Genomic DNA, 72,089 nt, shown 5'->3' on the forward strand with positions numbered 1-72,089 from the left:
TTATTACGTAACGTCATCATTGAGAGCTAGTTATACCAGTTATACCCTGACGTCATATGCTGGTACGATACATACGCATCAAACAGTGTGCAAAGTAACCACAGTATACCACTAATCAATTTACAAATTACATATACATATACATAGAGGCATTTCCTTTCCACCTTTCACCTTTCCTTTAATCCACCCAACACTGATCGACATATACGTCACCATCGAAAACCGATTAAATGTGATGAAATCTACAACGTCTCCACACAGAGTGGTGTGTACTCCATCTACCCCACCACTACACCTGTCAAGGTCTACTGTGACATGGACACAGATGGAGGGAAGTGGACAGTCATCCAGAGACGGCACTGTTAACTTCTACAGACCCTGGGCTCAGTACCAAGCTGGGTTTGGAGACGCATCAGGCGAGTACTGGCTGGGACTGGAGAACATGCATCTCCTCACCAATTTCAGAACGTATGAGCTGAGGGTGGACATGGGGGACTTTGAGGGAAAACACAGCATTTGCCCCCTCTAAAATGAGAAGCTGCATATCAAAGGGCTAAATGACCTCTCTGTACATTCTGACCACATTATGAACATAGATGATCTACCTGTACAAGCTCACAATTAATCACAATGCAACACGATGATCTGTCAATCCCGCTCTGTCAGTGTTACAGGAATTCAGGCTCTCTGTGTTCACATTCCAAAGACAGAAGCTAGTTTCCAGTAAGGAAGTTAATTAAATATAATAACCATTGCAACAGGGCTGCCAAGTGTTAACACCTTTGCACGCCACATGCCACACTTGCAATTTCACATGCTCATTTTCTCCTCTCACTTCTTCATAATTGACATACCTTGCTACTCGGGGCCTGCCCTACTTGCATCAAGGGCAGGCATGCTTTCAAATGACCTCATTCTGAAAATAGATCTACCTGTACAAACTCACAAGTCACAATGCAACATCATGAGCTGTCAATCATGGTTTCTGTCAGTCACTGTTACAGGAATCCTCTGTCGGTTCACATTCCAAACACAGCAGAGAGTTTCCAGTAAGGACGTTTTTTTAATATTGTAAACATGTTGTGTTTCCATGGAACTTAAGCCAGGCATTAAGACCATTAATGGGTCCATTTGGTTTAGCTCAGGCGGTTCCAGCGAGCCGCCCCACGTCTGAAACGGTTGAGAAATGACAGAGTTACGTGTTTCCCCGATATTCTCCATTGACTTTCAATGTGTTTGTGTGAGTGCACATGTGTGCATGTGCGTTCCTGTGTGTGAGAGGTGGTCAACTTGGTCTAAGTGCATGGAGCAAGTTTCAAGACTGTAGCATGTTGCAAACAAAAGTTATAGCTGTGTAAAGGCCAGCCAATAGGAATACAGAGGGGCGGGGCTTAAGCAATTAAACAATTACAGCGTGCTCCTAGTGGTGGTCTAAGTCCATGGAGCAAGTTTCAAGACTGTAGCATGCTGCAAGCAAAAGTTAGAGCTGTGTAAAGGCCAGCCAATAGGAAGACAGGGTTTGTGTGTTTGTGTGTGTGTGTGTGTGTGTGTGTGTGTGTGTGTTTGTGTGTGTGCGTGTGTGTGTGTCCATTTGGTTTCGCTCAGGGGGGCGGCCCGGTTCCGGCGAGCCACCCCGCGTCTGAAACGGTTGAGAAATGACAGAGTTACGTGTTTCCCCAATTGTCTCCATTGACTTTCATTGTGTGCATGTGCGTGCGTGTGCGTTCGAGTGCGTGCGTGTGTGAGAGGTGGTCAACTTCACCTTGAATCATTAACAATGTATCATTTTCACCTGGGCTATGCTATGCAAATGCAACCACTATTGAAAGTTAAAAGCACACTGACTCAGTGAGAGAACTTATGTCCGAACAAATTGCTCTATCGCAAAAAGTAAAAGTCAAATGCGATTTTTGTTTTCGCCGTGAGTGACCCGACACATTAAGGTACGCCGATTGTGGTATTGGTACGATAAAAAACTTGGTTATAAGAGCGAGTTAAGAAATTGTGTTTGTGATGAAAAAATTGCTGACTCATTCAGGCAGTTAACATGGAGTTTTATGACACATTATGAAGGTACACCTGTCGCTTTCAGGGCTGTAGTTCACGTACCGTATGTATCTGGGCTGTGGTTGTGACATTGGGTGAAAGAGGACGAGTGTGGCTACAAAATTACCGAAACCCATGCGTGTAAAGTTAATATTTTGGCCGTGAGGACGATTTGTTCGGAGAATTTCGGTACAGTCTTCACAGTGGCTTCTCACTCTGAGCCGGTCTCTCTCTGGGCGTGCGACACTGTGAGTCGAGATCTTTGCTCAGACCAAACACACTTTGAACTGCGATAGCGGGCAAACCGTGCAACGTATTCGAATTCCGTCTGAACCACAACAAAGTCGATGGCCTCGTGTGCTGTTTGAGGTTTAAATCGTGTTTCTACGTAACAGTATGCCAGAGTAATGTGGCTCCAAAGTAACGTGTCGTTTTCTGTTTTTACCCGCGTTTCCCCATTGACTTTGAATGGGGCATTTTCCACGTCGTTTATTGCGAATTACGTCGGCACAGTAACCCGAAACCGAAAGAAAAGCACAAGCACACCATTCCCGGCCGAGCCGCACGTTTCAATGTATATATTGTGGGGCTTTGGTAAACCGTGCGGCCGGCCATAGACGTCAAAGTTTTGTGTCTTGACTACGATTAAGTATGTGTTGCGGATTTCAACCTGTGTTTCTGCCATTGCATGGCAGGCACCCAGAATAAAAAAAATCCTGATTTTGGGCATGTCATTATAGGCTAAGAAGAAAGGACAATTGCTCACAACATGCTCACAACATGCCGTAATGTGTTGTGTTGATCGGCTTTTCCCCAAAAATAAGTTTTGATAAGTGACTTATTTTAAAATGTGTAGCGCAGTGGAATAGAGTAGACAATATATGACACGCCAAGAGTCTATTAGTAGTAGTCTATACATTTGTGTTCTGGTAATATCATTGATCACTTGTTTTGCATGTCCGTGGCAAAAATAAAACATTAATGCAAATGTCGATCACATTCACAAGCTGGCATAGTGATGCTCCCGGGTGCAGATAGCTGCTGTACTATCATGGTTATTGGTGGTGAAGGAAATATTAATAATGTTAGTCTGGATATATCAAATCCTGTGTTGAGTATCACACAAGAATAGCATGCACTTTATGAACAAAATAACACCCAAACCAGACAATTAATTAAAAGGTTTTATAATTACAGTCTGCTTGAGGTTGAACAAAATAGCAAACAGTGGCACTGGTACATATCTGAACTCATCTTCTCCTCCTAAAGTGCGTGTCAACCACATTAATCCCCATAGCCGACACTGGCATGACCCTTCTCAGCTTCAATTATGTTTTTCATACCAATCGTTGCACAGAAGCGTTGTGGTTTTGTTATGCGTACACACCCATGGTACTGTGCCAAGAGAACTCATCAATCGAAACAAACGTACGCACATGCTGTCAAGTTGTCTAACGATGTTAACCATATCAAACCCTCACCCTAACCTAACCTCCCACGGGACAGCACACCTAAACCTAACCATAACCCTCTCCCAACCCTTAACGCACCCCTCACCAACCTTAATCACGTCGTCTTAACGCACCCCTCACCAACCTTATGTCTAACCAAAGGATGCCTCCTGAGCCACTTCCAATGTGATTGAACAAGCCATTTTGTTTCTTAACTTTGTGTCTTATATCTTTATGGGTCCAAGCCGTGTCGGTCTGTCTCTGCTGCAAAAAGCAAGAATTTCAAACCAAAAAAACGTATATTTGTCTCTTTCCTTTTGTTATTTTAATCCATTGGATGATATGCCCCAATCTCTTAACTTCATGTTTTCGTCAATGGACATGGAGAAAACGGATTAGAAAGTAAATAATAAACTTCATTAATTAATTTAAAATTCATCCACCGCAGAGGAGCTGTCATTGGTCAAAAGCCAGTGCACCTCACGGGGCCAGAGGGCTGAGCAGAGCCTTCTATAGGCTCTGGGGCTGACAAATATTAGCCCCAATTTGAGTAAATCAACGGAGGTGTGGCACCGCCAGGAGAGTGTGACCCAACTTAATGTGTTTTAAGAGTCTGTTTAATTATTTAATAATCGTTTTATGAAGGTTTACAATTAATACTGTGAATTAATTGCACTAGCAAAGTGTAACATGCAGTGAGGACGGAACGTTTGTTCTAGCCCAGGTTCTCTTGGGTCCCAATATAAGGAGCGCAGCTTCCGGTGGGGTCATACCTATGTTCCCTCAGCCCTATGTTCCCTCAGCCCCGAGGTGCGCTGCGGGTCGGGAGAGGGTTGCGGTTATGTTTAGGTGTCTGCCCCGGGGGTGCGCTGCGGGTCGGGAGAGGGTTGCGGTTAGGTTTAGGTGTCTGCCCCGGGGGTGCGCTGCGGGTCGGGAGAGGGTTGCGGTTAGGTTTAGGTGTCTGCCCCGGGGGAGGTTAGGGTTAGGGTGAGGGAGGAGGTAGGTTGTCGTAGGCTGAGGGAACATAGAGCTGAGGGAACATAGGTACGGTCCCCTTCCGGTTCCCCTCAGTTACATTCTGGAAAGAAAAGCAATAAGTCAAATATTTTCATTGGTCCGTCTTTATCCCTGATTATTCAGGTTCAGTTATGTTACTCAGCAGCCGTGGCCCGTGAGACCTGTAACAGAGGCTTGTCATGTCAGCTGTCAATCACTCAACTCAATGAAGGCCAATGGGCTGTAAAACAATATGCCCATCTTGCTGCCATACCCTGCTCTACGCAGGGTATGACAGCATCCTGGGTCCTCACTCCTCAGGCCTTTAGGAGGCTGAAACCCTGTACTGGCATAAGCCAGTTGGATGGCCTCCACAATCCACCGGGAAAGCCATACTTTAGTAATAGGGGTTCCTTTTGCTCCGGCACCCCTTGTCACAAATACCCATACCCTTCCTGAAGGGAGATGTCTTGGTCATGTACAGTCTGAATATTTCATATCAATCAGGTGTGCGCTGCCAACAAGTGTGATTCAGCATTTTTACACATTACCAAATTTAACCAGACAAGGAAGGGAAAAATATATATAAGGAACACTGAAAAATTATACTCTGGGAAATGCTCAGATTAAAAACCTATCGAAACAATAAAGTTCCTTAAGGACAGTTCCGTGAGTGCTGGTATTCTCTTGTTTAACAGGTTCTTCCCAGACCGTGCACCCGATAAAAAGAGACATTAATTATTAATTAATTAATTGCAGTCGTGCCTGCTTCCTTGATTTAGATGGGTGGTGACAACGCCTACTGACAGACGAATGATACCGACTACCAAAAGTCTGCCTCTGGTGTTTTAATCGGATAGGTCCAGAGATCATGTGTACCAATTTCTGTGATATTTGGAACAAATCTGTAGGAGGAGGAGCAACAAGTGTGTTTTGAAATTCAAAATGGCAGAAAATCTATCCTGACGGAAATGGTCTTACAGTTGCTGTCCGAGAAAGGGACACTTAGCTGCAAAGGTGAATGGGTGGATGGCCTTTCAGAGGACAGTGTTACTTAAGGACATGGGGAGACAGGAAGTTCTACAAGCTAAACTAGTTTTGTGTTTGTTTGTCAACGTAGCTTAAATAGTTGGTGTCATTCCATTAAGGTGTGTTACTGTTCTCTAAAAACATACCTGAGATTCAAATCAAATAATTAAGTACATGATGAGTGATTCATGAAGGCCATATGTCAGGATTTAAAGGCATGCAGTGTCACAGGCTTTATATTTGTCTCTTTCCTTTCGTTATTTTCCATTGGATTAAGAAAGCACAAGTGTATTTCAAACACAGTTTTCTTTTACTGGGGATTTTGATAGCAGAAACTGCCTGTTTCACCCCCCTCCCTATTGGACGGTATTAGGATGTTGATATTGATTTTGTATTCATCCTTAGGGCCACAAATCACACCTTATAAAGCATACTGTAAGTGTCTATTTCAAACACAGTGTTTTTTGACTGGGGAGTCAACTGCCTGTCATAATTTCACCTCGTCCCCTGCATCTAAGTATGTATTGGACAGTATTAAAGAGTGTTGCTGTGCACAAAAACGTTGGTAGCATTACAAATTAACTACAAAATAACTCTACTTATTCCATTTCTTCCCCCCCTATTTCCCATTCCAAGTGCATTTGTCTTATATATGTAACGACTGCTCCGCTATATTCCAAAGCCCCCTCAGGTTACATATTTAAACATTACTATTCAGCAATGGTATACTTTTTTGATCTTGTTGAGCTGGTCATTTTGAAAGTAGCTCGCACGTCAAAAATGTGTAGGCACCCCTGCGTACATCATTGGACCCTATTTTTATTATGTTTATGTTGTGTTAAAAACAGGGAACAGACACGTGTCGTGCAAAGATGGACAGTCCAACAGACTGTTAAGAGGACTTTTGCATTTCATAGTCCAGTGTAGGCTGCATAGTAAAGTCCTCAGTGTTAAGTCCCAGTTACACATGTGCCTCAGACACATCAGATGTTTGCCGTGTTCACTTTCATCCTATAATATTACAAACAAAGTTTGTTTTTGTTTAAGGTCTGAATGCTGTTTATCCGCTTTCTACAGTAAACTCCATGACATCTACAACACCTCCGACCACATCCCTTCCAAGATGGATGACCACTGCCATGACCACTGCCACCATGACCACTGCCACCATGACCACTGCCCTCCATTTACCAGTCGACATTCGCACGTAAATGGAGGGAACACCTGCTCTGGCAGAGTGGAGATCTACTTCCGTGGACAGTGGGGGACAGTTTTTGATGATGACTGGGACATGAATGACGCCACGGTGGTGTGTAGACAGTTAGGATGTGACGAGGCGCTGTCAGCACCAACACATTTTGGACCAGGCACATTTTGGACCAGGCATCTGGTTGGATGAGGTCGGCGGCACAGGCAGTGAATCAGAGCTTGCACTGTGTTCACACCATAGACTGTAATAAATATGGACAAAGCGTTCCCCGGGTCTAACATGGACGTAAAATGAAGCCTGTTATTCCTGCAATGTAAGTCGCCATCTTTCTAGATCCGTTTGGGCCCAGCTGGCCATTGGCTGGCTCCGTTTGGGCCCAGCTGGCCATTGGCTGCCCAGACAACGAGGCGGGACTTCCCCCCTTCTTCCCCTGCCCCTCAGAACATACGCGACTTTATGGTCATTTATTTTATAAATGGGACCATAATTTTCCAAAAAGAATATTATGACATTAGAAATTAGACTTTAAACTAGTGACTGGAAGCAGAAAGTATTCATGACCATGTTTGTTAAGGTAATACAGTCTAGGTGAAGTTGGGCCCAAATACATGGACTTCTATGGGGCTATGGGTTTTTTTGGGTCCAGTGACAGCGCCACAACAGGCCATTATATGAACTTTCAGGAGTTTCAGGCTTCACAAAATATCTGTCTGACTGCCCCCCTGGTTCACACAGAGGGTTGGCATCCCCCAAATGTGGCCACAGTGAAACTTCCGGTGTTGTCTGTGATGAAGGTAAAATGCTCCATTATCAACCACTAGGTTCCTATGGCCTAGTAGTCAGTGAAAGAAAAGAACAGTCTCTGTCTTGACCCATTCTTGTTAGGAAAGTGTTCACTGTAGCCTAAAAACAAAAGCCTGTACTTTTTTATGTATTATGATGTATTACAATATCTTTGAGTGGTGCAATGGGTTGTTCTGTACCACTGTCATCAGTTGGTGTAGGTGGTTGGACTAATGGAGGTCTGTCTAATGTCTCTGTGTCCATCCTTTGAAAGCAACGCTTTTGTGTTGAGGAACCTGGAAATGAATGTGGTCGACCATCTTAACAGCTAACACTAGCCACTATAACTGTGTTGAAACAGTACATTTGGGTATTATCACCTTTAGGATGAAACTGTTTGGGATTTTATTCAATTTAAGAACAAATAATAATAAAAAATAAGTGCAACAAAACACGACTTTGATACACTTTTAAATTGATGAGTGTTTCAGTACCTAACAGGACATTTAACTGATGCTGACATGGTCAACCGTACTGTAAGGCCAGCATTTTAGTTCATGTGTAAGGCCTGTGTTAGTTTAGAATAACTTCACCAAGTGTATAATAATACCATTAGTTTAGTGTAACTTAAAACCTTGTTGTGTAAAGGCCCTTTCTAATAAACAGGGGTATTATGCTGTTGTGACAAAACAAGCCAAGTCTCTCAAGCGCTCAACAGACTATACAGCAATTTGCTGTATAGAGGTTGTCTTCGTTTGCTGTCAGCAAACAAAGACAACCTCAAAGTATTTATAAGCCACACAAGTATCAGAATTAACTATGTATACAGTATGTGTGTGTTCCACAGGGACCAACACCAGAAGATACACAGACACCATAAATTCGATGGATTTCGTAAATGTATGTCTCTTTATTCATGTTTATAAACTTTATACTTGATTGCAGCTATGATCCGCTAGGCAGATATCTTGTAGTCTATATATTATTTCGAATCAAATGTATATATGTACCTGCCGTATCTATATATAGCCTATGCAGTATTAATACTGTTGTTTACTTCCTCAGATGGCCATCTATGAGAACTGTCCTCCAGTCTCTACACCAGAGTTAGACTCCACCTACCAGTCTCAATCCAGCCACCATGGAGCACAACTCACTGTACTCTACAGTCAGGGGGCACCACCAAACTGTCTCCTGGGCACCTTTGAAAGGACGTGAAGATCATATTGAAGGACAACAAACGTCTCCAAGCTGTTGGAGTGTCTTAATTAGGAGTAAATGGTAAATGCATGGTGCATTTAGATTGTGCATTAATACATCCACCCATTCACACACACATTCATACACCGATGGAGGAAAACATGCAAAGCACCAACCTGCACATCGGGAGCAATTAGGGGTTCAAAGTAGGCCAGGGAGACCACCTCTAAACCGTTGCAGATTATTCACACAGATTGGTTAAAATACCTTTTATTTTTTATTTTTTGCAGCTTTAACAAAACTGATAAATTAATACTGTAGATTTGTAGTGTGTAGCCTATACTTAAATCACTCACATATCTCATTAATAACAAATGGACACTGTTTTTCAGGAATTATGACTGTTTATTACTAATTATGACTGGGTTCTGAACACCAGAAGTTACAACACAGAATATACAGGAACGTGAAGGGGAAGTTACCGGTGGAGTGTCCCCCAGCAACACCATCATGGTGGCTTCGGTTGTCATCGCGGTTACTGTGACGTCTGTGCTGGAGTGGCAATTTACCACAAACACAAAACCCAGAGATGTGATGCAACAGTATGTATGCTGTATACTGTGGAATGCACTTCCCATTGCAGTCAGAACTGCAGCATCACTCCCAATCTTCCACCGTAGTCTGAAAACCCACCTTTTCAGACTCCATCATGGCCCATAGCACTTACCCTACCCCCTTAGATAGCATTTCTGTAGACTTGGATAGCATTTGATACAGACTTATAGCATGTTATGTAGACAGCACTATAATTGCATTGTATGTAGTCATAGCACGTCATAGTACATATGTATAGCATAGTATAGTATATATGTATAGTTTATATGTATAGTTTCATTATATAGATATCCCACTGTTACTTTCTTAGTTTACGCATGTTTCGCATGATAAATGCTTTTTATGTGATGTATTCCCATGATTTTTTTGTTCTTGCTTTATGTAAATCGCTCTGGATTAAGAGCGTCTGCTAAATGCCTAAATTGTAAATTGTATGATGATACATCTAGACCAGTCGTATTCAGATACATTACATTACAGTGCTATACTAATGTCACTAAAAGTGTAACTTCTTTCAATTAAACAAAAGTCAGTTTTAATATAATCTGTTCAGCAGATTAAAATGGAATTTGCAATTTAAAAACTGTCTGTGATGTTCACAAAAGCCTGAATAGACGTTAAAATGACACGTAAAGTTGCCCGAATGGCCAAGTCTCCAAGAACAGTCAGAACATGTAGGTTAAGGGTTTTTATTCTCCCCAAACTCCTCCACCAACCTCCAGACAGTTTTCTTCAGTGCAAAGACAATAATTCACATGACAGTTAAAAATGACACACTGGCCAGAAATAGACCAATGAAATCAATACTTAGGCATACACAACTGAACAAGACCAAATAGGATGAGAACTCTCTTCAGGTTAAACCTTGGTCACACAAGGCCCTGTCATGGCTGAGGGAAGTAGGGGGGCTGGAGCACCCCCTCCCGTCAGGCACAGCCCCCCCTCAGACAGGAGGGGGAAAGTAATAATAATTTTAATCAAAACAGATTTGTTACTAGGCCTGATACATTTGCTGTATCACAGTATCGGCACCTTATCCTGGTTAATTGCCTGTGTCAGTTTGCTCATGTGTGTGTAGAGGAAAAGTAAAAGCCACTTTTCCACGTGAAAATGCACAAAAATGCGCGTGCACGAGGCACGTGCACATGCATTTTACAGTGCACGCTAACGCGTGTGCACCTCCTACTGTAAATATCTTCCCACGGCCATGGGCCCTGTAGCTCTCCCTTAGGACTGTTACCTGTGTTAAAGCCCACAACCAACTGCTAGTCTGTCCCTGCAGCCTCCATTAAATAGGAGTGGATCCTACCACCGGACAGAATCAATTAACAACCTTCCTTCTCAATAACTACTTATAAATAAATACTTCCATAAATAATCAATTGTATAAAAGTAACCTAAACATACTAAAGATGTGTTACAGTTAAACAAATATAAATAAGCATGAAAACTCAATGACCATTACTCAGTCAAAGCATAAGAAGAACACCCCTCCCCTGCACAGCACTTGGCCCCTTCTTAATCAAGGGAAATGCCACCAGCAGTGCAGGAGAGACAATTAGCAAACCATCAGTTTACATTAGTTTTCATGTTATAGAGAGCAGTTTATGTATAGGGCACGGGTTGCCCCGTGACAGATTTCATGTGTTGTTTAAGTCCTGTTCTGTACCACTGTCGGAGTGCTATGTCTACATAAAATGCTAGCTATCTAAGTTACATGAGTTGCATACGCATGTAAGGTTGTCGAGGCTAGGGCATGAGTTGTAGGTTCGGAAGCTCAAGCAGGTGTGTCATAGAGTGGAAAATGCCATTTGGTTTAATGTCACAGAATGCACAGTGCCACGTAGAGCAGCATGATAAATGGTTAACTTTATATTGTGTTTTATTGCTTTATTTACATTTTGTGTTTCAGTTTGATTATGCATGCTGTGTTTCATTTCTGTGTTATTTGACGAGTGCCGTGCGCTATGATAGCGATGGACAATGAACATTATGCCACAGTATTGTTTACCTGTCAGGTGCTCTAACCCAGCGGTTCCCAAAGTGGGGTCCGTTTTTAGGGGGCTAGTGAATCATGGTGTGTGTGTTATATGAAATGTCCAGTGCCTCCCCATGCTCCCCAGTGTCTCCCCAGTGTCTGCCCTGCAGTGTCTGCCCAGTGCCTCCCCAGTGTCCGCCATGGTGCCTCCCCAGTGGCTCGCCAGGACCTCCCCAGTGTCCCCTGAGTGCCTCCCCAGTGTTCCCCTGAGTGCCTCCCCAGTGCCTCCCCAATGTCTCCCCAGTGGCTGCAGTTTCTCCCCGTGCCTCCCCAGTGCCTTCCCAGTGCCTCCCCAGTGTCCCCCTGAGTGCCTCCCCAGTGTCCCCCCAGTGCCTCCCCAGTGTCCCCCTGAGTGCCTTCCGAGTGCCTCCCCAGTGCCTCCCCAGTTGTCCCTGAGTGCCTCCCCAGTGTCTCCCCAGTGCCTTCCCAGTGTCTCCCCAGTGTCCCCTCAGTGCCTTCCCAGTGCCTCCCCAGTGTCCCCCTGAGTGCCTCCCCAGTGCCCAGCCGAGTGCCTCCCCAGTGTCCCCCTGAGTGCCTCCCGAGTGCCTCCCCAGTGTCTCCCCAGTGTCCCCCTGAGTGCCTCGTCATGCTCCCCAGTGTCTCCCCAGTGCCTCCCCAGTGTCCCCTCAGTGCCTTCCCAGTGCCTCCCCAGTGTCCCCTCAGTGCCTCCCCAGTGTCTCCCCAGTGCCTGCCCAGTGTCCCCCAGTGTCCCCCCAGTGTCTCCAATAGCAATACAAGAGCAATAATACAAATTAATCTTAATTTATTAATCTTATTAATTAATTATTGAATCAAATTAATTCATTAATCAAAATGTTCAATGCAAGAAGGCCCCCCTGCGGCCTGCGCCCAGCACCATGCCAAAGCTTTTTCCTGCAGGAAACACTGCTTGTGGTTGTAAATATATTGTTATCTTTGTTGCGAGGATGAGGGGGTACCTGGAAAAATATCTACCCCAAAAGGGGTACCTGGTCCAAAAAAGTTTGGGAACCCCTGCTCTAACCAAGGCGTGTGCAGCCTATGACACAGACTGAGTCAAGACATTCATTCGCCAGTGGAAACTCGCCCAAATAAAAGGTCCACCTAGATCCCACCTCAAGCCCTCTCTCTGCTCAGACAGTGCCTGCTGCCGCCGTCGTCGGATCAAGCCAGACCTCTCTCTCTCATGTCCTCTTCTCCCTACATGTTGTAGGCCAGATAGAAATAACTCCTCGTCTCTCCACGCTGTGCCCGCGGACCGGACTTCTCTTCTCCTCTATACTACACCGTGGGTCCGATGTCCTCATCGCCTCCTCCACGTCGCTGAGATTGATCACTCTGCAATGTCAACGCTCTCTATCATCTGACTTAAGGAAAGTAACTACAGTATTAGCCCCTTTCGGGGCCCTATATAAAGCTTTTTTTAAATTCATATTCTCTCTAAGATAGATAGATAGATCTTTATTTGTCATTGCAACGTGTACAACGAAATTAAAAGTGCCAACCAATCAGTGCATCATATCACAAAACATACTGTACAAGATAAAACAAAAACACATGACTTCTTGTTATTGCACAACCCCAGCAGCCCTAATGCACAAGCATGTCATTTTCAGCTGTGTACAGCTGTGTAGCTTTGTACAACAAACCCTTATTGTACTTAAGATAATAAATAGTAATAGAAGGTAATAGATAATAGATAATAGAAACTAAAAAGTGTCGCAGCAACAGATCATTTTTTAGCAGCATTTAGTGCAACTACCGCTGTGGGATAGAAACTGTTACTGAATCTGTTGGTCTTGGACTTGATCACTCTGTACCGTCTGCCTGATGGCAACAGTTCAAACAGTGAGTGAGCGGGGTGGGAAGTGTCTTTTATAATGTTCAGAGTTTTTTTATGACAGCGGTCTCTGTGTAGTTCTTCCAGTGTGGGGAGAGGGCAGCCAACGATCTTCTGTGCCGTATTTATGACCCCCTGGAGCTTTTTCCTCTGCGCCACTGTACAGCTGGTGTACCACACACATATGCAGTACGTTAGTATGCTCTCTATGGAGCACCGATAGAAGGACACCAGCAGTCTCTGTGTGATGTTGTTCCCCCTGAGCACCCTCAGGAAGTAGAGCCTCTGCTGGGCTTTCTTCAGCAGCTCAGAGGTGTTCGTGCTCCAGGTCAAGCTCCAGGTCAAGCCCTCCTCCATGTGGACTCCCTAAGACCGTATCTGCGGCGTCTGACGGCCTTTTTTTCTTTGAGTTATTCTGAATTCGTGAACTTTAAGTACCTATACATTCCGCTGCGAATATCTCCTGTGGCGTGGAAGCCGTTAAGTATTTTTAATCTTTGTTTGACCGATTTGGTCGCTTTATTTCTTCTTGTTTGTTTACCGTTTATTGTACCGCCTCCCGGTGTGCGGTTGGCTTGTGCGGCTACGTCCCTGCCTCTGATCTGCTCTGTCATAGCTATAGCGCCACTAGCTAGCCAGATAGGCGGTACAATGAGGTGTCAATAAACAAGGAAGGAAGAGAAGAATCAAACTGACCAAATCGGTCAAACAAAGATTAAAAATACTTAACGGCTTCCGCGCCACAGGAGATATTCGCACATATTCAGAAACGCTCACACGAAAAAATGTCGTCAAAGAGCGCAGATAGGCGCTAAACATGTTGTTTATGTTTTATGAATGGCCGCGTACCAGGTGGCATGGTAGTGATGCAACAGGACATGCCTCCGTTCTATTGACTGCGTGGTATAAGGCTCTATAGTGTGACAGTAAAGTGATTCGAGTTCCCGTTTTCTGTGTTGAGGTGCTGGTGCCAGCCGGATGTTGTGACGGCAGTGGAGCAGCAGACCAGAGATTGATTATTGATATGCTCTTCCTACTCCCTTTGAAAGGAAAGTAATAACGCCAGCGTGTGTGTTCTATCGTAGTTGAAAGTGCCGGTTGTGAGAGGGCTATCACTCATTGCACCTGACCAGGACGCCCGGATAGCGGCGACGCGGAAGTCCCGGACTGGACAGTGTGGATCGGACTAAACTAAATTAGCTGTCTCGTCACGGCTGTGGCGAGGCGCAATACCCGGATCGCATTCACTACTGGAATGGACTGTGGTATTTCTAACCCCTGAATCACTGACTCTCTCCCCTCTAGTTTTAACAGTTGCTGCTTGCTATTTTTAAATGTGATGAAGTGATTAATGTGTTGAATTGATGTATTGTTTTGTTTTAAAAAAGGGTACCCTTGCATTTATCCATTGTATTGTTGAAGGAATTCATATGCTTAGATTATAATAAAAAGGCTTTTGTACTTTTATACCTTATCCCTTTGTGTCGTGTCATTTGCTCCGTATTGGTGTGAACTGGAGTCCGAACTAGAGTAGTAACAACTCTCCCAAAAACCTGTTACAGGTGTTAGATCAAGGGGCCTCTTCCTGTCACTCGAGGTTTGTGTTTGTGGAAGCATGTATAGATGTTGTATGCAGGAAGTAATGGACCTGTTAATCTGCTTGCACATCATAGACCCCCTGACCTCACATCATCATTTTTCGACCAAAGTCGAGATCATGGATTTCACAATGCCACGCCAGACTTTCCGGGGCTTCATTGTCATCCCCAGTACCTGCTTACTGATGCATGTGTCCCTAGAGATGACATCAGGGAACGACAGTTTTCTACCTCTGGTCTGCTTTGAGGCAGGATTCCAGAGAAGAAGAAAGATATAACCTCATTGTCAGCTTTGTACTATAGCAGTGCATGGCCGGCAAACTGTGTTCTTCTGAAGAAACATGGGGAAGGTTGCTGTATATTAGATTAGTCGATGGGTGGCTCTTCCAAGAGAGATTTTGCGCTCTCATTAGAAGGAGGGTGTTTCTCTCATTTCTTTGAAAGTGTCCATGTCTCGGAGCCTGACCTCACAAGTAGGCCTATGCATGCAAATAAAGGTGATCTGTACATATGTAGTGAGACAAGACACCTGGAGTACAACTGACACAACACTTTAGCCTCTGTCAACCACAGCGTGGACCACCATATATAACAGTGGAGTCAGTCAGTAAAGATGAGTAATTATGAACTGCATTGTATAAATTAAAATTTACAACAGACTTGTACTATGAAGTCGTTGGTCGCTACCGGATCTCGCCCTTCCTGGATAAATGCAGTTCAAAGTACTGTACATTCAAGTTTAAAACACAAATCAAATCTATGAGTGGGTGCCCAAACCTACAAAGATAATTTACTAATTTACTAACCAATGGCCTAGTTAAGGCACATACCACATACCTGTATAAGCTCCGAGCCCGACGACCTTTGCTGCAACTGTAGTACTGTACTATTAAAGAAAATCCCCAAAAGTATATAATAAAATAACTTGGTGCTACAGAGCCGAACCGACTTTTATTCGGCTCTAAAATAGGAGTATGAATCGCGCCTAAGTCCTACGGCTATGGACCAGAGCTAAGGTCTATGTGCTATGACCAGGGCCGTGTTTATGCAGGCAAGCTGATTGAAATTGGAATTGCAATTGGGGGCCCCGGCTCTGCCAGCCCAATGGCTAATTTGGCCCTGGCTGTACCTTGAGATGGCACTATGGCAGTACGTACACACCTGTGTCACATGCAATGACATGATTTCTAATGAGTTAACTAATCTGTAGCACCGTCTCTGTCTGAAATGATGCTGCTGTTAACTGCAGGTTAATGCTCCAAACTTGCCAGTTGTTCTACCTGAGTTTTTCCATCATTAAAGCGTTTTCAGTTTGCCAACTTCTATGTTGAAGTGTTTTCTGTGTGACAGTGTCATGGCTGAAAGTAACCACTGAGTGCCGCTATAGAACCAATTATATCCTTTCCTCACAAATGCAAGAAGACAAAGTACAGTAACAGCAAATATAATGTACAGACATTTATAATCAAAGTTCGCAATGCTCAGCATTATGTGCAGCAGACAGTGTTGAACACGTAGCCTAACAAAATTAATAATTTGTTTGATTGGCTAGTGTTAACTAATTTGTGATATTGTACTGTATATGTTAACCCATTCTGACCTGAGATCAGATTCATACGAGGTTTCGACTGGGACACACACTGGTCTGATGAACCCATTCTGACCTGAAATCAGATTCTAAAAAATGTCAGTCGCTCTTCGATTTTTCAAAAATAGCAGACCTACAAGCTCGTATCGCGCCACTCGGTGGCGCGATATGAGCTTGTAGATCTGCTATTTTTAAATAGCTAAAGCACGACATGACGCTGACACCAAAATGGGTGCCCGTTCAGAATGGGTTAAAGCCCTATCGTAGGTTTTTCCTCCTACTGAGAAGGATGTTTTCTCAGGGAGGATTCATAGTCATAGACAGTTGATGTTTAAAAGTGCTTGCCTGCAGTCACCTTATCACCTTGTTTTATCACTATTATTTAGTTATAAAGTACTTGTCAGTCACCTTATCACCTTGTTTTTTCACTATTATTTAGTTATGACACACATACTTGAGGTAATTTTTTCAATGATCAGTGTGATCACAATACTCCTAACTATTATTTATTTTAGAGCACTTTTATAAACTTTGAGGGTACATATGTATGTTTTTATTTATTTATCATTGAGCATTCACATATTTCTACATTTATACATAAATGTTTTATTTGGGACTAGAACCTTAAAGAAGCAGACACAGATTTGCCATTCCATGCATTTTATTTAATCAATCAAAATACCATTTAATTATTGATTTGTTTGTTTTTGTTTTTTCAGATTTTTTGTTTAAACATTGCTAATGATTAGTTATACCTAATCATTAGATTAATCATAGCATATTTATTAATCCTACACACCAAAAACAAATGTTCATGAAATCATGCAATCATTAGAAAATGTAAGCAAATGGAATTATATTGGAATCATTTAAAGATGTCCACTGGTTCACTCCACTAGCTTGTACCCTGAATATCCAATGCAAAGAGAAAACGAACAACAAAATCAAATGTTATCAACTTTAATTATATTGAGATGTCCACACATTTAAAATAAAATGAAATGAAATGAAATAAAATACTGTCTCTGATATTGTTGTTCTTGATACTCACAGCTGATTGGTCCAATGGTGAAGGGTTTGAAGGATGTGGAAATGGAGCGACGCCGCCTCCCTGAGCAAACCTGTGAATGGTGAAGGAATAGCAGTAAGCACACAGTTTGCTACTGACTTAACTGTCTGGTGTGAAACAGTGTGGAAAGAAAGTGTGAAACTTACAGGAGAACATGAGGAGGCTCTCTGGTCACACAGGAGGAGGCTGCAGTGAAGGTAGATATCTCTGTAGTCTCCATGGAACAGGAAGAGCAGGGCAGAGAAACGAGCCTGGAGGGAAGAGCCGCTCTCAACCACTGTCACCTGACGACGGTTGGTAGGACACCTGGAATAACACGACATCATCAATATATTTCATCCCTCATTCTTCATTAATTAATTAACTTATTCATTTATGAAGGATTTTACATTCATACAAAGACACTATCTAATAATAACATCATAGTTACCATATACCGGTACCCAATACCACACTCCCAACCAAAATTCTCTTTCATTCTTTGTTAATTGTGACACAAACCATCTGCTGAATAGTGAAACCTACTTGTTTTGAATGAGGAAGTGTCGCGTGGGGTCATCAGGGCTGGAGGAGTGAGTGGCGTAGCAGTCGTCCAGAACGACCACCAACCTTGGATCTGTTTCCTCTACAGATACTCCTACATACAGGGCAGAGCCCACTGGCAGGGTGACTGGACCTGCTGGGTAAGGCTCTGTGTAGTTGGAGTTTTGGAACAAGGACATGGAGACGCTGGCTGGTGAACCCACACCTGAAATACCACCTTCAAGCCTGTCAAGGAAACATAGCATTTAAAGGATGAAACTGTATGTGGTTTGGTTTGGCCATGTGGCTGCATGGCTGTTAGACACATTTTTAAGTGCGAAATAATTCACATTTATTGTACTGAAATTACTGCAATTTCACTGTCATTTTGCCATTTAGAAAATAGTTTCCTTACTGGAGGTTTGGTCTGACAGCCACATCTAGGCTGGTCTCTGTGGCCAATGGATAGACACAGGAGAAGGGGATACTCTCAGGAAGTGAGATGTTGTTTGCAGGATAGATAAACAAACTATTGGAGTAGATGGCATGGGTGTTGTTGGTCTGAAAGAAGGATGTTAAAGGAATTGAATCATAGCCACCTGAAACAATGTACCAATATCTACCTCATAATTAAACAGAATGACTGACAAATGCATTGTGTAAAATACATACATTAAAAAAAAAAAAAAAAAAAACACACACACACACACACACACACACACACACACACACACACCGTCAATATGTTCCCACAGGTGTCAGCCTGACGTTCCACTTGGTACCACACTGTTCCATCACGCTCTGTGAAAGATGAGCACTGTGGGTCGGCCAGGTGACCAGAGGATCCATTCAGACCAGAGGATTCCAGGACAGTCAGATGCAGCCCAATTTGGATTTGACTCCGACCACAAATGAGTTGAGATACTGGTGCCGGAGGGTGATGACTGACTGAAACAGAAGGATTGATAGTAACTGAGTGGGTTGAGGATAATTAGATGATAAAATCTATAGGGAGGAAAAAGCAAGGTTTCAGACAATCCTTCTACAATCTACATCACCAAAGATGTTTAGTAATATTATTATATTATTACAGATTAGTATTTTATGAACACTGCACTTTACCTGCACAATAACCTAATTGACAGGCGTTTGGTGGTAGAATCTTGTAGACATAGTAGTTCCAACAGTTCTTGACATGGATGGGACGTGAAGGATAAACCGTATTACAACAGTTACCACTATACTTGCCACACATGCTGCGCTGTACAATTCTATCTGACACTGCAGGATGAGGCGGTTTCATCCATAAAGGAACATGTGTGCCACACCGACTTTCTTCCACACATGTCTCTGGTAACTGGGCACTGCTTTTCCCCAGGAACAGTCGATACCACCCTTGCCAGTTGACATACCTGTCACAGCGATAGTTACCATCACTGAAATCTGTCGCTCTCCAGGTGTCATTCAGTACTGTGTGGTGATCACAGGGATCGACACAGCGAGAGTTGATACAGTCCTGACCTAATGGACAAACCACGTTTCCACAGGAGAACTGAACACCAGATCTTTTGGCCCCGGAGGGATGCACGAGGCACTCAAAGGAGCCAGGTGTGTTCACACAGACCTGAGAGCCATGGGTGCAGGGTGCCTCAGGGAGGGAGCACTCATCAATATCCTCACAGCCTTTCTCTGGTGACCATCTGTAACCTTGGTGACAACAGGAGGAATCACTGCAGAGCTTTACATCGTAACAGGTGAGGCCGTCACCCACGAAGCCATCTTTACACACACAGGACACTGATTGGCTGAAGGTGTCGCCTCTCTCCATTTTGACAGGTGACTCCAGGCATTTAGCCTCATCATGACATGATTTACAGCTGAGGACGGTTGGACCTGTGGAAGGAATTAGTCATTCATTATGACTATCAATTTTGACAGTATTAATTTTCATCATTATGAGCTAAATTGGATAAACTCTGTCCTTTTAGACTTGTTAGTGGCAAGCACTGTCAAAGCTTACAATCCCTGCACATGGGTCCAAGCTACTGACATCATAACTCAACCATAATATATCAATCAATCAATCAATCAACTTTATTTGTTCAGACTCAGGGTCCAATAAAAACAGACAACATAAAACACTACATACAGATAAGAAACACCCCTAACCCATAAAAACATAAATTTTACAATAAACCAGTGCTTCCAAAAAGCAGACCGGTACCTAGTGCTACTGAAACTGGGGTTACCATAGCAGCATAATTTTACAGTTTTGAGACTCATTGAGCCGACACATAAATGTATACAATAAGTTTCTCAGTAAGGCATGAAAAGTGTATACTCCCACACTACAGTATAACTCACTTGCACTGTCTGCTCCACCTTTGGCTTTTTCAACAATATCTGCAATTTCTGCATGCAATCATTATAGGCAACCTGCAGTTTATACATGCTTGCTTTCTTCAATTTAACCCACAAGGGGGCGGTATACAGGGAAGTGCAGTATGCTCTGAAGAGATTTACTTTAACCTCAGGTGAACATGAGTGGAATTTCCTCCCCAGCCTCCCAGCATGTTCGCCTGAGCATACAGTATACGGCACTGCCTATACAGATCCTCATCATCAGACAGTTTTTTTTTTAATATATATTTTTTATCCCACGATTTTGTAACCCATTTTTCACCCCTGTGTCAATCATCTAATGTGATCCTGGGCTCTACACACCCTCCGCCAACCTGGGGAGAGCAACGGACTTAACTCATTCTTCCTTCATGATTGAGTGTCCAAGTTGCTCCTTTACACCTGACAGGGGGGAGTTTCCCTGGTTGGACATAGCGCGTGGAAGGAACACGTTATTCCAACCAGTTCCTTTCCCCTCCATCAGGCGCCCCGGCTGGCCAGGGGGAGGCAGTTTAGAGACCAGGATTACTGCATGTTTTTGTGAGGGTATCTACCCTAGGGGACACGGGGAGAACATGCAAACTCCACACAGAAAGGCCCTTTCGCCAACCCCGCCTTCGGGTATGGGCACTGATGACGCGGAGGAGGAAACACGCCACCAGCACCCACAGCGCCCCGAGCGGGAATCGAACCCAGGACCTTCTAGCTGTGAGGCGACAGTACTACCAACTGTGCCACCATGCCCCTCTCATCATCAGACAGTTGGTCAGTTATCACATGTCCCAGATACTTGGCTTTACTGCAAATGGATAACACCTGATCAGATAGATAAAAGGAGGGAAAAGAGAGGTCTTTATCCCCTTTCGTCCTGCAGATCAATTACTACGCTCTTTTTGGCATTATATTTGATATCATACGCTACCCCATAGTCAGAGCATACATTTAGCAGCTGTTGAAAGCCTGGGAGAAAGTATTGCCAAATCATCAGCGTACATTAGATGGTTTACCATGGAGTTTCCAATCATACAACCTGTGTTACAATTATTCAGCTGAACAGAGAGATCATTCATATAGAGATTAAAGTTATGCTTAGTAGTAGTAGCTTAGTATGACAATGACATGTAGTTTGTGTTAATTATTGCTACATATTGTTAGCTTCATAGCATAATTGCCTAAGTCATATACTTTTTTTGTCTGTTTTTTCAAAAATAATTAATACATAATAAAAATAGAACAGAGATAAAGTACCTTGCATAGAAATTGGTCAAACAATATTTGCGTTAGCAATGTCTATAGAAGAAAGAAAAGAGGAGAGGGGAGAAAAAACAAGGGAGACCACCACCTGTGTGTGTGTGTAGAAACCAGTACAATGCATAAGGCAATCACCATCCCCCAGTTTAAATATCGCTCATCTCTGGGACTACTGTCAGAGTTTTTACATGGTCCTTAAGTCATATTCTTTATGTTTTCTGATAAGAGAAAATTAAAAATGGGCTTTTTTTTCCCCTTCTTTTTTTTGTACTTAAAAGTGCCTATACGTCAACACTCATATTGCATAAGTCATGCTTATCTGCCTTAATTTAGATCTACCTAACTCTATACACCTAACTGCTAACCTGCTAATTCATCTTGCCTTGGTTCTCAGAATGCTTGTTGCATTCAAAATCATTCCGCCTAAGTCAAACATGTTAGCCTAATAGCAAAATTGCCTACTCATTTTTGGAATGTAACAATCATTCTGATAGGCTGAGGACATAGGCAGTGAGGCACAATAAAGCAGAAGTGTTAGGAGAGTAGAGTTAGGCAGAAATGTCAATTTGGCCAAAACATGACTTAAGCAATTATGCTATGAGGCTAACATATTATTCCTCAATATGTGACGATTCAATTAAGGATAACGATAACAAATACATTCTCTTCATTTTGATTCTTGAAAGGAAAACAAGTGTAAAGATCAAGCTGATTGAATGCTTGATTTTGCATTAAGGTCTGTTCATGTAATAAGACTACCAAGCAGAACACCCATCTAATGTTAAAAATCATAGATACCAATAAGAGGACATTAGAGTCAGTTTACCTGCACTGTTTCCACTAACATTCTGTATGAACAGAACCACCAGAAGAGCTGACACTCTCATCATCCTGGAGATCTGGCAGAAACCTGTTGGAAATACACAATATTCTTAGACAGACTACAACCCGTAAAGAAAACTAACATCACTGACTCAATGCAAATGATTGGTTCATTGCAGAGGTAGAACATTTTACTTATAACATATGTAGAAAAGGCTCTCATTACAAAATATGTTACCACACCTGAAAATCACCACTTCATGGGAACTTGTTCTCGTGCTTCGTACTCAGGCTTCTCTCTTAGCTTCTGGAGGTCATGTTCGAGAATTTATAAGCCTTAGTTGTGGTCATAGAGTATAACACGTGACTGTCAGTATACACAGTATTCTTTTTTATGATTTCATGCATCAATCATATCTTATCTTTCTAAGTCATCATAATTCTTGCATCCAGGGGCGTTGGTTGGTCAAAGACAGTCGGCACATAAAGGATGCCTTTGGTGTACGCAGCCATGAGACCTTTATAGGAGCTGGATTTAATGTTTGCCAAACCAGAAGAAATCATGATTCATGGCAGACCCTACCTTGTTGAGCACCTATGTCTGCACCATCTTTGTCTAAGTTGAATCAACCTAAGCTGCTGTTTGGTGGTTGCATACAAAATAAAAAATCACACCCGTGTGAAGTAAGTGTGCAACTCCGTGTGGCGGTCCCCAGAACTTCCAGACCCACAGGAAGGGTTACATGTTACATTTCAAAGTTGCCTTGTTGCCTCGTTTACATGTTAGGCATTTGCTGGGTAACCTGTGTTTATGACATTGATCTCCATTTGCAGCCATCTATCTGCTTTGTGCTTAACCTTCAGGCATTTGCAAGGGGAAATTATCCATTGTCATTAGGAAAATGAATGAACAGAGGAAAAAACTGTCCTGCAGATTTCATCATGAACGTGAAACCTGGAAACAAGGTCACTCCTATGAAGACAGAGATAATGTAACATCATTGAGAGATCTGACGCTTCTAATCTTGATTTATTGTTTTATTGAGAACATTCGTCTCACTTTGTCTGAGTTCTTATTGTTCTTTTGTTACTTAGTTTGTACATGTGGATTGACAAATCCCATTTACTGTAAATGTGTCAAATGATTGCAATGTTTTAGACCTTTTAATTTAAAAACAGTTTTGGACAAAATTAGTTTTCTACCCGACTGAGACAATATTCAATTCGTTTTCAATGTATTTGATGTTTTCTTTTTCCAATGTTAAGTCTGCATGGCCAGGTGATTGGGTCTATACTGAAAGGCTTCAGTGCTTTGACCGGTGAGGAGGTCCTGACCAAGTGTTACATATATGTGACCAGTTCAGTGAGAATATGTTGGGGTGGCCCGAAATTGTTTACATCATTGAACATTTTAAAGAAATAAGATTTTTTTTAATGTTGTGTTAAACAGGGAACAGACATATCGTGAAACAGAAGGACAGTCCAATGGACTGTTAGAGGACTTTTGCCATTCATAGTCTAAGTAAAATCCTCAGTGTTAAAGGAAAATTCCATAATAAAAGGCTTTCTTACCTTTCTTTGTAGTTGTTACGTCCCCACCAAAGAGGTCAGGTGTTATTTTGTGCAAAAGCTCCTTATTGGCCCAGGCCGTAGCGTAACGGTCTGGGCACCGGACTGGTAATCCAGTCGCAGTGTGCCGCGGGTTCGACTCCCGGACCCGACACGGCCTTTACTGCATGTCATCCCCCATCTCTCTCCCGTTTCCTGTCAGCCTACTGTCTGTCCCTTCAAAAAATCAATAAAAGGCGTAAGCCGCAAAAAAAATATCTTTAAAAGCTCCTTATTAGCTATTTCCCCTACCATAAGCCCTAAATGAATTGAATGGGAATTGAATGGGGATATGGGGTGTTGTGCTAATTCGCTTATTTCCATCGCTCAAAATTATATATTTTTTGTATTATATCCTCTCTTCATAATGTAAATAATATCCCAAGCGGCACACTTTACCACTTATTTCGATGGAAATAAGCAAATTAGCACAACACCCCCACATGGAAATTTTGTAACACAGACCAGGCTTTCCTCCGAGGTGGAAAGCCTGGAGGTTAAGTTTTACCTAAAGCCAGTCCACATCACTGCAACTACTTGCAACTCCTTGGAAATTCTTGCGACCATTATCCCAAATGGCACCGTTTTGCAACACCGCTGCAATGTATTGCAACTGGTTGTTTCTTGAAGGCTGGACTTTATAGGTAGTGTGAAATGTTTTGGTTGAAAAAAGGTTTTCGATAAAAGGTTAAAGCTCTATTCTGATAGTAGGGGCGGCGGTGGTTCAGGGTTAGAGTGGCTGGATGGTAACCGCAAGGTTTCCAGTTCGAACCCGGGCTCCCCCAGAGTTAGTGTCGAAGTGTCCTTGAGCAAGACACTGAACCCCTAATTGTTCCTGATGTTCTGGTTGGTGCCTTGCATGGTGTACTTCTACACCAAGGCTTCCCACACTTTTCATGCTGCCCCCAAAAATAATGAACTGAGGCATTACATTTAGTTTGACTCTGTTCCACAGTCCACAGATACAGTAGCTGGCTCTAGCCCCTGAGGGCTCCATTAAGCAATTCATATAATATGACATATAATATTACAGTTTTATGAGCTGGGGGCGTGTGGAAAGTCATATAGCAATTTTAAGCATGTTAAGAAGCGCTTTCGACACCCCGTGGAGTGCGCAAAACGGCCTTGAATTAGTCATGGGAGTGTTTAAGGCGTGTTTGAGACGTACCCAAACAACATGTCCGTACTATTCTCTTTACCAGTCAGCTGATGTCACATACGGAATGCGCACTTTGGGGATCGTGGTATTACATTTCTTCAGGCTGGCACCATAGAAGACATGACATGACTTTGTCACATTTGGGTTAATTATTCCTATTGCACTGCATGCTGTCACCTTTATGCCTCAAAATAATTTGTTTCTATTGAAAAACACCAGTAAAATAACGTTTATTATATTTTATTTCATTCAAGTCATGATGAAGGAATGAGTTGAATGATGCTGCTTAATGCTGTGCCTGTGGCCCCGATGGTATATGGTCTTCGCTCGTAGCATTTTATTGAAGAAGACTTGAATCGGGTGTGATACAGCATATGAAAGCAAACTTCCCAAGGATTATTATTATTATTTTTAAGGTTGAGAAATTAAAGAATTATGGCCGTTTCTAATCTCAACATTTTACAAAAAAAAGACGCAAAAAGAGGCTGTTGCCATGTCTCATAGAAACAAGTAAATAGGTCTATAAAAATAAGCGCATATAACAGGGGTCTGTAACCTATTTTAAATGAAGTGCCATGTTTTTATTTTCTAGATAGTGAGTCTGCCATATCCAGATTAATTTTAATTACACCACAATAAAATAAAAAAACATATTTTGATTGTCCACAAATATGAAGTTCTTCCTTCTTTTTAAATGTTCTTGCACATTGTTATAATGATCATATATATATCCCCCTGCAGTCAGAGTTCATAGTTTTAATGAATGAATGTGATGCATTGTGAGCTGGTATAGATCTGCTATTTTCAAAAGTAATCTGGATTAGCCGTCCTTAGTTGGGCAAATGCATTCATCTGTGGATCGTTGACATGGGAATGTGCTGTGTGAGGATCACTGGTTTAAACAACATTAGGAGAAAAGCCCAAATAACCACTTTAGAAACAATAAAAGCAACCACAACTAGTACCTACCAATATTTACAAGCAACTTTACAGAAAAAGAAGCCGCTTATAATAAACAGACATGGCAACACTCCAGCAGCCTCCCAGAGCCGCTAAAGTGTAAAATCAAACAGTGCTTTTTGCGTTTATGAGGTGGTCAGACGTCTAATCGTTATGCGCTGAGTGTTTTTAGGTCAAGGGGCTTAATAGCAAATTGCGCAAAGCGAAAATAATTAACATATGGACACTCCCACAATGCTAAAATATTCAGGAACGCCGTATGCCATATGTGTGTGCGTTCAACACGGGCCGATATGCCTTTCATAATACGAATGTGCGCAGAGCGAGGGCAATTTATGTATTACCCCATTGTAAAACGCATCTTCAAAATCCAGCCCTGAATCTCTAACAATGCCCATTCAAAAAATATGTTCTGGTGAATAATGCAGTGAAACAAAATGAAAATGAGAGTGTCAGGCTACAGATACTGAGATACAACCATTTTCGTGTGTGATATTTGACAATTTTGCCTGTGTTTGACCATTTTTTTTTGTAGTATATTTCTTGGTTAATTTTGATAATGGTCTTGGTAATGGTCTTCTTCTTCTTCTTATTCTTCTACTGGTATTTATAAAGCAATAAGCCACAAGAGGTGTGAGTTTACCTTGTAGGCTATTTTATAACGGCTGAGAGGCGTGGCGAAGCATGAGATGAGTGCCTCCAATAAAATCCTTGATGTGTGTAGTTTCGCTGATTTTATTTATACAAAATAAATATAAATGTGAGTGTACTTTCTAGAGACTATTTAGCATCTGTGTACCTTACCCACGTGGAAATTCTATTTTATTTGGTAGGCCCTAAAATTATGATCGCGGGAAATTATTTTGGGTAGTTCTTATTCCGGTTGTGGTTCCAGTCTGATGACTACTACAAACCTGCAGTGACTACAACATGATGTAAGATATCATCCGCTCCCGATCGAATCACACAGCGATTTTGTAACACGTACAGACCAGGCTTTCCTCCGAGTTGGAACGTCTGGTGACGCGAGGTTACCCCTTCCCCTCTCTGTATGGCCTTGATTGAGAGACTGATTCCACCTCGGCTAATTAATGAGACTGGCTATGGACCAGAGCTAAGGTCTATGTTGTGCTATGAACAGGGCCGTGTTTATCCACAGGCAAGCTGATCTGTCATGGGAATTGCAATTGGGGGCCCCGGCTCCACCAGCCCAATGGCTAATTTGGCCCTGGCTGTACCTTGAGATGGCACTATGGCAGTACGTACACACCTGTGTCACATGCAATGACATAATTTCTAATGAGTTAACTAATCTGTAGCACCGTCTCTGTCTGAAATGATGCTGCTGTTAACTGTAGGCTAATGATCCAAACTTGCCAGTTGTTCTACCTGAGTTTTTCCATCATTAAAGCGTTTTCAGTTTGCCAACTTCAATGTTTTCTGTGTGACAGTGTCATGGCTGAAAGTAACCACTGAGTGCCGCTATAGAACCAATTATATCCTTTCCTCACAAATGCAAGAAGACAAAGTACAGTAACAGCAAATATATGTACAGACATTTATAATGGATCAAAGTTCGCAATGCTCAGCATTATATGTGCAGCAGACAGTGTTGAACACTTAGCCTAACAAAATAAAGCCAAATTATAAAAATCATTTATATTTATTAATTTGTTTTTAATCATTTGTTTGATTGGCTAGTGTTAAAGCCCTATCGTAGGTCTTTCCTCCTACTGAGAAGGATGTTTTCTCAGGGAGGATTCATAGTCATACACAGTTGATGTTTAAAAGTGCTTGTCAGTCACCTTATCACCTTGTTTTATCACTATTATTTAGTTATAAAGTACTTGTCAGTCACCTTATCACCTTGTTTTTTCACTATTATTTAGTTATGACACACATACTTGATGTCAAGGATATGTTTTCAATGATCAGTGTGTTTTCTTACAATACTCCATTATTTATTTTAGAGCACTTTTATAAACTTTGAGGCTACATACGTATGTTTTTATTTATTTATCATTGAGCATTCACATATTTCTACATTTACATAAATGTTTTATTTGGGACTAGAACCTTAAAGAAGCAGACACAGATTTGCCATTCCATGCATTTTATTTAATCAATCAAAATACCATTTAATTGTTATCATAATTATTGATTTGTGGTATGTTTTAGTTTTTTCAGAAAAAAAGAAATGAAACCTTGTTAATGATTAGTTATACCTAATCATTAGATTAATTATAGCATATTTATGAATCCTACACACCAAAAATAAATCATCATTTGTCATCATCATATAAAATGTAAGCAAATGGAATATATTGGAATCATTTAAAGATGTTCACTGGTTCACTCCACTAGCTTGTCCCCTAAAGATCCAATGCAAAGAGAAAACAAAACAAAAACAAATGTTATATCAACTTTAATTATATTGAGATGTCAACACAAATAAAATAAAATATTATTATTATTGTTATTATTGTTGTTCTTGATACTCACAGCTGATTGGTCCAATGGTGATGGGTTTGAAGGATGTGGAAACGGAGCGACGACGCCTCCCTGAGCAAACCTGTGAATGGTGAAGGAATAGTAGTAAGCATACAGTTTGCTACTGACTTAACTGTCTGGTGTGAAACAGTGTGGAAAGAAAGTTTGAAACTTACAGGAGAACATGAGGAGGCTCTCTGGTCACACAGGTGGAGGCTGCAGTGAAGGTAGATATCTCTGTAGTCTCCATGGAACAGGAAGAGCAGGGCAGAGAAACGAGCCTGGAGGGAAGAGCCGCTCTCAACCACTGACACCTGACGACGGTCGGTAGCACACCTGAATAAAATACAATAATACATCATTACTATTTCATCCCTCATTCTTCATTAATTTATTGATTCATTAATTTACTTATTCATTTATTGTTTTGAAGGATTACCATTTTACATTCATACACTGTAGTAATAATAAGCACCTCAAGCACATCATAGTTATACCTTATACCCCTTGCCACACTCCCACCCAATTAACCTTCTCTTTCATTTCTTGTTTATTGTGGCACAATAATGAAACCTACTTGTTTTGAATGAGGAAGTGTCGCGTAGGGTCATCAGGGCTGGAGGAGTGAGTGGCGTAGCAGTCGTCCAGAACGACCACCAACCTTGGATCTGTTTCCTCTACAGATACTCCTACATACAGGGCAGAGCCCACTGGCAGGGTGACTGGACCTGCTGGGTAAGGCTCTGTGTAGTTGGAGTTTTGGAACAAGGACATGGAGGTGCTGGCTGGGGAACCCACACCTGAAATACCACCTTCAAGCCTGTCAAGGAAACATAGCATTTAAAGGATGAAACTGTATGTGGTTTGGTTCGGCCCCATGTGGCTGCATGGCTGTTAGCAGACATTTTTAAGTGCAAACTGGAGAAAAAAAAAACATTAATGATCAACATTAACTATGTATAAAATGTGGCATACAAATAGTTTCTGTAGCAGATAAAAGTATGACAGAAAAACAAATTGAAGTCGGAAATGTAATACTAGTCTCTTCTTGTACGGCAGCAAGTAGAGGCCATTATAACAATGGCAGATGACTTCATGAAGAACCATTCAAAACACATTAAATCTGGAACTTTTGTCATTTGTCTGCCTTTTCACAGTTCTGTATTGAGGCTGTTTGGTGAAATGCAGTTCACATTCATTGTACTGCAATTACTGCAATTTCACTGTCATTTAATTGCTATTTAGAAAATAGTTTCCTTACTGAAGGTTTGGTCTGACAGCCACATCTAGGCTGGTCTCTGTGGCCAATGGATAGACACAGGAGAAGGGGATACTCTCAGGAAGTGAGATGTTGTTTGCAGGATAGATAAACAAACTATTGGAGTAGATGGCATGGGTGTTGTTGGTCTGAAAGAAGGATGTTAAAGGAATTGAATCATAGCCACCTGAAACAATGTACCAATATCTACCTCAAACAGAATGACTGACAAATGCATTGTGTAAAATACATACATACATTAAAAAAATGTGCTCGCGCACACACACACACACACACACACACACACACACACACACACACACACACACACACACACACACACACACACACACACACACACACACACACACACACACACACACACACACACACACACACACACACACACACACACACACACACACACACACACACACACACACACACACATACATACATACACAAATCCTTTAAAAAAACAAGTTATCAGACAAATCCTCACCGTCAATATGTTCCCACAGGTGTCAGCCTGACGTTCCACTTGGTACCACACTGTTCCATCACGCTCTGTGAAAGATGAGCACTGTGGGTCGGCCAGGTGACCAGAGGATCCATTCAGACCAGAGGATTCCAGGACAGTCAGATGCAGCCCAATTTGGATTTGACTCCGACCACAAATGAGTTGAGATACTGGTGCCGGAGGGTGATGACTGACTGAAACAGATGGATTGATAGTAACTGAGTGGGTTGAGGATAATTAGATGATAAAATCTAGGGAGGTAAAAGCAAGGTTTCAGAGTTATTACAACGCATCGTAAACAAACACTCAAGCCTTCGTCACCAAAGATGTTTAACAATATTATATTACATTACATATGAGTTCATGAACATCACTTTACCTGCACAGTAGCCTACGTTACAGATTTGTGGTGGTAGAAGCTTGTAGACATAGTAGTTCCAACAGTTCTTGACATGGATGGGAAGTGAAGGATAAACCGTATTACAACAGTTACCTTGATACTTGCCACAAATGCTCCGCTGTACAATTCTATCTGACACTGCAGGATGAGGCGGTGACATCCATAGAGAAATATATGTTCCACACCGGCTTTGTTCCACACATGTCTCTGGTATCTGGGCACTGCTTTGCCCCAGGAACAGTCGATACCACCCTTGAAAGTTGACACTCCTCCTGTCACAGTATGAGTCACTTTCACTGAAATCTGTCGCTCTCCAGGTGTCATTCAGTACTGTGTAGTGATCACAGGGATCGACACAGCGAGAGTTGATACAGTCCTGACCTAATGGACAAACCACGTTGCCACAGGAGAACTGAACACCGGATCTGTACCTGGAGGGATGCACAAGGCACTCAAAGGAGCCAGGTGTGTTCACACAGACCTGAGAGCCATGGGTGCAGGGTGCCTCAGGGAGGGAGCACTCATCAATATCCTCACAGCCTTTCTCTGGTGACCATCTGTAACCTTGGTGACAACAGGAGGAATCACTGCAGAGCTTTACATCGTAACAGGTGAGGCCGTCACCCACGAAGCCATCTTTACACACACAGGACACTGATTGGCTGAAGGTGTCGCCTCTCTCCATTTTGACAGGTGACTCCAGGCATTTAGCCTCATCATGACATGATTTACAGCTGAGGACGGTTGGACCTGTGGAAGGAATTAGTCATTCATTATGGCTATCAATTTTGACAGTTGTGAACATTATGCTTAAAGGTCAATATTGTATTTAAGTGTATGTATGTATTCATTTTCATCATTATGAGCTAAATTGGATAAACTCTGTCCTTTTAGACTTGTTAGCGGCAAGCACCGTCAAAGATTGTGTTAACGTTATTCAGCTGAACAGAGAGATCATTCATATAGAGATTAAAGTTATGCTTAGTAGTAGTAGCTTAGTATGACAATGACATGTAGTTTGTGTTAATTATTGCTACATATCGTTAGCTTCATAGCATAATTGCCTAAATCATATACATTTCTTTGTCTGTTTTTTCCCCCTCCCGCTCCCATGTGGTGTCCTTTTTCATATAAACATACATTTGTGTAATGCATAGATACCCCTCATTTCCTACCCGTCCACCCACTATACCCACCCACTCTTCCCCGAGGCAGAGACAATACTGCAAGAAAGAAACATAAAGCAAAAATAATTAATACATAATAAGAATAGAACAGAGATAAAATACCTTGCATAAAAATTGGTCAAACAATATTTGCGTTAGCAATGTCTATAGAAGAAGGAAAAGAGGAGAGGAGAGAAAAAACAAGTGAGACCACCTGTGTGTGTGTGTAGAAACCAGTTTGCACAATGCACGTACAATGCATAAGGCATTCACCATCCCCCAGTTGAAATATTGCTCATCTCTGGGACTACTGTCAGAGTTTTTACATGGTCCTACGTGTTGTAATCTGATCGCCCATGGCTGTGTACTTGTACGTGAGAGCACAGTGTACTTGATAATGTATTATGTACTGTACTGTAGCATACTTTATAGTTAGCTACTGGAGAGTGGAGACATCTCAGACAGCAAGGTCAGCTTGTTGCAGTAGCGGTTGTTATGTCTCAAGTGTTGTGTCACGTCATTAGGATCCAGCTCTATATATTTCCTGTATGTGTGTAATAAACTGTGTGAACCTTTTAGCGTGATACTGTCTCGTGTCGCGTTATTGTTCTCCCGGGCCCGTCAACCGCCGTCATTTTGCATCATGCTTATCTGCCTTAATTTATATCTACCTAACTCTATACACCTAACACTGCTAATTCATCTTGCCTTATTGTCTCCACCAGCCGAAGGCATGGGGAGAGTATGTTTTGCACTCCGTCCGTCCGTCCGTGTGTCCGTGTGTCCGTCCGTCCGTCCGTCCGTCCGTGACCAGCTAATCTCAGCCACCGTTAACCCGGTCGATGCCAAATTTTGCACACACACTCCCTGGATGCCAACCATGAACCTCTGCCCCAAACTTTCCAGAACGGCCTGTTATAGCGCCACCAGGAGGCCGCTTTGTGCAAAACAGGTTTTTGCACAGCACACCTACAGATTTTGTCCAAACATCACGCAAATTGGTACACAGTCTCTCTAGAGCCATTCAACCAAACCGGTCTTTCATATTTCTCACACTCCATCCTGATTGGTTAAGATTGGCTTCCAAAGTTCACAGGAGTGCTCAGTTTCAAACAAAATGCTGCAAATCATGAACACATCGCGTGATTTCCGTGAAATTGTGCACGCACATTCCCACTAGGCCGAGGACCAAATGCCACATGAACAATTTCAACTCAGCCTCAAGGTGGCGCTATAACTGGCCGAAAAGTGTTTTTACCTCTAACTGCACGGATCTGTGGATAACCTGGTGGAGACCTGTGCCCAGAAGGGCACTTTTTCTAGTTGCCTTTGTTCTCAGAATGCTTGTTGCATTCAAAATCATTCCGCCTAAGTCAAACAAGTTAGCCTAATAGCATAATTGCCTACTCATTTTTGGAATGTAACAAGCATTCTGATAGGCTGAGGACATAGGCAGTGAGGCATAATAAAGCAGAAGTGTTAGGAGAGTAGAGTTAGGCAGAAATGTCAATTTGGCCAAAACATGACTTAAGCAATTATGCTATGAGGCTAACGATATTCCTCAATATGTGACGATTCAATTACCTGTATCAGTAACAAATACATTCTCCTCATTCTTGAAAGGAAAACAAGTGTAAAGATCAAGCTGATTGAATGCTTGATTTAGCATTAAGGCTGTTCATGTAATAAGACTACCAAGCAGAACACCCATCTAATGTTAAATATCATATACCAATTAGAGGACATTAGAGTCAGTTTACCTGCCCTGTTTCCACTAACATTCTGTATGAACAGAACCACCAGAACAGCTGACACTCTCATCATGGTCCACATCCTGGAGATCTGACACAAACCTGTTGAAAATACACAAACAATATTCTTAGACAGACTACAACCCTGTAAGGAAAACTAACATTACTGACTCAATGCAAATGATTGGTTCATTGCAGAGGTAGAACATTTTACTTAATGAGAAATTAAGGCTCTCATTACAAAATATGTTACCACACCTGAAAATCACCACTTCATGGGAACTTGTTCTCGTGCTTCGTACTCAGGCTTCTCTCTTAGCTTCTGGAGGTCATGTTCGAGAATTTATAAGCCTTAGTTGTGCTCATAGAGTACAACACGTGACTGTCAGTATACACAGTATTATTTTTTATGATTTCATGCATCAATCATATCTTATCTTTCTAATGAATCTAGCGGCATTGGTTGGTCAAAGACAGTCGGTACATAAAGGATGCCTTTGTTGTACACAGCCAGGAGATCTAGATGGGAGGTGTGGGTTATTGAGCTGATAGCTGACAGGCTTCTTTTGTTTAACGTGGGTATATCCTATAGTCTTTTTTATTGGCCTAAAATTAGGGATGTACACTTTTTCCGTTTTCCGATCCGATCCCGATATCACAATTTCTGTGTTAGCCGATACCGATACCGAATACCGATACCAGAGAATAATATAATAATACAAAACGAAAAAAAATCAAATTTTGAAGTCCACTCAAATGTGCACCCTTACCCCTGTGTCAGATCTGTGGTTAGACTGGCATATTCGCAGATACCGATATGACCCGATATGACCAAATAAGGGCAGATCCAATACCGATACAGTATCGGGACATGTAAATATACATTCATGAATCCACTTGCTGACCGGCTGTCGGTATTGAGCAATTTGTTTTATAGGTGTTTATATGTGATCCTACCATTAACATCCTATATAAGACAAAATTTTAAAAATGTCATTATGCTTTAAGTAGCATGTGACATGTCAAACTAGGGGGTTTTCATGATGCCCCTATGATGCCCCTAGGCTATTGGGAAATGAGCAAATGTTTGCCAAACCAGAACAAATCATGATTAATGGCTGACCATACCATTAACAACCTATATGGAAAAATAATCAGTGTCAAACTAGGGGGTTTTCATGATGCTGAATCCATTCCAAGCATTAGTTTTGCACAAAAAACACTCCTTGGAATAAATGGCCATAGGGTCAAGTGGCAATGGCCGTTTTTAGCGCAATGAGTGTTTTTCTTTTGCAAAACTAATGCTTGGAATGGATTCAGCATCATGAAACCCCCCCTAGATTGTCATGTCACATCTCACATGCTACATAAAGCATGATGACATTTTTAATTTTTTGCCTTCTATAGGTTGTTAATGGTATGGTCACATATTATGCCAATTATGAAAATTGCTCAACACATGCAAGTTAGCATCCGGCAGTTTCTACATGCTGGGGACCCACACTCAACATTTCTAACATAAATGGTGTACTCAACATGTCTGACGCTTGAGATCTGAGATCTGACGCTTCTAATCTTGATTTATTGTTTTATTGAGAACATTGGTCTCACTTTGTCTGATGTGTTCTCATTGTTCTTTGTTACTTACAGTAATTTGTGCATGTGGATTGACAAATCCCATTTACTGAAAATGTGTCAAATGATTAACCTGTGAGTGAAATGTTGTGCTGGAATGGAGAATGTCCTTTGCAAAATAATGATCATTAGCAGAAACCAGTCCACTGTAATGCAGTACAAATAGCTTAGTACTTTATTCAAACAGAACCCGTGTCTGTGAACATGTGACGATGTGAGAGAGTGGTGATAAACTGTCCAAATAACAGGAAAAGATGAAAAGCTCTGACTGAAATCTCACACAGTAAAAGCCTGTGTTAGTTTAACTCCATGTAATAATAAATAATGTATGAATCATTTGTCATGAACATTTATAGTTAAATAATAATGCTGCAGATGTTGTCTACTGGCTGTGGTATCCATGAAAACAGGAGATGATGTTGCACTGTCTCTTCTAGAACATGTATTTTTAAATGATCTTCATCTTACTAACCACTAGACACACTCATTTTTGTTATGTTTTTGTTTTCTTTTACATTAAAACTGCCAAACTTAATATATCTCTGTCTGTCTCTCCCTCTGTTTGTGGCACTGTGTGTGTGTGTGTGTGTGTGTGTGTGTGTGTGTGTGTGTGTGTGTGTGTGTGTGTGTGCGTGCGTGCCGCTGCGTGCTGGTTTGAGAACCACTGTGGTTGAGTATGTTAATACAATATAACTAGTATATCCTTATGGTAGAGTATGTTACAGAAATACTTTCAAATTAGCAAATGATTGTCACACACCACATACTGTACACACACACACACACACACACACACACACACACACACACACACACACACACACACACACACACACACACACACACACACACACACACACACACACACATCATCAAGGTCAAGGTAAACGTTAATCATTCATATGTGAGGAATGGAGAGACATACAGTAGACCAAGACATGTTTGTGTGGGCGGAGTTTGCACACCCATGCATTTTAATTTTTTCCATTTCCATTGTTTTGTTTGTTATATTTGTCAGGCATAATGATCCTGCATTGATTTGAACAGTTTTTTCGTCAACACAAAAGCCACAAATCATAGAAATAAATGTATAAAAACACAGTCTGTACATTTCATAACTGTCTCTAGTGTTAATATAAAGTAAAATATATGAACTTGACCCCTTCACAACATTACCAGAAGTCAATGCTAATAAGACAGGAGAACAACAACCGTACGTGACAATAACAGTGTTGTCTAATGTAGCTATGAACAAAAACACATAAAGCCAAATTTTGTTAGGAACGGCCATAAGCTGTTCCTCACAGTATAAGCGGAAAGCCAGTATAGAAGCTGATGCTGATGCCGAACATGAACAAGTGTTTCCTTTACAAGTCTCCCTGACGGAGCTCATCGTCTGCGTACGGGTTTCTGTTATGTCTGTTCATGATTCTCTTCTTCAGGAAGCCCGTGAAGTTATAGAGCGCCACCAGAGGGATGGAGACCACGGGGAGAGCAGATAGGAGCACGCAGATGGAGAACACCCAACCAGTATAGGGCTTCACTTCGGACAGAGGGAAGTCCACCTGCAGGAGGCATGGACTGGTTTATACACTTGGAGTCACATGGGCTTATAGATTTGTGAAAGCATGCCAGAATAAGAATAGAATAGAATAGAATAGAATAGAATAGAATAGAATAGAATAGAATAGAATAGAATAGAATAGAATAAAATAGAATAGAATAGAATATATTTTCCATTTGCTCTATAATGCATCTTGGAGCTCAGAATTCTCAAAAAGACAAAAGATTATGTAGTTATCTACACAAGATCTAATTTCAAGCATATTCAAGGATTTGGAGCAGCTGTACTACAGTAGGCTATAAGCTCTGCCTTTGAGCCAGTTTTACAATGGAAGGTAAATGATTCCATTCTTACATATTCTGGGTTCCAGGCATCATACGTGGGTTGTTTCTCAGCCATCACTGCAACATATGCGAAAAACACCAGCAGCAGCATCAGAGGACTGACGAACCTCCATGTCACCTGCCAGTACAGGCCGGGTTTGCGGCCTGTCATCCACTCACAGTCATCATTGAACCTAAAGGTGCAGAATACACTCTGGATAAGCATGCACTCATTTAAAAGATATGTGCTTTTGTTAATTAGTCATAGCTCTATATATGGTAATAGTAATCATTGCTATAGAGTCTATAGCATATAGCAAACGATAGTCTATAGTATAGACTATTGTTTGTTCAGTAACAGGGGTCTCTCCCATCTCTCCAGCTCTTTAATAAACAGAAACAAACATTTTCAGTGTGGGATACCAATTGCATGCAACCAGAAGAGAGAACCCATGTATCAATTGTCCCCCCCCCCCCCCCCCCCCCCCCCTACATGAAAATGTAGATCTGAAAAGCTAAAGAGGAGACGGGGGAGACCATGGTGGCCCTCAGTGTTGAAGTGTCCTTGTGACTCTGAACCCCTAATTGCTCCCGATGTGCAGGTTGGTGCCTTCTTGCATGGTTTCCTCCGGCATCGGTGTGTGAATGTGACGGGACTGCGACGCTCTATACATGTTTACACCATCAGAATTATGTCATTTAGCAGCACACATTTTAACAAATATTAACAATAACACGAGAATAATGAATATTAAATAGCCTTTAAAGTGTGACCTATCGATCCCATAGATGTATACGACAGCAGTCATCTCAAAGAAGGCTATGATGAGCAGAGGCACGGAGCCCACGTAGTTGTTAAAGATGCCCAGCCAGTAGTTCCCTGAACCCATGGTGAAGATCAGGGCCACCAGGAACGACGTGAGGCACATCAGCCCTGCCAGAAGAAAAAAAGATCAACCAGGGGCTCACTGCTCAGTGGAGGTACAAAGGTTAAAAAGGTACGGTTGGTGCTTCAAGGATCAGAAGGACTACAGAATAAGAAAGAAGAGGGGTGATCCACAGACTACAAACAGGTGAAACAAAAAGGGGGAGGAGAGGATGGATGTAAAATAGAGTACTTTATAAAAATGTTTTTTTAAAGTTAAATAGCCGACATGTTTCGACTCCTAAGAGTCTTCATCAGGGCATGTATGACATCATATACATATACTTACTGAAGTCATGCATTTTACTCTTTTGTTGCTGTCGGGCAGAAACCTCTTATCATGTTCAAATTTTGGATTTTTCTTTTTTTTTTGTGAATTTACACCCTAATTGATCACACTACAGCGTCACGCAAAAGTATAAAAAACAGCAGATCCACAAGCTCAAAACATGACGTAAAGCAACATGTTCTAAGCTTGTCGATCTGCTGATTTTATTTTTGAATTTGAATCCTTTTTGGACACCCGACAGAGACAATTTATTGCCTTTATTAGATCTTGTACAGTACGTGAAACTATGAATATGAATTAAGAATGCCAACAATTCAGCCAGTTGTATAATATTCCAATATACTTCCCATATATATGCCCCAGGCCTACCAACAAGTTGTATAACTGCCTGACAGTTTGCCTCAGTATTTTAGTTTCAGCCTCAAATAAATACACATTCTGTCTCCAGGAAACCAGAGGAACACCTCTTGCCTGTTGTCCACCATAACCACTTGAACCCTATATCCTGGGGCAAACATTCTGCTAAAATAGCAGATCTACAAGCTTGTCGTGTATATGTAGATCATCTATTTTTGCGGAAGAGCTTTAGTGTAGCTGTAGAGAGATAAATAAACAATGGGCCCTATAGAGCGTCGCAGTCCCTCCCCCTTTCAGAACGACGAGTGGCCCAGGAAATGAAATGCAATGCATTTCTCCCATATGATTTTCTTTAAGTATTTATTTAAAGACGGTTACGCCGCGGACAAAGCCAAATCGGATCGTGACAAATCATGACAATGAACACAATATTTTGGGCCGATCAAATCATTAGAAAGAAGAAAATAAAGGCAGGAGACAACACTATTTGTTTTGTTTTTCTTCTTATAAATTATTTGATCGGCCCAAAACATTGTGTTCATTCTCATGATTTGTCACGATCCGAGTTGGCTTTGTCCGCGGCGTAACCGTCTTTAAATAAATACTTTAAGAAATGCCGATGGGAAAAATGCATTGCATTTCATTTCCTGGGCCACTCGTCGTTCTGAAAGGGGGAGGGACTGCGACGCTCTATAGAGCTCCCTGGGGTTAATGGGGTTATAGGGTTAATAATTAAACTGTAATTCATATGCTTAAAGGATACGGTGATTCCACAGGAGCTGTTTTATTACCGTAATCTGATGATAATAATATATCCATCTTCCGTGATTTCACTTAATTCAAATTTATTTTAATTTTTTTGTGATAATTCTCCCTACTATAGAGTGTGCTGAACATATAAGGAGTTCCTCCCTGTCCCCAGTTCACCCCTGGGGTAAAAAAAAAAAGCTTAGGTTTCGTTTTTGGCTAGAGGGCCCATCCTTCATCCAATCATGATAGAGAGGGGCCTTCCTCCAATTATGATCGAGCGGAGGCGGGCCTTGGTGTGCGTGCTGTTGGCCTGTTGCGCGTCCCCCCACTGTAGAGCGTGTGCATGCGCACATCTTGTTACCGGGGCGGACCAGGTATTTCTTCCCCAAAAACGACTGAATGCTCCTTTAACAGTTCACATTGCCATACAAAATGGCATTTGTGACAAGACACGTTACGGTGTAGATGTGGTTGGAGGCTGTTATAGGATGTTTACCAGTGAAGATCTCTTTGGGCATCCAGCTGGGCACCAGATGCAGGTCTAGAAGAGGAGTGAGGACTCCCTCCATGTTCCCAAACATGGAGGACAGACCCAGGCTGAAGAGCATGACAAAGAACAACACGGACCACACCTGAGAGCCTGGCATGTGGATCACTGCCTCCGTGAACACGATGAAGGCCAGGCCAGTCCCAGATGCACTCTGCATGTACAGCAGGACCACAAACACTACTTCAACACACCTCATTAACATTAAAACCAGTGGTTATGATGATGATGATGATGAAAAAGGCCGGTGCCTGTTGGGTACAATGCACGCTTGGATAACCACAGCGGTTATGCATTACCTGTTGTCCGAGTACCAGTTGTACCCATCTGTCTGTGTCCAAGGCCTATATACTATAGTATACTGTACCATAATATTATGGAGATCTCTGTATCTGTCTGTCTGTCTGTCTGTCTTTTTATTTTAAACTTTTCACAGGACATCACAAAGCTACTCCACCTGGTCCAGGAAGGTCTGGAGGTCACAGGTCTTGAGGTTGAGGCTCTCAACCTTACAGGGGTCACTCTCATTCAGGTGGGTGAGCCAGTCGTTATAGTTATCCAGAGTGATGTTTTCATCGCCAATGTTGAAGTTGTTGGTCAGTGACAATATATTGCTGTGAATTTGATCAAATTTAACAGTAAACACGTGCAAAGCTATAAACCTGACAAAAAATAACAACAATCATGAGCAGAATAAGATGTCCATACTCATTCCGGCAGGCATCGAAGTTTGAATTTGCTTTGAATCCCAGAATGGCGAAGATGGGAATCGAAGCATAAATAGAAGTGAAGCTGTTCACCAATCCAACTATCAGGGCGTCACCCTCACAGTTATTCCTGAAGACCGGATCAAATGCGGACAGGTTAATCATTGTTGTTGTTGTTTTTAACCACCAAGGTTCATGTTTTAGGTTGTTATTAGAGAAAGTAAAAGATGAGTGTTAATTTCTTTTCATTTGCTGCTTTCTTTCGTTTTAGGGATTTTAGCTGTTTTTGATAGGGGGGCGGGGGCATTCGAGCATGGGGCTAAATTTGTATTTTTTTACAAAATGTTATAGCGATTTATTTTTTAATTATTTACTATAGTCCTACTAGACCCCAAGAAATTACATCTGGCCACAAAAGATCACAGGATCTATACTGATTGTGTCAAACGGACATATTGAGCCTATTACAGTAGGCTTCCCCCCAGTAGGCCTCCTTCACATACAGTATCCTGGGATCTTTTGTGGCCAGATGTAATTTCTTGGGGTATAGTAGGACTATAGTAAATGATAAAAAAAAGAAATCTCTATAACATTTTGTAAAAAAAAATACATATTTAGCCCATGCTCGAATGCCCCCGCCCCCCTGTCAAAAACAGCTAAAATCCCTAAAACGAAAGAAAGCAAACAAAAAAAAATAACACTCATCTTTTACTTTCTCTAATAACAACCTAAAACATGAACCTTGGTTGAAAAAAAACTAAAGATGTCCTTTAAAGGCTCATACATAGTCTGGATGTTCGGTGGTGGGTTACCACCGAACTACAACATGACGTCACGAGCCGTGGTGAAGAGCAAACCACCGCCACCGCTCCAGCCGTTCTCTCTGTTTTTACTCACCTTACCACCGAAAATCCAGACTATGAATAGGCCTTAAGTCTCTGCATACCTTTTTTAAGAGGTGCTAGCCCCTCCTACAATACATCCAGCTTTTAGTTACAGTGAACAAACTTTGTCTTAAACAAACTTAATTCCCATCGACAATGAATGTAGAATTTTACATCATAATGTCAAATAGGTTATTTGACATGATGTAAAATTCAAAATGACCTAAAATAGACACTATATGGCTATTTTAAATAGCCATATAGTGTCCATTTTAGGTGTGATTTTTTCCCATAATGATAAGTAGTGTGTGTGTGTGTGGCTGTCATGAACTTACTTCTGAGGGTTGTAGCTGGAAAACGCAATGAGGCCCCCGAACGCTAAGGACAAGGAGAAGAAGATCTGGGTAGCAGCATCCAACCACACCTCTGGATTCTTCAGGGTTTCCCACTGTAATGAACACGTTGTTGTTTTGGTTGAGAAGCGTATTTCAGTCACACAAAAATGTGTTTATTTTCATCAAACATGCTTGAATTAGAATTTACAATTTAGACATTTAGCAGATAATCTTACCCAGAGCGAGATTAGAATAAGAAGAGTAAGCATGAACTCAACAAGGTAAATAAGGTAAACAAGGTAAATAATCACATAAGTGCAGTGCACAGATCACTCCAAGAAACCAGGATACCAGGTCAAACAATGAACATACAGTACATCTGATTACACAACATTGCATTTAGTCAATTTGGTCAAGAAAAATAAATAGAAATCTAAGTAACAAAAACACAATAACAAGGGACCAAGATACAGTATAGGCCTATTGTAGAAAAGAGTCATCCTAGCTATCAACAGCAACCCTCCCCCTGGCCTACCCATGGATTGGATCCACCCACTTCCTGCTGTCACTCCCTCGCAATCTCACCTGCTCCCACTCACACCTCAATCAATGGCCAGCTATATATACTCCCTGAGTGCCTGTCCATGCAGTCAGTGTTTGTCAGCAGCAACAACAACAACTCCACCACCACCACCACCACCACCACCACCACCACCACCACCACCACCTGAGAGCCCTCTGTCCTGGTGCCTCAGGCCTTTGTTATGCGTCATTGAAATAAAAACCATAACAGACAAGCCTCGCCACCTCCTTGCTCAACTGTAATGTGTATCTGTGCAAAGGAACTCTCCTTGTCTTATATTCTGATATATACCATGGTGATGTGAATAGCCTACGAGCCAGTCTCAACCTAAACCTACCCTACACCTATTATCCAATAATTCTCATGAATTAGGAACCAACTCACATCTGGTGTGAAGAGATACACAAGCCCATCGGATGCCCCAGGCAGTGTCAATGCTCTGATCAAGAAGATGGTTAACACCAGATAGGGAAAGGTGGCCGTCACGTAGGTTGCCTGCATGGTGGGGAATGTCAGAGTCTGCATGAGGGACTTTTTCTTAAACATTAACAGATAAAACAAAACAATATGATGTTTATGCATTCATAATAACAGATAAAACAATGTAATGTTTGTTTGTTTGTTTGTACATATTGAAGGGTCAGATCAGGTTGATGTAATGGTGGCCATATATAGACCATAATATATGGTCGATCTATATACCAAATGAAAGCCCCAATTTCGTAGTTTACATAGTATTTTGAATTTTTTTAAATTAGCAAAAAATGAGAGAGTTATGATTTAAAGAAAAGACGAGTGATCTTGGCTCTTTGCGGGTGGAGGAAAAAAAAAGAACACACTTCTAGCCTGTTGTGTGTTGCTTCCAGGCTGGGAAGTGTATTTGAGCGAGTAGCTACGTGGTTTTGTTTATTTTCTGTAAAGTATAACCCAAATGCTCCTCCATACTACTATAGCCATGTAGAATAATTCTGTGTTTACAAACACAAGCACGCTAATGGGCGGTGATCAGAGCGTGAAACCTGAGGACAAAGAGATTCCAGGACCAATCGAAAACAACATGCAAATCTCGGAACTTCTCTGCCCCCAAAAACTTGTTAAAAAACAAGCCCACTTTGACGTATAAATGTATACATTTAATTTGCCCAAATGAACAATCTGTTTGAATGAAAACCTTCTTCAACATTCAAACTGTATTAATATGAAAAAAAAGAAAATCACATAAAAAAAAAAACAAGTTTATTTATTGATTTAAGGCATGTTCATTCTGGCGACTTGAGGCATGTTTTGTTGGAGTGTGTCACATATGGGCATGCCAGATTAGTGCAATGCATCATGGGAATTGTAGGAACACCAAATGAATGATCAAAATGGAATGCCAACTTAAGTTGTATCAACAGCGTTGATATTGAACAGTGTGTTTCCAGTTTAGAAGTAAAAGTAGGCCTACTGATGAAATACTCCACAGAGTAAAAAAAGTCAATGTTGTATACTTAAGGACAGCTACTTGAGTAAGTGCTTCAGTTACATTACACCACTGTCTGTCAGTTACAGTACCTTTCCGATGGTCTCGATGCCACGGATGAAGCAGATGTAGACCAGACACCAGGCGCTGGCCAGGCACAGCACCAGCCACCACTGTAAGGAGCCGCTGGTCTCAACGTCGGGCGTTATGTTCAGCGTCACGCGGTACCAGAAGTAGTTCACCGCCGTGCTCTTCTCACACTCGCTCACATATGCTGTGTGACGTGTCCAACACAAGTGTTCACAACTCAATGGAAAGCATAGCAGTGCATGGCAGCTATTTTGTGTGCCATGCACAGATAGAAACCCCATATTTTATTTTTTTCATGAGATTTATTAATATCAGACCTGTTACTGAACAAACACTCTTACTGTAGAGTAGTGCAATGATTAGTATGGAATGGGAATGTACAGCTATTTAAAGGCTCGCAATGCTCCAAGTATTTATTCACAATCACAGCAGGCAGGACATACAACGTTTCGACCGGTAGGCCTATTGGTCTTTTTCAAGTAACAATTTGAGTTTCAGCACCAAGATCGGAGGATGTGCGCTGTTCTATTTTATTCTGAATGTAAAGCTATTTAACACTTATTTTAACACCATCTTTAAATGTTGATTTGCTTTGAAGACTCTACAGTAGGAGTAGTTTACTACGTGAACTGTGCCAGTATACCGATATGGTTGTATTATTTGCAGTACCATGGCAGTATGGTTTTGTAAGTTTACAGTAAGAGGAGCCTACCAGTTTGGTTTATGTTTACTGGACAGTCTCTCCAGGGAAGTGGGTCTTGAAATGAGTGGAAGAAGTACCAGATGACCCAGGCCAGGATGGTGTTGTAGAACAGCCCTACCAGGAACGACACCATCATGGACGCCACACCTGTGTGTGTGTGTGTGTGTGTGTGTGTGTGTGTGTGTGTGTGTGAGAGGGAGTGTTATTCATCTTCACAACGTAATATGTCAAATAACATCATAACATTCATAGATGGCCCCTTTCTGGCACGCCACCTTAAAAATCCGAGAGGGTAAGAAATGGAACCAAAAGGTTCCATTTCTCTATCCGTTACATTAACAGTTGACTAAGATCACCATTATGATCTTTTGTCGACTTTATACTTTATATGATATGTGAAATACATGAAGCATATGTCACAAAAAACTCTAACTGGAAGAGTAGGTAGGACACCCCCAACCAGTACTGTACATGTACTACTAATATTGTATTAACATACTCAAAACATACTTAACCATACAGATGTACTATTGTACTAACATACAATTTACAATTTAGGCATTTAGCAGACTTAATTCAGAGTGACTTACAGTAGCAAGAACACAAACACACATCATACATATGCGTATACACTATGACTATATACGCTACTGTATGTCTACATAAAATGCGAGTGCTACGGCAGGTGCTACGGACTAAGATGGCGTCTGAAGAGGTGGGTTTTCAGACTACGGCGGAATATTGGGAGTGAGTGTGCCGTTCCGATTGCAATGGGAAGTGCATTCCATAGTTTTGGAGCCAGAAGGGAGAAGAGTTTGGGACGTGGGGAGCGTTGTCCCGGCGTTTTTAGTGAAGGTACTTCCAGCTTCCCTGCGTTGGAACATACTCAACATACGCTACCATACAGATGTAGTGTATTAACATACTCTACCATACAGATGTACTATAGTGTATTAACATACTCTACCATACAGATGTACTAGTTATATTGTATTAACACACTCTACCATACAGATTTACCAGTCATATTGTATTAACATACTCTAGTAACTCTACCAGCAGATGTACTTCATATTGTATTAACATATACTCTACCATACACATGTACTAGTTATATAATACTCTACCATACACACAGAGCCGAAGAGTTTGATCAATCCTCATGGGGGCCCGTCGCCCCCCCCGCAGCCCCGCCTCCCCGCACCCCCCCCCCCCCCGCCGCAGCGCGGAAAAAAATAAGTTGTTTTCGCTGGTACTTTTAAAGCAGCTTCTATAGGCCAATGTCCAAGCCAAGGTGAGGACTTTCAGGACTATATTATTATTATTATGAGAGAGAGAGAGAGAGAGAGAGAGAGGGGGGGAGAGAGAGAGAGGGAGAGAGAGAGAGGGAGATGTTGGAATATGATCTATATTATGTATATATATGCTTTTATTTTGAAGTGCCCAGAGTGCTACCCGGAAGTGCCCATTAACGTGAGTGTATATATTGGCTAAATAAACGCCTCTCGTCAGTGTTCTGTTGTGTGTCAACAAGCTGACGAGTGGATGATGTGAACTGACGCTGCTGCCTACTCGTGTCTTATTTATTTCCTCCTTATATACCGACCAGTCTCCATGCTATCTAGACTCTTCCTATCGCTGTAATGGCAGCTCTGCCAACAGGAAGGGCTGTATTTTGTGTGTCTTAAGTACCAGGTCTTATTACCTAACTTGAGTAAACTAAAGACCTGGAGGCGTGGTCAATGCTCTTTGGCCACTCAGAATAGCCAAATGGCATTGATCACGCCTCCAGGTCTTTAGTTTACTCAAGTTAGGGAATAAGACCTGATACTTAAGACACGCAAAATACAGCCCATAGAGAGATACGGAGGGAGAGAGAGAGATCATAGGCGGCGGGTGCGTTTTACCTTTGGGTAGGCTACAGAATTGCGTTGGGGGGGACTGTCTGATTTATTTATTTCCCAAATGGTCTAAAAATGAGTTATTTAGCATACTTTTACCAATGAATTAGCCTATACACAGACAGCGACTGATCAGCCTATTTTGGACGATATGGGTCTTTTCTCGAGTCAGTGTGTAGTCTCACTAGTCTGTGGTTAGGTCTCTTTGGTGAATTCTTGATCAGTGTTATGTCACGCCTCAAGATCAACTACAAAAGAAACCCGATTAGCACTTTTTAACACCTCTTGGACGGCCGGTGTCTCGCTGTTTTCCCGAATATTTGACGATGGGATTCTCAGATTGCCGGCGGAGAGGTCCAAAATGTTCGGAATTCCCAGAAAATATGTAATGTAAATGTAAAATGTCCACGAAAATCTTCATGGGGGCCAAAAGGGGCCCTAGGATTCTTCATGGGGGCCATGGCCCCGTGGCCCCCACAGACTCTACGTCGCTGCATACACATATAGTACTATAGTTTGTATAATACTCTATCAGACAGATTGGCGTAATAATTTACAGTTCATTTAAAAGTCCCAGATTGCAGCTTTAATCAACATTTCAATGAATATGTTTAATTTATCAACAGTCAGTCATCGCTGGCCACCTACACTATGGAGACATGGAGTTCCCACCTACACCTAGATATGAAGACATGGAGTTCCCACCTACACCTAGATATGAAGACATGGAGATCCCACCTACACCTAGATATGGAGACATGGATCCCACCTACACCTCCTAGATATGGAGACATGGATCTCCCACCTACACCTCCTAGATATGGAGACATGGATCCCACCTACACCTCCTAGATATGGAGACATGGATCCCACCTACACCTCCTAGATATGGAGACATGGATCTCCCACCTACACCTCCTAGATATGGAGACATGGATCCTACCTACACCTCCTAGATATGGAGACATGGATCCCACCTACACCTCCTAGATATGAAGACATGGATCCCACCTACACCTCCTAGATATGGAGACATGGATCTCCCACCTACACCTCCTAGATATGGAGACATGGATCCCACCTACACCTCCTAGATATGAAGATATGGATCCCACCTACACCTCCTAGATATGGAGACATGGAGATCCCACCTACACCTCCTAGATATGAAGACATGGATCCCACCTACACCTCCTAGATATGGAGACATGGAGTTCCCACCTACACCTAGATATGAAGACATGGAGATCCCACCTACACCTCCTAGATATGGAGACATGGAGATCCCACCTACACCTCCTAGATATGGAGACATGGAGATCCCACCTACACCTAGATATGAAGACATGGATCTCCCACCTACACCTCCTAGATATGGAGACATGGATCCCACCTACACCTCCTAGATATGGAGACATGGAGATCCCACCTACACCTCCTAGATATGGAGACATGGATCTCCCACCTACACCTCCTAGATATGGAGACATGGATCTCCCACCTACACCTCCTAGATATGGAGACATGGATCTCCCACCTACACCTCCTAGATATGGAGACATGGAGCTCCACACTCCAATGCTTCCCATGCGGAGTCTCTGTCCGATGGCCAGCTCCATATGCAGCAGTGGAAGGCCTTCTAACACCAACGCAATCACGTAGGGGATCAGGAAGGCTCCTTCAGGTAAAAGTAAAATGACAATAGATTAGTAATAGTATCGTTGCTGGATAATTTAAATATTAATATATATATACACAGTATATATAAATATTATATATATCCTATACATTATTTGGTCACTTCTATTGAAGGTCATTGAATTCATGTCCACTGGCCAATTTTAATCAACATTTTGAACTTTATCACACGCTCTCCTATCAAGTGCTGAGTCAACATCCAAACATTAAAAGCCATGTCAATGTACTGTAGGCCTATACAATGCAATGTACTACACTACGTTACTTACTAGTTACTCCCTCTCATTTACAAAACTGAACTTTGTTGTGTGCTGCGAGTGCGACTGCATTTTGTCTCATTTCCAGTTATGTTGGTGTAATGAGTTGAGCTCATAAAGTGTCAGTCATGCAATATCACACCAAACAACTCCGCCGGTGTGCTGTGTTCAGTACAACACGCTACACAAGCACTGTGGGAGATTTTCTCATCTCTAGTATTGGACATTTCCAGATAAGGAACCCATATGATGTGGCTTTCAGTGAAAAACAAACAACAGACATATTTTAGCAAAGCATGCAGGATTGCAGGTCACTGTAAAATCTACAATGGACTGGGTTTTAACTACATGAACTCTAGTAAAAAAGAGATTTGGTGTAGAGGGGAAAAAAGGAGGTGCGTGTCCCCTTGTCCGCAGTGACTTTGACTTTGACCGTAACAAAGCAATGCAGAGGCCTGTTGTATATTTTGATATTTCTACTATAGCTATGGCATGAATGCATGCATAAGAATATGTTTTTAAATAAAACAACAATCAATAGCCCCCCCCCCCCCCCCACACACACACACACACACACACAAACAAATAAAAAACATATATAATCGTATAGTGTATACCTATATACATGTAAGCTATTTCTGTTAATTCATGATTAATGAAGTTTAACATCAACATGCAGTACATATCCTAATGTTTAGGTGTGTTATTCAAAAGGCATACAGTACGTACTAAGACTAAATCTGAATTTGCTGTCAAACTTTCTTTTATTTTTTATCATTGAAAGTTTAAGGAGAGGAATGTTCAAATGAAAAGGCGTTTAGAGACGGTGACATCGTCTTACCTCCACCGTAGATTTGACACAAATAGGGGAATCTCCAAACGTTGCCAAGTCCCACTGCAAACCCTATACAAGTAAGCAGGTACTGAACCTTATTGTCCCATTTTGGTCGTTCTGTAGTCTGTTTAGATCCATGAACCTCAGTCTTAGTCTCATCACCAATGACTTCCATCGCCTTTCTTTTGGCAGCGATAATTACAAAATGAGTGTACTACTGTAGGAGGTATATTATTTGAATGGAATACAGATACACTCTGTGGCCTACACTGTTCCGTCTCCCCTTTGAAGAAAATAACTTGTTGGTTTGTTAACTGTGTGTCAGGAGACATTAGGCGTCTTACACGTCTCGTTGGCTGTAGGAGCTAATGGAACAATCCGTCTCATCGGTTTGTTGAATCAAAAGCCCTTGTGTAAAGCTTCAAGATATGACTTTGATAACAGTATAGCAACTACAAATACAGTTTCTGAAGAAACAGCATTATGCTATACCTACCTGCAAAAAAGATTAGCAGAAATAGTAGGACATACCTGTAGTCACTTAAGCTGAAATGTATACTAGCCACTAAACTGCACTTGTCTCCACCCGTGCTGCGGATGGTAAAATATTCAGGTCTCATCTATTGTGCCTTCATCACTGTTTCATATCGCTATTCAGTGGTTCTCAAACTGTGGGTCTAAATGATTTTGGTTGTGTAACATTGTTTTCCTCAACAGTTACAAATGTAATGTTGCTTTGGAGAGGGAAGTCTGGAGCTCTCTGCTGGAGCTGTTGCCCCCGCGACCTGACTACGGATAAACGGTTGAATATGGATGGATGGATGAACAATAAACAAACCAAAGGGACAATTTAAGGACTTTTAAGACCTTTATCATAGGCATCCGTCCGTCAGTGATGACAATGGATTGCGCCTGGGTGGTCATGATTTCTTGCAGCGGCGGCTGTGGCTGGACAGCCCCGCTCCGGAGTGACAGTCTTTAGCGCAGTTGGTGCAGACAAAACGAGAGGGGACTGGCACAGGAGTGGGGGCTGCTTCACGCAGTTTCCTCTTCTGTCTCTTTGCCTGCAGCAAAGAGATGTGTCTCTCCTCGGCACGGCGAGTTCCTGCAGCGACAGTCCGCCTCCATACGCCACGGTCCTTTGCAGCTTCCTCCCAGCTGTTGTGGTCAATGCCTGCCTGCTTCATGTCACGTTTGCAAACGTCCCTGAAGCGCAGGCGTGGGCGACCAAGAGGTCTGGAGCCTGTTGACAGCTCTCCATACAGGACGGCCCTGGGGAGCCGGCTGGGGTCCATCCTGTGGACATGGCCAAGCCACCTGAGGCGGCGCTGGCTCAGCATGGTGAACATGCTGGTGGAGTGAGCACGTTCCAGGACTTCTGTGTTGGGAATTTTGTCCTGCCAAGAGATTCCCAGGATGCGACGTAGACAACGCAGGTGGAAGCTGTTGAGTCGTTTCTCATGTCTGGTGTATGTGGTCCAGGCCTCGCTGCCATACATCAGGGTGCTGACGACACAGGCTTGGTAGACCTGGAGTTTTGTGCGCGTAGATAGGTGGTTGTTTGACCACACTCTTTGTGACAGCCTGGCCATCACTGTGGCGGCTCTTGCAAGACGGGTGCCCAGTTCTGTGTCAAGGGAAAGATCGCTGGAGATTGCAGATCCGAGGTATATGAAGGTGTTAACACATTCCAGAGTCTGACCCTTGATGTCAATGGAGAGTGGAGTTCCAACATCCTGTCCCATGACATTGGTCTTCTTTATACTGATGGTAAGACAGAACTCCTTACAAGCAGATGAAAGCCTGTCCATCAGCCCCTGGAGACCAGACTCGGTGTGGGATGCTAGTGCTGCATCATCAGCAAAAAGCATTTCCCTCAGGAGGACACTGGTCACCTTGGTCTTAGAGCGCAGACGCGCAAGGTTGAAGAGTTTGCCATCAGCTCTGGTGTGTAGGTAGACACCTTCAGGACATGAGCAAAAAAGCAGCTGACAGTACTAGGGAGAAGAAGATTCCGAAGAGGGTTGGTGCAAGAACGCAACCCTGTTTCACGCCACTGCAGATTGGAAAGGACTTTGATGTTTCACCTTCCCAACAGACGTTGCGTGTTGTCATGAAAGGATTTTATGACGGCAAGGAGTTTTGGGGGGCATCCGATCTTTGCAAGCAGCTTGAAGAGACCATCTCTGCTGACAAGGTCGAAGGCCTTTGTGAGGTCGACGAAAGCGAGATACAGGGGTCTCCTCTGTTCCCGATATTTCTCCTGTAGCTGTCGAAGGGTGAAGATCATATCCACTGTGGACCTTTCTGCCCGAAAGCCACATTGTGACTCAGGGTAGACGCGCTCTGCAAGGAGGTGGAGTCTAGTGAGGGCAACACGGGCAAAGATCTTCCCCACGATGTTGAGCAGAGAGATGCCACGGTAATTATTGCAGTCACTGCGGTCTCCCTTGTTTTTGTACAGTGTGACGATCTTGGAGTCACGCAGGTCTTGGGTCTTGCGTCAAATAAACATATTGTCCAGTGGGTGGCGGTAGAGAACAGTCCATGGGGTCACCGAAATCAGTAGGCGTCAACAGAGGGCCATGATAATTTCCAGTGACCTTAGACGCGTTTTCAGTGACCGTCTATTTATGCCTGACCATAGGCCTTAATGCCTGCAGCTAATATGACATGACAGCCATTGTGCGCTAATTAATTAACCGTGTTTTGAAATAATGCATTTTGTTTGTCATCATTATTACCAGCATGGCTGGTACTTTAACCATAGACCAGAGTCACCAGACGTTTTAAACAAAGTCCAAGTCCAGTAATATGTGATTAACTGTGGCCACTGTGTGACTATGGCGAGTTTCTACACTGCCCCCTGGTGGTGAGTAATCATGATTATTGAAGACTGGTACTAATTTTTGTGGGAGAACCACAGATAGGCCTCAAATGCTGTGTAAAATATGAGTAGGCAATTTCTAGATTTGCCCACCTGCACACACATTCAATTAAGGTTCTATAGTCTACATTTCGAATGCATGTTAGAATAATGAATTGAATAGAATTCATATCATCCATTCCGAGTCAGCCACTTAAGCCTAAAGCCCTATATGATTTGTCGCACAATAGGTATAAAATAGATGATATACAAGCTCACAACATGCAATGTTCTCTATTTTAGAAAGAAATCACACTCATGTGAAGTGAGGGGCACATTTCGTCCTACTGTACATACATCATCATCATCATAGATCACGTTCCGTGCTTAGCCAATCAAATCATCTCAAATTTGTACACACAAACACACAAAGCATAAACCCGGAAAGCTGGGCATAGGAGGGCCTAGCGGCCCTCAAAAAGCACACTTGTGTGAAGTGAGGGGCACCCACTGAATTTTAATTTATATCTGCCACATGGCGTTACATAAACGTATTTTGCTGTGTAGTTATTTGCAGCAACAGAATGATATGCAGATTTTTTATAGGATGAGCAACATGCTGTCATGATGTCACAGTCAGACTGGCCTCCAACTCTAATCAACTAGTGATTAGAATGCAAATAAATAAGGTGCACCTAATGCCTCTCAGCCAATCACAAAGCAGACGGAATTGCGACGTCACCATCAACATAAAAGAGCGAGGGCGCATTCAATCAGTGTTATAAGAAGCCTGTTTTTAACATTTTTTGCTTATTAGTTAATCCTAGTTGCAGAGTGATGTTAGGACATTGTTTAAGATAATCACGAGAGACATACAGTATATAGGCTGGTAGTTTCAAGCGGTCACATCACCAAACAGGGACGATCATGGAGCTTAAGTTCAGGCTATGTGTTGCCCTGCTCGCCATGGGTCTGTGCTGCCTCCGCCCGGCCTCCCTACACACCTTCAAAGCACCAGAGCCCAGAGGAGAACATTTCTTTGCAGAGTCCTTTGGCAAGGGGACGTTAGACGGCTGGGTGGTATCAAGTGCCAAGAAGGAAGGCGCCGATGAGGACATCGCCAGGTATGATGGTGAATGGGAGGTTGAAGAGATGAAGCTCAGCAAGCTTCCAGGAGACAAAGGCCTCGTCCTTAAGTCTCAGGACAAACACCACGCCATATCTGCCCATTTTCCTACACCTTTTATCTTTGACACTCAGCCCCTCGTTGTCCAGTATGAGGTGAACTTTCAGACAGTTCCTGACTGTGGTGGTGCATACCTCAAACTCCTGACCCAGACCCCTGACCTCGACCTGAAACGCTTTGCGGACACAACCCCCTACACCATAATGTTTGGGCCAGATAAGTGTGGAGAGGACCACAAGCTGCACTTCATCTTCAGACACAAGAACCCCAAGACGGGAGAGTTTGAGGAGAAACGCGCAAAGAAACCTGACGGCGACCTCAAGTCATACTTCACTGATAAAAGGACCCACCTGTACACACTGGTGGTGAAGCCAGACAACAGCTTTGAGATCCTGGTGGATGAAAAGGTGGTGAACAGCGGCAACCTGCTGACGGACATGACGCCCTCAGTCAATCCTCCCGCAGAGATCGAAGACCCGGATGACCGCAAGCCAGATGACTGGGATGAGAAGACCAAGAGCCAGAAGCCAAATGCCGTCAAACCTGATGATTTGAATGAGGACTCCCCTACACGGATCGCTGGCGCAGATGCAGTGGGCGGAGATGACACCGAATCTGCCGATGGTGAGGATTTGGCCGATGGATCTGACGTTAAACAACAACAAGACGAAGACGAGGATGAGGATATAGAGGATGAATCGGATGACAGAAGGGATAACAGGCGTGAAGATATGGACGATGAATCGGAAGACTGGGATGAGGCTATGGACGATGAATCGGTGGCCGCCTGGAAACCCAGGAAGATTCCCAACCCAGACTTCTTCGAGGACCTGCACCCGTTCAGAATGAGTCCGATCGGTGCCGTGGGGCTGGAGCTGTGGTCCACGTCATCCGATATCTTCTTCGACAACTTCCTAGTAACCAGCGACCACAGCACAGCCGAGCACTGGGCCAACGATGGCTGGTCATTGAAGAGGGCAGCCGAAGGCGCCGCCGAGATGGAAGCCGAGGACGAAGCTGAGGAGGATGAGGAGGAAGACAAGTATGATGCTGAGGAGGAAGCCGAGGATCTGACTGTTACAATGGGTGATGGTCTTCCCTGGCCGCTTGTGCTGTATGTAGCCGTGGTCACGGCTCTGGCCACTGTGTTGATCGGTGTCGTACAGTACAAGAAGACGACGCCGAAGAAAACATGTGATGGAGATTCTGGAGATAACACACATGAAGAGGAGGATTCCACGGAGTCGGATAACGATAGCGAAGGGGTGAGACGCAGGAAGTTAGACAAGTACTAGCCTATTTCACTGGTACAATGCTGGACGCAGATATGCCTATCAGACTTCATCATCTAGGCACCACTCACTTCACACAAGTGTGATTTTGAATACTATTGCAATCAGTCAGCATTGTCGGTGAGGTAAGTACCAATTGTCCCATGATGTCAGTACCCATTGGGCAAAACAGTGTCCTATAATGTCAGTATTGTCTTTGGAGGCTAGTCAGCTGTCAGGGCTGCAGCCTACTGAGGATAACGAAATGCAACTTTGATTTTAATTTGACTTTTGTAATGCAAGTCAGTGCGGCTTGGGTCAGGCTGAAACTGTCCCCGAATTTGACATATTGTACAGCTGGGTTGGACTGAAACCTTGTGCCTTCACCTGCACTATATCCTACCTGGGCAACGGGTCAGTAGTTGAACTTGTTTGTGTACCATGATGGTGCGGTGAGGTGGTCAGACCCCGAGACTTGGGTGTTTTAATGCAGGTGACACGGGTGAACAAACACAGGAACATAAACCAAACCTAAATTAACACATGCAACACATTAATCCAACAAGGGTTGACTGTGGAACAAAATCATATTAACTGTATGATTACAAAAATCACACCCGTGTGAAGTGAGGGGCGCTCTAATTTTCGTACATCATCAGACATAAAAGTACATCCATGGGAATTGAATGTTTGTGTAGGACAAAGTTTGTTGAGACACCAAAAGCTGGATATAGCAGGGGCTCAAAAAGAGAAAGCGCTGTGATAGACACTAACAGATATTCTATGGATACTAGAATGGGGGACCAAATGGGCTCTTATACTGTAGCATCCACCTATTATTTCCTTTTGGTTGCTGTCGGGAGGTTTTAGATTTTTGTTGTCTGTGTGTTCGTTAATAACTATTGAAACAATGAAAAGTATTAAAGATATCTTAATCCACTGGACCCACAAGCTAAAGTGGAACAAACGATCCATTCATTTTCATTCATTCAATAAACATTTTTAACCTTTCTCAAAGGTGTGGTTCTTGACTCATGAACCTCATAAAGCACACAGTCCGTCCCATGGCATACTTTTGTTGTCGACTTGTAGTCTATGGTTATTTTTAGTGTCATTATTTGTTGTTGTGGCAATTGAGGACTTTGGACATCTACATACACATAGCATAATCCAACTGGGACAGTAAGAGGTTAGACATAAAGTACATCCAGTTAGAAACAAAGCTGGTACTGGTAGCACTTTCTTGTTTCTTTTCTGCTTTATTATTTTCTTTCTCTATTCTACTGTACACTGTAGCTCTTCTTTGAAACTCCCTTGGAAAGTTTGAAGTTCACAAAAAATTACAAAAAAGTACATACAACCCCACTGATTGTTATTAAACCACAGTTACAGGCACAAATAAAACAACATTTTGACACATTCCTGATACTTTGTACTAATGCAGTACCCGGTTTCTTTTTTTTCTATTTTTTTGTTTTCACCTAATTGTAATTTTAATCTAAAAGTCTTGGTTGCGCTTTTTTCTCCACAATCACCATACTGTAGGGCTTGTAGGCCTATATAAGCAGGTATCTGTATCAGACCCATAGAGAGTTGCATCACGATTGCATCTTGCCAAACAGCGGTAGCCTGGCAGGGCCAGACTCATAAGGTGCATTCACTGAAGCTTCCTCCCATATAGCGGCTGCCTGTCGCTATATGGTCGCCATATAGCAGGATGTTGCCTGTCGTAATAGTTCTATACAAGCTCACAACGTGTCACGATCTGCTATTGTCGGTGAATGTTCCCCTAAGAATAGAGATGCGAGTGTTCAAGTGATTCATGTAAACTTGTTAGTGGGTCAACGTCAGCAGAGCACGTTAAAGAATCATACCATAGCAAGAGTCCACAGCCTGATAACAGGCGTTGTAGACTGGTCTCAGACCTACCGGTGGATTATACCAGGGACAAATTGACTTGGTTTCTTCCTTGGGCCTTGTGGATTATACCAGGAACAAGTTGACTTGGTTTCTTCCTTGGGCTTTGTGGATTATACAGACGTTTTCTTCCTTGGGCCTTGTGGATTATACAGACATGTGCCTTCATAACGTTTCGTTTTTCCTTGCCTTTCCTCATGGAAACCGTGTTAGTCTACGTTTATGTGGATTATGCGGTCGTCACGCACTGACATTTTGCACCTAATCCTATGTACAACGCACTGATGTGTTTTAATTTTTTAGCTTTTTTATATTGCATGCACAGCATACAATGTGCATGCCGTTTAGGCACCTTTTATACCGTACTGTAGATATATGTTGTGTTTTTTGTTTGATCTTCTTCCCCCCCCCCTCTTCTCCCCTCTCTTACTTCTAAGAAATAACGATACGATGGCAATTCACAAAAAACTGTAAACCTGTGATGTGACAATATAGCTGATTCTGAATAATAATAATAATAATAATAATAATAATAATAATAATAATAATAATAATAATAATAATAATAATAATAATAATAATAATAATAATAATAATAATAATAATAATATAAACTCATGTAAACTCCAAGAGTGTGCAAAAGTCGACAAAGGCTTCTTCTGCAGTTCATCAGTCAAATGACTTCTGGGGCTCGTCATTCATTTGCGTGTTGTCAGAGATGTTTTGGATAAGACTTTTATCACGTTTCTTTCCCCATAAACATTTAAAAATAGCAATAAGAGGGACAGCGAGACTGGGAATTCCTGCCAGTGTAAAGATGACGAGATACACCCAGAAAGGATAGGCCTCTTGCTCCATTACTGGGAAAGTCTCCTGCAAACAGAAAGCATAAATGGTTATGTAGGCCTATACTGTATTGTGTGACAGTTGTCATTGTTTTGCACGTTATACAGTATAAATTTCATTGAATTGATTAATAAGAACTCTACCGATTCAGGATTCCAGGTCTTGTAGAAGAGTTGTTCAGTAACCTTGGTGATGAGATAGAAGATCAGTATGAAAGCCATGATGAGTGGGCTGACCACTCTCCATGTGGCCTGCCAGAACAGGTTGGGCTTGTGGCCGATCATGAACTTGATGTCGTCGTTAAACCTATGGGAAAACAATAAGCTCACCTGTCTCATAATCACAGTATAGAAAATGTCTTCCAAGTAGCTACAGAATCTCTTGTATATGCTACAACTGTCAAAATGACATGTCACCCACTTACAGTGCATTAGGTTATGAAAACTGAGAGAATTGAGATATTGAGATAAACTTTTGAAATATATCAATTTTTTTAAATGCAGGAAAATAAAATTGGATTTTTACTGGGATTGTTTTGGGAACCTGCATGCTGCAAGTCTTTGCTTCCAAATGACAGGAAAAGGGTTTACAACTTGCACAACATAATATATCAGACATGTGTTTCCATTGTTTCCATTAGTTTGCAATCTTAAACCAATTAAGCTGTTTTATACTTTGACCATTTTACATTCAGACAAAAATGTTATCTCTTCGGCTATAATGATACGACAGGACCAATATAGGAACGGCAGGGTGACAGTGGTTATACTGTATGTCGATTTGTTGTCTCTTGGTTACCTGTCTATTCCGTACACGTAGACAACAACGAGCACCTCACAGAGAGCAACGACCAACAGAGGGACGGATGGTCCGTAGACATCGAAGACGGTCAGCCAGTAGCTCCCTGAACCTTGGACAAATACCAAACCCACCAGGCAGCAGAGCGCACAAGTCACACCTGTGAAGAAGACAAACAAGCCACATCAATAAAACTAATCATTTGGAGGCACCGTCGGCAAAGTGATTAAGGCACACATACCACCTAGGCCCTACTGACACCTGACAGCGAGTCCCGGGTTCGATTCCAAGACCTTTGCTGCATGTCACTCCCTGATTCTCTCTACAATGTATCAATAAAAGGCAAGAATGCTGAGATGCTGCGATGCTCCGTTCTCTTAATTCAGACTTGTCAATTAAGTGCAGTAATATCACAATGATCCCTGCACACAAGAGTCTGATGCGACCTTTTCTTGCATCAACTTTTAGCCTTTTAAAGCATCACAGCAAAAAGGCAACAGTCACACTGAGCTCGATTGAAAAGATGACACACCATATGCTCAGAAGGCAATGTCGGAGTAGGTTTGCAAGAGGTCAGAGAAGCATACTGTATGTTTGCTTTAAATGTTCGTTGGTGTCTGTGTGCAAGGGCCTCTCAAGCCTGATTTATCCTTTGTATGACTGTGTTGGGCGTCGAAGATTACACACAGACAGACAGATTGATGTCCATGTGGGTGCATCGAAGCACATGCCTGCACTCCAGCTTGTTGTAAAGCCTGACCTATACAGTAGCCTACTTACTGAATCATGCATCCTGCAAATAGCTGATCTACATGCTCACGACACGTCGCATCTGCAACATGTTGTGAGCTTGTAGATCGGCTATTTACTACCAAGCAAAAGATTTCCATGAACGGAACTTTGAACTCACCATTGCCAGCCTCTTTGGACCACGACTTGGGGTAGATTTTGAGGTCCTGTATGGTTACCATAACTCCCTCTATTTGACCAAACTGGGACGACATGCCGAGACAGAGGAGCATGACGAAGAACAGGACGGACCACACGGGAGAGATGGGCATCTTGGTGATGGCCTCTGTGAACACGATGAAGGCTAAACCAGTACCTTCAACTCCCTAGAGGTCAACACACCACACAACACAACACAACACAACACAACAAAACACAAGACCAGAATTTCTATACCATCACTTCAAAAAGGGGCAAAATTAGAGAATATAAATGGGCATTTTATATAGCTCCCCGGCATACAGTATATAAGTTAGATAATGATATAAATTCACAACTCGGGTCTGGTTTGTACCTGTGATGTACAACAGACTAGTACAAAACAGATGATGTTGCAACCATATATATCCATATATGGAGATCTAAGGGTTTGAGGCCAGATTATTGCTGGCCAATATTGATGACATAATGGGCTTAATTGCGACAGCAAGTCACATTTACTATGACCATCTCCATCCCTGATGATGTCACGTGATGTCACGAGACCTGGGCACCATATAGGGGGGCATTCCCATGTATGGGGATAATGAGTGACAGTGACTGATGGGAAATCCATGTATGGGGATAATGAGTGACTGACGGGAAATGAACGATTTCATATAGCAAATGCGAATAACATCTTACCTCACTTAGGAAAGTATTCAAGTCACACGTCTTCAGATCCAGCCCTTGAACGACGTCCATGTTCGTCTGATTGAAATCCTGCAGAACCTGGTCATAGTTGTTCTCGGTGATGTGGCCTTCAGGAAGGTCAAACGCGTTGAGCAATGCCAAGATGTTCCTGAGAGCAAAAACACATCCTTACAGTATGTTAGACTACTGTACGTTGTCATAATCCACTAAGTGTCTCGTTCAGAGACACCTCGACACATTAGTGGGGGCTGAGAATTCAACCTGGCTGAGACCATCTGCTTCTCTACCCATTCAGCTATGGCCGCCCGCATTGGTTGATCTGGCAACGATGTAACGCCATAGCTGTGAGTAATGCTTAATTCATGCTCTGTCGCTCACCGAAAAATTGCGACGCTTGTGAGCTTGCCGGTCGGCTACTTTTGTCGAGCAACACCATCGTATGATGAAGTATGGCCTAGATCAGGATTAAAATTGAGACACATCTTTATAAATCTGAAACCATCTATGAATGTGGTTCAAATCCATTTTGGTAAAAATCTGAGGCCTATATTTATTTTGTGTTTTTGGCTGGTTAGACTTGATCAAACCAATCTGATACCAGGTCCTGCCAAATGCCACATTATGCCAATATAAATATACAGTATATGTGGCTGCAAGTGTGAACATATCCATTATTGTCAAATTATACGTACCCGCTGAGACAGCTGTCGTAGCGGTCCGTGGCCCTGAAGCCGATGATGGTGTAGATGACGGTGGCAGCGAACACAGAGGTGCAGCCGTTGATTATGCCGATGATCACTGCATCCTGCTCACAGTTGTTACTGTGGAGAGAAGACACACAGGGCAACGGAGCAATCTATAAGATACAGTTTAGATAAGACCATCCTTTTATAGACTCTATAAGGTAAGAGTCAATATACCAGATACGGGCAACAACTGAAGAAAGTGAGAAAATAATAGTTTTGATTTTGTTTTTGTTACTGATTTAATTGCCGTGTCTGATAATCCCACGTGGGACGGGTCAAGAAATTATAATATCCCTTCATTCATTCATTCATTCATTCATTCATTCATTCATTCATTCATTCAATACCCAATTAAAACCACAGCTACAACAACTATTACATTTTATTGCCATTTATTTAATTTATTAAACGATTTTGTTCATTATGATTATTCTCCAATTCCCTTGTCCTAACATTGAATAATTATTCTCCAATTCCTTGGTTTCTCTTAATCTTTCCTTTCAATCTTTGGAAAAGCAGTAAATGATAACATTCTAAAACAGTCGCTTACTGTACTGAGTTATAGCTGGAGAAGGAGATGAGCCCACCAAACGCCAACGAGAAGGAATAGAAGACCTGAGCACCTGCATCCAACCAGGTCGATGGATTCATCAGCTCTGCCAACTGAGACAAACATTATTTATTTGTATACAGTATAAACAATAAATCAGGGTCTTCATGCCTCTCCAGCTTCTTTAGTAAACAGAAAAAATATATATTTTTAGATTGGGGTACTTTTATCCAATCAGGAGAGAGAGATGTCATACAGGATAAACAAGTTAAATTGCAAGTGATGAAACCCAAAAATGTAACGGGGCAGAAAAATGTATCTCTTGATCGGATAAAATTGGTATCCCGATCCCGATTTGCTGTTTACTAAAGAGCTGGAGAGCAGGGGAGACCCCTGTTACTGAACACACACTGTCATAGAGCTCAAACCTTTTAAGCACAATAAAAACAACTCTTTAAACAAATCATAAATTCTTGCGTGACTTGTGACATCTACAGTATGAGCAGCTGGCATTAAACCATACTAGGAATGTATCTTTGATTGATTTCGTTACTATACTCACACCTGTAACACATGCTGTCATGATTAATGACTGCACTACAATGCATCAAAGACAAAACCTAAAGAGCCGACAAAGCAATTTACACATACAGGATGCAGCTTACATCTGGAGTGAAGAGGAACTTCAGTCCGTTCGTAGCCCCCTTCAGGGTCAGGCCTCTGATCAGAAAGATGGTCAGCACTACATAGGGAAGTGTTGCAGTTACATACACCACCTCGGGAGAAGGACACATGGGGACACATTGATGCTTATTTCTGCATTGTAATCGAACCAAATTATTTAAAGAGTTGCCGATCTATGCAAGCCGAAATGTGTTTTCTTCTTTATAACGACATGCCCACAATTTATATTTGCTATTTATATTTATATCTGCTGCATGATGAGTATAAAAGTATAAAACGACAGGAGTTGACCCAAAGGGCTTGCCAATTTAGGCAGATGAGTACATAACAATATAACCATAATAGGCTACTGTAAATAATCACTCAAGGCTGCTTGGTTTCGGACGGCACTTAATATGGCACAGCCTTGCGTGAACACGCATACCGAGTGCAAGTGTGTAGGGCAAGTGGCGAGGAGGCGGTTTAAAAAAGGAAGAGTCCACGAATCCCATAATTATAGGAATTTGCCAGCAGATGCCATCTGTTTTCATTGCAGCTCAAAAGGCTTTGGAACACACAGAGAAAACCCCAGGCCACAGAACATCCACTGAATGTCCAAAGTTCAGGTTGTGTGGGTGTAATTGAGGTCATAAAACCTAAAATAAAATAAAATAAAGTAGCCTACCTTCCCAGTAGTCTCAATCCCACGGACAATGCAGACATAGAGCACGGCCCAGGCAGCGATGTGACACAGCACCATGGGCCACTGCAGCCCTCCACCGTCCTCAATGCTGGCCGTTGTGTTCAGAGTCTGTCTGTACCAGAAGTAATCTGAAGGGGAGCTCCGCTCACACTCCAACACTACGCCTGACACAATATTACACATTATAATGTTATTATGTGTGCAACCAAACAGTGCAACCAAATGTTATACTGGATAGTCCCTCCCTAAAATGTTATTTTTGTTAACAAAATGGTCAATAATTATATTTAGTCTTTAGTTTCAGTTATAATAGCTTAGTTGTTATTTCGTTTTTATTTTTCGTCAGTGAAAGAAGGTAGTCAACGAATATTTTTCGTCTGGAAATAAAAATGTGGAAATAGGTTTCCGAGGCTATGGTTTTAATAGACTAAATTAACACTATATCAAAGCAGGTCAGTGTTTTGTTTTGTTGCCACTAATTTGGCCGCCCACTCCAAATATCCTCATCATGGCCCCCCCAGGCCCCGCAGCGGCCCATGGCCTGCAGGTTGAGAATGGCTGGTTTAGGCATGCATCATGTGTTGGGGTATTGTATTTCCACTTTGCAGTATAGGGTCGTTCCGATACCGATACCAGTATCGGAATGCAAGTTCTAAATATCGGAATCGGTATTTGTATGTAAAAGATTGTATCGGTAGCTCTACTCTACCTGTCAGATTGTCGTTGGTTGGACACAGGCTCCACGGCAGAGGGCTTTGGAACGAGTTAAAGAAGAACCACAAGACCCAGGCAATGATGCTGTTGTAGTAGAGGCTGATCGTCAGGGACACACACATGGACGCAATACCTGGCAATTGATATGGAACACAGAGAGAGCAATGAGACGATTTACAATTTAGCCATTTACTGTAGCAGACAGACTTAAAAGTGCAAAATTGGAGTCAGCAAGGTACACATGCCGCTCATAGTGCGTAAACAACTCTGAAAAATAACAGAGGACACTTGGAAAACAGTTTCCTCTGTTATTCACCTTGTTGACCCAGGAGGAAGGGACTACAGTATAAGAAGGAAGAACAACCCAGGATAATCACTTTTAATTCCACCGTTGGAGGGGGGGGGGGGGGGGGGGGGGGTTAAATAATACCTGGCACTTAAAGAGCTAAGAGTGAAGAGGTGAAACTAATTTTAGCAGTTTAGTGAAGTCATATTTATTCACCACGTTGCACTCATATGTATCAGGTGTAGGCCTATCCTAGCTATTCCACCCCGGAAAATACATTTTATAAATGCGATAGGCCTACTGTGCGATTCCACAGTAGGCTGAACATGATAAAGTTTGAATGGAGTGAAAGTATATGTGTAGGATTATAGTTAGGTGCCAAGGTTTTGAGGAGACAAAAAGTGCACACTGTATAGATCTATAGTGCTGCAGCGAGCGCACTAAGCGACAGTTGCAGGCAGCCCTACTTACCGATTCCCATCAAGTAAGGATGAACTGTGGACCAGCATCCCAAGCTGCCTTGTCTTAGACGCTGGCCGATGGCAAACTCCAGGTGGAGGAGCGGGATTCCCTCCAACACCAGCAGGATCAGGAAGGGAATTATAAAGGCTCCTTAAAAAGAGGAAGAATAACAATGGCAGTGGTGGAAAGTAACTAAGCACATTTGCTTAAGTACTGTGTACTTAGGTATAGGCTACAATTTTGAGGTACTTTTACTTGGCTGGAGTATTTCCAATTTTCTACTCCACTACATCTCAGAGGAAACTATTTCTTTACTTTGTAGATTTCAATAATTATTACAAAACACAGTAAACACTTCAACCCTATATATATAACATTTGAAAATAGCAGATCTACAATGTCAGCTTGTACATTGGCTATTTTTAAACGTTTTTTTTAATACATTTTGAACTTGTAAAATGGGACATGGGAAATGGTACTTTTACCAATACTTTTGCACTTAATTAATGCAGTAGGCCTATTGATACTTGAAATTGTGAGTACTTTTTCCACCACAGAATAGTGGTGATCATCGGAAATAAATAAATGAAACGAGTGAGTGAGTGAGTGAGTGAGTGAGTGAGTGAGTGAGTGGCCATGTGAAGTGTTTGGCCCATGACAACAGCATAAGACAGAGTAGCCTATTTAAACATAAGGCATGTGGTTAGCGGCGCATTATGTTGTTTAGTCACCAGGGTGCGCCATTTCACTCATAACATATAACTGAAGATATATTCCACTTGTATTTTGGATGGACATCAGTAAAGGAGCTAATAGGCACATACTGTACATCAGTGGTTTTCAAAGTGGGGTCCGGGGACCTCCAGGGGTCCAATGTGTTCCCAGGGGACCTCCAGGGGTCCAATGTGTTCCCAGTGAAACATTTTCAGATGTGTCAACGGCCAAATATATATTAATTTGGAGGTCCATGACACGGAAACGTTTTGAGAACCACTTCCGTGCTGTACATCATACTTTAGTAAACATCAGAGCAATAGGCCAAAGAGAAAACCTCAGTTTTTGCCTTTTATTGGGGGAATTCAAAAGCACATGAGTCATGACATCACAGGAGATATACCGCACACATTAGGCACGATGGGGTATGTGGTGGTGGTTAAAGTACAATGTAGGCTGTTCAATCCCTCACAGTAAGCATTTCTCAAGGCTTTTCTATGAGCATAATATCAAACTTCTTATCCTGTTATTGCTTGTTGATCGGTGAGTCTGTCTACTGAAGTAGAGAGACTGTATACACCACCACACAGACTTGAGGTCCCTATAGCACAAAACATTTTGGCATGAAATTTTTAGAATCGCCCTCAGATCCTAATGGGTTAATAAATCGGTGCTATTGAGCACCCTTTGCGTCTGTGTGTGGGTTTTACAAATATTGAACCAAAGATAATTTTCTTTTTTTAATTATTATTTTTCTCATTCTAATCAATGATGGACAAGACAACTATCTCCACATTAATGGTCAAAAACCTCCTAAAATGTAAATGTAAGCCTGTATTCAATTTTTTTTTAGGAAAAGTACACAAAGTATACTATAATACTATAATAGTAAGTAAGTGTAAGTACTTTTCCCCATCCAATTTTTGTCTGCCTCTTGCCGAAAATTGCTGATCTACAATGCTTGTAGACTTCAGCAATTAGATCTGCAATTTTCAAATAGCAAGAATAAAATAGGGAGGGTTGCAATAATACTCTAAATCTGCAAAGTAACTTGCAACTAAAGCTGCATCTATCTTTTTGTGGAGTAAAAAGTACAATATTTGCCTGTGAGATGTAGTGGGGTAGAAGGGTTATAACTAGGAAATACTCAAGTAAAGTTAATACATATACCTCAAAACCGTACTTACAGTACCAAGTAAACATACTTAGCTACTTTCCACCACAGTTTACCTCCTCCGTGACTCTGACACAGGTAGGGGAAGCGCCAGACGTTGGACAGCCCCACGCAGAAGCCCACGCAGGTCAGCATGTACTGGGTCTTGTTCTCCCATTTGGGCCTGGTGTCTGCCTCGTCCGTCTCCAGCTTCTCCAGCTGCTCGTAGGACAGTATCCTGGCCTCCAGGCCCGGGTTGGGGAGCTGCAGTCTCATGGCTCCTCTATTGCCAATAACTATAAGATGTGATTGTGGCCCTGTGTGCAGTCAGTGTGCGTGTGTGTGTGTGTGTGTGTGTGTGTGTGTGTGTGTGTGTGTGTGTGTGTGTGTGTGTGTGTGTGTGTGTGTGTGTGTGTGTGTGTGTGTGTGCGTGCGTGCGTGCGTGCGTGCGTGCGTGCGTGCGTGCGTGCGTGTGTGCGTGTGTGTGTGTGTGCAGTTGAGGAATGGACTGCTGTTCAAGGAGACTCCTCCTGTAGTGTTATCATTCCTGAAACAAAGGCAATGGTATCAGGGAACACCAGGTTCCCTGGTTTGGCTGCTAATTGCTAAAACACATAATCAGTGTCTTATCTTATGGGACTTATGTGGACAGGGTCCATACAGTACATGTGCGCCTTGTTGGGCAACACGATCCCATTCGAAAAAACGTGCATGGATACTCATTGACACACGATGAAAACATTCATAGATTAAGTCAGGTCTCGCCATTATGTAACATATTTACTTCTTACCCATTGCATGTGTTACGTATTCCAATGTTCAAGTTTCAAGTGGCATTTCTCATTTTGTGTGGAATTGTGGATGATAATAAATCCATAAATGTGACTTAAATGACCTTATAGCTTAGCTTGGTTATATTTCTGACCATCTGTAAACATTCTATAGCATTGCCGTACGTAAGTTGGTAATGTTTTCGATAAGCATTTGTTGAGAACGAGAGATTTATTTAACAATTGTGTACATTTTCCAACTTGCGGACGCCATAGCATATTACTCCCTCATTTCTTGTTGACCTCTAACCTCTGTTTAATGGTTGCCCTGTGTTGCGTATATCTGTGTGTACCATTTTGTGCGGCTTAGGTGTGCTCACGCTCAATGTGTTTGGTGGTCAGTGCTGTCTCTGTGAGAGAAACAAGCTGACAGGTCCACGAAAACAAACCCAAAAGAAGCAACCATGAACTAACTCTCAGGACCCTTTTCCACCAAAATAACATTGGTTCTAGAACTGGTTCCGTTCTAGATTCTTGGAACCATTGGTGCTTTCACAGCACCGGCGGCCATTTTTTGGTTCCAGTTCCGAACCAACTTATAGATTTCTGAACCAATTCATTTTCAGTGGAACAACAGGGAAAAAATAACCAAACTGGTTCAACACTGGTGGAAAAAGGGCCACAGTGGATCCCCAGCAAAATGACTTGATACACCATCAAAATACCTACAAGCTCTGCACGTGTTATGATGTGTTGTGAGCTTGTAAATCTTCTAATTTTCAATTAGCCTATGTATTCTTTTTTAGAAAATTATGTATTTCTTTTGAAAATAGCAGATCTTGAAAACAGCTGATCTACATGTTCAGAAGACCTCACGATGCGATACATTGTGAGCTTGTAGATTTACAAATAAAATAAAAAAGAAAAGATACAAAGGATGGAATAGAATTTGGAGTATGGAACAATACAACAATACAAATATTGCATGGGGTGGGTCCCTGGCACAAAATGTTTTCAGATGGATAGCCTATAGGCCTACAGTACACTACATAGCCTACTATTTATTAATTTGGAGGTCATTGACATGAAAATGTTTGAGAAGGACACTAGACACCAAGCCCAAATAAACAACTACACTTCAGAAACAAACCCCAACTGCAACAACCAAAAACACGTTCAACTTTACATAAGAAAGACGAGCCCAAAGACCCTTATAATAAAATAAGCAGACATGGCAACACACTGGGGGGATTGTAGGCTTTGTCTGTAGCCTGATGCACACCAGAACAGGTGCACAGCTGCAGTGAAGTCACGCCTACATCACTATTCACGGCTTAAATCAGCCATCACCAAAACTACAACTAAAACGTTTTTACAATTAATATATTTTTTCTATTTTATATAAATATTTTCTATGTGCCCGGAAGCTGTGTAGCCTACTTTTCTTTTTTGTTTTTGTTTGTTTGATGTTGATGTAGTAGGCTATGACTGTCATGACTGTCTGGCCTATAGTTGTGTGTATACAGTATGATCTGAACGTATATAGTTTGACAGTTTGAGCACAAGCGTACTACAAATGGTTTGAGGCGATTCTTTATTTTGACAGAAGTGTTCGAGAGGGTTAAGGACTGTATTAGGTGGCAGGGTAGGGCAGTAGTATTCGCCACAGGGAATTGGTAAGAATTCTCAAGGAGACAAGGATGAAGTGTTGCTCGTAGGCACAGTCTTTGTTAAATGTAGGCAGCACAGCACAATTAAAGAGCACAGTATGGTAGATTGGCAAGACACAATAATCTTTGTCCGTTCATGTGTGTGCTTCTAAAGGAGGGAGGGAGACAAAGGAGATCACAATATATAGTATGCATTGCTTACAATACAGCAAACTCCTCCATAACTAACAGTAGTTTACTCCACAAAGCACATAACACTCACTAGAACATACACCATGTACACAGCAGTTAAGTATTCACAAAGAATCACTTAAGTATATCAGCTTCATGAAAGGAAATTATCACCATCATCAAATACAACATAAGGGAACTATATTGGAACTCATATTCTGTATATTAACACATGGTTGCCACATTGAAATCAAACCAATCATACTAATCATTAGTCTTGTCATTTACATGAATCAGAACCAAATAACAACAGTAATGTTGGTAACTGTCTTTGGGTCAGTGACGCACACAACATAAACATTTGACAGGTAGTCGACTGGTAACACAGTAAAACAGACTAAATAAGATAGAAATGTTCAGCTCTGTTGCTGGCATATTCTCCTGTCCTTGTTCTGAAGTGAATGAAAGCTCTCATCAAGGGCACAGTGACCCTGTGCTAATAATCACACCTGCACTGGATGTGACTTAATTGTCCATTTCAATTAGGGCTTTTTGTACAAGAAGAGTCGGGGCTTGTGTGAACTGTGAATGTAGTTTTATAGATTTAGGTTTTGCCTTGAAGAAGGGCTAAAGAAATGTGTCAGAGTCAGACTCAGACACAATATAGGCATCAGTAGTGGTAGACGGTAGTTTACAACGGTTCTTTGCAGCAGACTTTTCACACCAACAACCACCAGAGGTCGCCGTTATGCATGTAATAGGAGAGCTTCTGTTCCCTGCTGACTGACTGGAGGCTGGAGCATGCCCGGCCGATATGCTGGCAGAGTCTATGCTGGAGAGACAGAGAGAGAGAGAGAGAGAGAGGGAGAGAGAGGGGAGAGAGAGAGAGAGAGAGAGAGAGAGAGAGAGAGAGAGAGAGAGAGAGAGAGAGAGAGAGGGAGACAGAGAGAGAGAGAGAGAGAGAGAGAGGGCAGGAGGGACTGCGAGTCACTTTTCCCATCGGATCCACAGACCAGACGCCAAGTGTTTAGCAGCAGAGCCCGTACACCGTCCGCAGTCAGTCTGCCTCAGCACCTTACTCGCCCGCAATGCCCTTGGATACTGCCGTCCCGCAGCTCATCTCCGCAACAACACAACTCTGACGGAATAACGCAATAGAACCAGAAGACACCTCACACAGTACACAGACACACTGCAGCGAAGGCATCCTGGATGTCTCCAGCATTATTACCAATGTGTTGTTGAATTCCCATGCATGAAGCTAATGAAGAAGGTCCGAGAAGGATAACCAACCGACCGAGGCTGCAGGGTTTTGCTGCAGTCAGAGGACCTGCCGGGGGGCTGTGTGTGCGTGTGCTTCTACCGGGGTTCCAGTGCGTCAAATATCAGAGGGCTTCGTGGCGCATCATCACCACCACCATCATCATCATCCACTTCTTAGCTAGACTTCAGTAGTCTAGTCTTGCATGGATACATCATGGCCACGTTAGTATGCAGGGTACAGTTCTTGGATGACACGGATCCTTTCAACAGCACCAACTTCCCAGAGCCCACCAGACCTCCTCAGTACACTTTCAGGGAGGATATTCCTCTGATCAACCAGATAGCTGGAGTCCATAGGATTCTTAAAGCGCCACAGAAGGTCAGTATATTGTTTCATTTGGGTTTTTTGCTAGTGTTTTTCTTATGTGTATTACTTTCTCTTGTTTTGATTTGTGTGGCATAATATGGTGCATGACAACGGTACAGTAATGATGTTATTCATTGAAACTGGTTAGCTGGTCCATGGCCAGGCATGATACAGCAAAAAAAATAACAATAACGGCCTGAGCCAAGTTTCTTGCATAGTTTGCGACTTTAAGGTTCCTGGGCAATAGACCTGCAGCAGCAGCAGAGGAACATTTTTCTGTTATCAATTTTGGGATGCTGACAAATCTGCATGTTTGCAATGCATAATTGCATATAGGCCACTTTCACTAGTCTGTGATTGATGCCATACACATGATTCAGTTATCCTCCTAGCTATCCAGTTCTCTGTACAATCTGCAGCAGAACATAGGCCACCAATATTACAGATATATAGGTACGTGCATCAGGGGAGATAATAACACATTCATATTGCTGTGCTAGGCCTGTACTGTAGGACAAGAAAGAGGAGGGTGTGGGAGATAGGATCTGTTTTCAGGAGAGGATGGATGGAATTAATGCGTTTCCGATGTGCAGTGGTGAGATGGTGAACAATACTGCTGCTGTTGTGAAAACATCAGGAAGGTCACTAGGTCAGTGCACCAGTGTGGAGCCACATGGTATAAAGGAGAGACAGGATCACTTGAAGAAGTGGTGATCATTATAGTACTGGGAGGTAGTATTGGCTGAGCCTATACTGGCATGGGTTCAGGGTTGATATAACAGAGCCGTGGGCTGTCTGGATGTATAGTGGAAACTACACTTTAAAAGTGTAGTTGTGTTTCTCAAAGTGGGTGGTGCCTTGCCTTGACGCAAGTCCAGCAGTGCAGAATACTTTTTGGACAATATTTGGAATTAATCAGTGTCACTTGCACTTTACTTATTGCATTATTATTGCATTATTTCCCAGTCTACAGCACACCAAGTCTATTCAGCAAATATAGCAGTCAGATCTATAAGCTTGTAGATCGGCTATTTTTGGTGAATGTTCCCCCCAACCCAGAATAGGGATGCTGGGATTTACTGGAAGTGGTTATTAAACGCCAAGTATACCAATTATTTTCAATCTGTCCTAATGGAAACTCTCAAGTTTTCCTTACATACTGTATCATATATAGGGGGAAAGATTTACATATTTTGCTATGAAGTAACACAATTCAGGGGTGCTTGTGGATGAAAAAGGTATTTACAGGGGTGACCTGAGCTCTCCCAAAATGTTTGAGAACCACTGAAATAGATCAATGGGCTGGAAGTATGGTGTTGTAACACCATAGCAACCCAGTGTAGGCCTTGGATTTGGTAGAACCTTCCACATGTAGCCAGCCAGAGGAAAGTGGTGGTGGTGGTGGTGGTGGTAAGGGGGGGGGGGGAGGCATTGGAGAAGTTGATATGTTATGACACAGTGACATGAGGGGCGAAGAGAGAACATTGGGAGCCCAGCCAGGAGGAGAGGGTAGCTGGAGGTGATGAGACGGCACATGAATAAAGCTCGCGCGATTACAAGGGTCTCTCTTCTCTCAGAGGTATATAGGGTCCGACCCCACAGATGTCGGAGGAGCCAGAATGCACGCCTGCAAGATTAGCTTTGTTGCTGCAACTTAGTCTGAAATCACACCTTCAGCACGGCAATTGGTTTATCTAGTATTACATTCTTGGCAGGTAGTCTGGTATTTTCTCTGTGG

At 42.3% G+C, this 72,089-nt stretch overlaps 5 protein-coding genes across 5 annotated transcripts in view; 2 read left to right on the top strand and 3 right to left on the bottom strand.

Annotated features, from left to right (window-relative positions):
• Positions 1-17,260: 17,260 nt before the first annotated feature.
• Positions 17,261-31,517, bottom strand: LOC310856631 (pancreatic secretory granule membrane major glycoprotein GP2-like; the record flags this gene model as incomplete). Its single annotated transcript, XM_083762102.1, has 12 exons — positions 17,261-17,280; positions 17,425-17,494; positions 17,589-17,748; positions 17,968-18,210; positions 19,377-19,485; positions 22,442-22,525; positions 28,860-28,990; positions 29,232-29,474; positions 29,916-30,061; positions 30,415-30,577; positions 31,018-31,213; positions 31,370-31,517. The coding sequence occupies 12 exons, from the start codon at positions 31,515-31,517 to the stop codon at positions 17,261-17,263; spliced, it is 1,713 nt and encodes a 570-aa protein (XP_083618228.1).
• Positions 31,518-36,740: 5,223 nt separating this feature from the next.
• Positions 36,741-45,039, bottom strand: LOC310856632 (sodium-dependent neutral amino acid transporter B(0)AT3-like; the record flags this gene model as incomplete). Its single annotated transcript, XM_083762103.1, has 10 exons — positions 36,741-36,949; positions 37,303-37,465; positions 38,046-38,205; positions 40,089-40,293; positions 40,597-40,753; positions 40,848-40,976; positions 42,066-42,178; positions 43,033-43,143; positions 44,203-44,384; positions 44,913-45,039. The coding sequence occupies 10 exons, from the start codon at positions 45,037-45,039 to the stop codon at positions 36,752-36,754; spliced, it is 1,545 nt and encodes a 514-aa protein (XP_083618229.1). The 3' UTR covers positions 36,741-36,751.
• Positions 45,040-53,387: 8,348 nt separating this feature from the next.
• Positions 53,388-54,941, top strand: LOC310856633 (calnexin-like; the record flags this gene model as incomplete). Its single annotated transcript, XM_083762104.1, has 1 exon — positions 53,388-54,941. The coding sequence occupies one exon, from the start codon at positions 53,388-53,390 to the stop codon at positions 54,939-54,941; it is 1,554 nt and encodes a 517-aa protein (XP_083618230.1).
• Positions 54,942-57,503: 2,562 nt separating this feature from the next.
• On the bottom strand, positions 57,504-66,386 carry slc6a19b (solute carrier family 6 member 19b; the record flags this gene model as incomplete). Its single annotated transcript, XM_083762105.1, has 12 exons — positions 57,504-57,707; positions 57,824-57,986; positions 58,479-58,638; positions 59,389-59,593; positions 60,111-60,267; positions 60,812-60,940; positions 61,416-61,528; positions 62,081-62,191; positions 62,764-62,945; positions 63,491-63,628; positions 64,253-64,393; positions 66,188-66,386. The coding sequence occupies 12 exons, from the start codon at positions 66,384-66,386 to the stop codon at positions 57,504-57,506; spliced, it is 1,902 nt and encodes a 633-aa protein (XP_083618231.1).
• Positions 66,387-69,683: 3,297 nt separating this feature from the next.
• fhod3b (formin homology 2 domain containing 3b) overlaps positions 69,684-72,089 on the top strand; it is a 201,617-nt gene continuing 199,211 nt past the window's right edge. Inside the window, exon 1 of the mRNA XM_083762106.1 lies at positions 69,684-70,363. Coding sequence (XP_083618232.1) covers positions 70,199-70,363 — 165 coding nt within the window. The 5' untranslated portion in view covers positions 69,684-70,198. The remainder of the gene's footprint in view (positions 70,364-72,089) is intronic.

Source organism: Protomyctophum parallelum (assembly GCF_964188405.1).
Source record: "Protomyctophum parallelum genome assembly, chromosome: 3".
In the NCBI taxonomy this organism is placed as follows: domain Eukaryota; kingdom Metazoa; phylum Chordata; class Actinopteri; order Myctophiformes; family Myctophidae; genus Protomyctophum; species Protomyctophum parallelum.